This window comes from Heptranchias perlo, chromosome 3 (genome assembly GCF_035084215.1).
Source record: "Heptranchias perlo isolate sHepPer1 chromosome 3, sHepPer1.hap1, whole genome shotgun sequence".
NCBI classification, from domain to species: Eukaryota; Metazoa; Chordata; class Chondrichthyes; order Hexanchiformes; family Hexanchidae; genus Heptranchias; species Heptranchias perlo.
Genome location: NC_090327.1, coordinates 64119914 through 64192002, shown reverse-complemented (window position 1 = coordinate 64192002; position 72089 = coordinate 64119914). Strand labels below are relative to the sequence as shown.

At 43.2% G+C, this 72089-nt stretch overlaps 1 protein-coding gene across 2 annotated transcripts; it reads left to right on the top strand.

The window, feature by feature from the left end:
* Window positions 1-16896: 16896 nt before the first annotated feature.
* Window positions 16897-54683, top strand: alkal1 (ALK and LTK ligand 1). Of its 2 annotated transcripts, XM_067975559.1 has the most exons (6): window positions 16897-16935; window positions 17742-18002; window positions 28533-28586; window positions 28703-28783; window positions 47177-47252; window positions 53567-54683. In XM_067975559.1, exons 2-5 carry the CDS (start codon window positions 17744-17746, stop codon window positions 47239-47241), a joined length of 459 nt encoding a protein of 152 aa, XP_067831660.1. In that variant the 5' UTR covers window positions 16897-16935; window positions 17742-17743; the 3' UTR covers window positions 47242-47252; window positions 53567-54683. The 2 variants fall into 2 exon arrangements, with proteins under 2 accessions (XP_067831660.1, XP_067831652.1); XM_067975551.1 differs by lacking the exon at window positions 16897-16935 and having other exon boundaries at window positions 17577-18002.
* The last annotated feature ends 17406 nt before the right edge of the window (window positions 54684-72089 follow it).

Sequence of the window (72089 nt, the reverse complement as noted above, 5' to 3'; positions counted from 1 at the left end):
GTCAGGTGGGAAGGACTGTGGTAGAAGGACGCAGCCAGGGATTAAAGAGGAGGGAGGGAGGGAGAGATCATAGGCCGTGGAGAAGATTGTGGTGGGGGGACACCATTAAGAAGATCATGAGAAGTGGCCATGGAGGACATTGGGAGAAGAGTTGGTGATGGGAGGTAGTGCTGGGTGTCGGACATCGGAGGGGGAGTCGGACATTATGGTGTGGGGGTTGGACATGGGGAGGATCAGACATCAGTGGGGGGAGTGGTCGAGTGGGAATTGATGAGAATACGCCATCTTCCCAGGGGAGACTATGAACAGGATCTCTATGGCTTTGGTTCTGTGAGAAGCAGAACTCGCCAGAAAAAATAGGCTGTTGAGGAGTATCATACCCATGCACAGTCTATGAGGACAATCTCTGAGGATGTGCAACAACTGACAAGTGTGGCTCTTGAGTCCAAGATGTCCTTTCTGTTAATGGTTAAAAAGCTTTGTCTTCCTTGCAGGAACCAATGGAGCGAGTGCTAACTTCATTGCAATCTAAGCAGGTCCCCAGCTAAGAAGCAGCCAGGGACCAGTTGATGCCTCTAACTTCATGGAAACACATACTACAACTCCAGAGGCAATAGGGGACAGATTGGAGTGCAGCATGAATTAGGGCTTCCAGACTGTGGCGACACACTGTGTCTCAGAGCTTTCAGGATCTGATAGCTGTCATTAGGCCAGCCATTCTGCTGATCAATGAGGATACGAATCCAGGAGCATGCTCTTCTACACTCCGCACTGAAGCTGGCACAGTGACCAGGCGTACCTAAAAATGAGGTGCCAACCTGGAGAAGTTACAACTCAGGACTACATGCATGCTAAACAGCAGAAGCAACATGCTATAGACAGAGCTAAGTGATTCCACACCCAACGGATCAGATCAAAGCTCTGCAGTCCTGCCACATCCAGCTGTGAATGGTGGTGGACAATTAAACAACTAACGGAAGGAGGAGGCTCTGTAAACATCCCCATCCTCAATGATGGCGGAGTCCAGCATGTGAGTGCAAAAGACAAGGCTGAAGCGTTTGCAACCATCTTCAGCCAGAAGTGCCGAGTGGATGATCCATCTCGGCCTCCTCCCGATAGCCCCACCATCACAGAAGCCAGTCCTCAGCCAATTCGATTCACTCCATGTGATATCAAGAAAAGACTGAGTGCACTGGATACAGCAAAGGCTATGGGCCCCGACAACATCCTGGCAGTAGTGCTGAAGACTTGTGTTCCAGAACTAGCTGCGCCTCTAGCCAAACTGTTCTAATACAGCTACAACACTGGCATCTACCCGACAATGTGGAAAATTGCCCAGGTATTTTCCTGTCCACAAAAAGAAGGACAAATCCAATCCGGCCAATTATTGCCCCATCAATCTACTCTCAATCATCAGCAAAGTGATGGAAGGTGTCATCGATAGTGCTATCAAGTGGCACTTACCAATAACCTGCTCACCGATGCTCAGTTTGGGTTCCGCCAGGACCACTCGACTCCAGACTTCATTACAGCCTTGGTCCAAACATGGACAAAAGAGCTGAATTCCAGAGGTGAGGTGAGAGTGACTGCTCTTGACATCAAGGCAGCATTTGACCAAGTGTGGCACCAAGGAGCCCTAGTAAAATTGAAGTCAATGGGAATCAGGGGAAAAACTCTCCAGTGGCTGGAGTCATACCTAGCACAAAGGAAGATGGTAGTGGTTCTTGGAGGTCAATCATCTAAGCCCCAGGACATTGCTGCAGGAGTTCCTCAGGGCAGTGTCCTGGGCCCAACCATCTTCAGCTGCTTCAACAATGAACTTACCTCCATCATAAGGTCAGAAATGGGGATGTTCGCTAATCATGGCACAGTGTCCATTTCCATTCGCAACCCCTCAGATAATGACGCAGTCCGTGCCCGCATGCAGCAAGACCTGGACTACATCCAGGCTTGGGCTGATAAGTGGCAAGTAACATATGCGCCAGACAAGTGCCAGGAAATGACCATCTCCAACAAGAGAGAGTCTAACCACCTCCCCTTGACATTCAACGGCATTATCATCACCGAATCCCCCACCATCAACATCCTGGGGGTCACCATTGACCAGAAATTTAACTGGACCAGCCATATAAATACTGTGGCTACAAGAGCAGGTCAGAGGCTTGGTATTCTGCGGTGAGTGACTCACCTCCTGACTCCTCAAAGCCTTTCCACCATCTCTAAGGCACAAGTCAGGAGTGTGATGAAATACTGTCCACTTGCCTGGATGAGTGCAGCTCCAACAACACTCAAGAAGCTCGACACCATTCAGGACAAAGCAGCCCGCTTGATTGGCACCCCATCCACCACCTTAAACATTCACTCCCTTCATCACCGGCACACTGTGGCTACAGTGTGTACCATCCACAGGATGCACTGCAGCAACTTGCCAAGGCTTCTTCGACAGCACCTCCCAAACCGCGACCTCTACCACTTAGAAGGTCAAGAGCAGCAGGCACATGGGAACAACACCACCTGCACGTTCCCCTCCAAGTCACCCACCATCCCGACTTGGAAATATATCGCCGTTCCTTCATCGTCACTGGGTCAATATCCTGGAACTCCCTTCCTAACAGCACTGTGGGAGAACCTTCACCACATAGACTGCAGCGGTTCAAGAAGGCGGCTCACCACCACCTTCCCAAGGGCAATTAGGGATGGGCAATAAATGCCGGCCTTGCCAGCGACGTCCACATCCCATGAACGAATAAAAAAAAATTCCTTCAGGAGCCAGCTGCCATGAGATGACAGTCACCTCAGTCCCATGACCCTTCTGTACAGCATGAGGAGACAACCACCTCGTGCTATCCAGGCCCTCAGGTGGCACTTAGAAAGAGCACTGACGTCGGTGATAGAAAGGTGCATGTAGGTCCACAGAGGAAGGACAGTGTTAGGTAAGAGTAAGTTGAATGCTTGTTTGCACTTTGCATTTATTGTATTAAAACAGACTGTGCACTGACATGGCGCTTTGTTATTCATGGAGATTGCAGTCATATAGGAAAGGGTGCATTCATTTGGTGCTAGTTTATTACTCAGGTGATGATTATTGCCATGACCATGATGGGGCTAAGAGAGCTGATGTGTTTTCATGTTGTAGGATTGAGGGAATGTCTCTTTATTTGCAAGTGGGGGGAAAAGGAGGACAGGCTGTGATGTTAAAGGTAAAGGCAGAGGAGAAGACTTCCAAGGTGATTTGTCCTCTGATGCCCCTTGCAGCTGTCAGCCAGGACTCGTCTGAGTGGATGTTACCTTTGGACTGTTCCCTGTAGTTCAGGGAACCAGGACCTCCTCCTCAGCCATGTCAAGCTGCAGCCCTTCCTGAATGGTGAAGTTGTGAAGTTTCTCAGAAGGCTATCTCTATTCTGGAGACCCAGTCTGGAACATTATGCAGATTCCCTCCCAACCTATCCAGGCAGTGAAACGGGCTTTCAACACCCTGATGGTCTTTTCGATCACCAGACTGCTAGCTGCAGGTGCCTCATTATACCACTCCTCATCACTTATGGAGAAAAGCCACTGAATTGCTTTCTATTTGTTTTCTGGGAAACATCTTCTTATTAGCATATTAACTACCTTTCATTGACTTTGGATTCACAATCCAGCTTGGGGCTGTCCTAAGATCCTAACCCTTTTAAAGCAAGCTTTAATTAAAACCACTTTCCAAAATATATCATATCTATATTTTTTTGTGGAAAAATGGCCAAAGTATCCTGAAATGTGACAGCATGCTATCAATGACACCCTAGACTTCTGGGAATCTTGCCAATTGAAAATATCTCGGGGCTCTCTCCTGTTGTTCTCTCTTGCCTGTGGGGAAAGTGATGTAATTGCTTGCTCTCACAAATCAGGCATCAGCCATGTGTTTTATGCAGTGATGCACTGCAGAGTGACTGATGTTGCTGATGGCCCCTCTGAGCCCCTGAAAAGAGCTTGAGGCAAAAAAGTTTGAGGCAGCTGTCATCGCCATTGCTCCTGATAGTGCCGTGCCTGCCTTTGAATTCAGCTGAAGGTCCTCCTGCAGCATATTGGACAACTGTTATCACTGCCTACCTTATGAATCGGAGTCTCTGAAGACATTGCTGCACAGTGAACTCCAGATAGTTAGATTGGGGCTGGGTAATGGTGGGAAGGAGACCTGCTCTTATGATGTTGCCTCATCTCCCTAGCATCCAAAAGTTCTTCCTCATCCTCCTCCACTTCCGCCAAGTAACATAACTACAATGGGACCCCAAAGGGGGAGACTCCAATTATGCAAAGTAAAGTAGCTGGGAAAGGGTCATCCAAACCAGCCTTATAAATCCCCTGGTATTACACTTTGCAGCCTACTGTACAAAATAATTTAAATACTAGTTTTAAGTAGCAGCCACAAAAACGGCAGCAAAATTATATTTCATACCTGACTCTTTGATCTCAGGCATAGGCCAGCAACTATAAATTTATATAGGCATTCTTCTTACCTTACATAATGCCAGCATTAGGGGCGGAAAATGATGTGGAAGAAGTTGCAAAATCATTTCCTGTCATTTTAATGCAGTTTAAATGTCTGCGCTTCTTTCAGATGGGAATTTCCTCATCCACGTGTTCGCCTCTATAACTGTGCATCATATGTAAATGGAGCCACAACCTGGCGTAACGGTTCTTTGGTCCTTTCTCATCATTATGTCACAGAAACTGGCGCATTTGGGGTGTTGTGATAAGAAAAATCAATCCCATTGTCTCTAACTAATATTGCCTCCTCACTTCCCTTTCTTTCTTCCCTGTCCCTCCTAAAAATTTTGTACCCAGGTATATTGAGGTGCTAATCTTGTCCCAGTTGCAGCCATGTTTGAGTTAATTCTATTTGGGCCGATTCTGCACCCCAAATGTTCTGTGTCGGGAGTGGGCATTGTGGGAAATCATGGGCTACGTGTCTGCAATTTCCAGAGATGTGCTGAGAGCTCGGCAGCACAGAATCGGTCCTCTTGTGTTGTGATCCTCTATTTTAATCAAATGTCTAATTCCCCAATTTTGTATCTTATACTTTTTGCATTTAGTTTGATCCCCGCGGTTTGGCAGTTTAAAAAATTATTATTTTTTGCCTTCACTTACTTCAGGATGCTTCAAGGATTGAACGTTCCAGGAGGTGGTCACCCCACAGCCACAGAGAGTTCAGGATAGCAAGTGGGTGGTCATCTGAAAGAGTAGGAAGAGACAGGCAGTGCAGGAATCTTCTGGGTGTGCGGCACTCTCAAACCGATATTCTGCATTGAATACCAGTGAGGGTGACGACACTTCGAAGGAGTGCAGTCCTAAGCATGGCACTATGGGGCAAAGTACTGCACGGGGGGGCACAGTAAAGTGTAGAAATGCAGTAGTTATAGGGGATTCGATAGTCGGGGGACAGACAAGTGTTTCTGTGACCGCCGACACGAGTCCCGCATGATGTGTTGCCTCCCTGGTGCCGGGTTAAAGGACATCACGGAGACAGTGCAGAACATTCTGCAGGGGAAAGGGGAACAGCCAGAAGTCATGCTGCATGCGGGTACCAACGACATAGGAAAGAAAAGGGATGAGGTCCTGCAATCAGAGTTTCAGAAGCTAGGGAGCAAGTTGAAAAGCAGGACATTGCGCTAGTGAGTAAAGAAATAGGAAGATAAGGCAGGTTAATGTTTGGCTAGAGACATGTGCAAGAGGGAGGGCTTCACATTCTTGGGGCATTGGGACCAGTTCTGGTGCAGGAGAGACCTGTTCAACGGAGCTGGGATGAATGTCCTCGCGGGGAGATTCACTAGTGCTGTGGGGGAGGGTTTAATCTAATTTGACAGGGGGATGGGCATCACAATGTAGCATTAGAAAGGAGAAACAAGCTGCACAATGGATTGGGAGAGACAGAGAGCACTAGAGTAAGAAATAGTCCAGTATTAGGTGGGATCAGACTAAGAGAGAAAACGAGAAGGTCTAAGATAAGTTTAGAGTGCCTGTGTATAAACGCATGAAGCGTGGTAAATAAAGTTGGTGAACTGCGGGCTCAAATAGCCACAAGGGAATATGATGTAGTGGCGATAACAGAGACCTGGCTCAAAAAAGGGAAGGATTGAGTACTAAATATTCCTGGATACAAGGTGTTCAGGAAAGACTGGGAAGGAATAAAAGGAGGTTGCTGTACTGATTGAGGAGAATATTGCAGTGCTGGAGAGAGAGGATGTCCTTGAGGGGTCAAGGTCAGAATCTATTTGGTTAGAGTTAAGAAACAATAGAGACACCATTACACCACTGGTGTATTCTATAGGCTACCAACTACTGGGAAGGGTATAGAGGAGCAAATTTGCAGGGAAATTACAGAGAGGTGCATGTACTATAGAGTGGTGATAATGGGGGACTTCAACTATCCTAATAAAGACTGGGATAGTAATTGTGTAAATGGCAAAGAGGGGGAGGAATTTCTGAAGTGTGTTCAGGAGAACTTTCTTGACCAGTATGTTTCCGGCGCAATGAGGAAGGGGGCATTGCTGAATCTGGTTCTGGGGAATGAGGTGGGTCAAATGGAGCAAGTGTCAGTGGGGGAACATTTAGTGAACAGTGATCATAGTATCATAAGGTTTAGATTAATTATGGAAAAGGTCAAGGAGCAATCTAGAGTAAAAATACTTAATTGGAAGAGGGCCAATTTCAGTGGGTTGAGAATGGATCTGGCTCGTGTAAATTGGAATCAAAGTTTGGCAGGCAAAACTGTAATCAAACAATAGGTGGCCTTTAAAGACAAGATGGTTCAGGTGCAGTCTAGGTACATTCCCACAAGGGGGAAAGGCAGGGTAACCAAAGCCAGAGCTCCCTGGATGACGAAAGAGATCAAGAGTAAGATGAAGCAGAAAAAGGGAGTGTATAACAGATGTCAGGTTGATAATGCAAGTGAAAACCAGGCTGAATATAGAAAGTACAGAGGAGAAGTGAAAAAGGAAATAAGAGGGGCAAAGAGAGACTATGAAAATAGACTGGTGGCTAACATAAAAGGGAATCCAAAAGTCTTCTATTGGCATATGAATAGTAAATGGGTAGTAAGAGAAAGGGTGGGGCCGATTATAGACCAAAAAGGAGATCTACGCATGGAGGCAAAGAGCATAGCTGAGGTCCTAAATGAATACTTCACACCTGGGTTTACCAAGGAAGAAAATGCTGCCAAAGTCACTGTAAAAGAGGAGGTAGTTGAGATACTGGATGGGCTAAAAATTGATAAAGAGGAGATACTAGAAAGTCTGGCTGTAATTAAAGTAGATAAGTCACCCGGTCCGGATGGGACGCATCCTAGGTTGCTGAGGGAGTTAAGGGAAATTGCAGAGGTGCTGGCTATAATCTTCCAGTCCTCTTTAGATATGGAGGTGTTGCCAGAGGACTGGAGAAATGCAAATGTTGCACCCTTGTTCAAATAAGGGTGTAAGGATTAACCCGGCAACTACAGACCAGTCAGTTTACCTCGGTGGTGGGGAAGCTTTTAGAAACGATGATCCGGGACAAAATTAATAGTCACTTAGATAAGTGTGGATTAATAAAGGAAAGCCAACATGGATTTGTTAATGGCAAATCGTGCTTAACTAACTTGATTGAGTTTTTTGATGAGGTGACAGAGAGGGTAGATCAGGGCAATGCAATTGCTGTTATGTATATGGACTTTCAAAAGACATTTGATAAAGTGCCACATAATAGGCTTATCAGCAAAATTGAAGCCCATAGAATAAAAGGAGCAGTGGCAGCATGGATACAGAATTGGGTAAGTGACAGGAAACAGCGAGTCGTGGTGAAAGCTTGTTTTTCAGTCTGGAGGGAGGTATGCAGTGGTGTTCCCCAGGGGTCGGTACTAGGACCACTGCTTTTTTTATATATATTAATGACTTGGACTTGGATGTACAGGGCACAATTTCAAAATTTGCAGATGACACAAAACTTGGAAGTGTAGTAAACAGTGAGGAGGATAGTAATCTTAGGACAGTAGGCTTCATGAGGACATAGACAGGCTGGTGGAATGGGCGGACACTTGGCAGATGAAATTTAACGCAGAGAAGTGCAAAGTGATCCATTTTGGTAGGAAGAATGAGGAGAGGCAATATAAACTAAATGATACAATTCTAAAGGGGGTACAGGAACAGAGAGACCTGTGCATAAATCTTTGAAGGTAGCAGGACAGGTTGAGAAAGTGGTTAAAAAAGCATACGGGCTCCTGGGCTTTATAAATAGAGGCTTAGAGTACAAAAGCAAGGACATTATGTTGAATCTTTATAAAACGCTGTTGCGGCCACAACTGGAGTATTGTGTTCAATTCTGGGCAGCACACTTTAGGAAGGATGTAAAGGCGTTGGAGAGGGTGCAGAAAAGATTTACTAGAATTGTTCCAGGGACGAGGAACTTCAGTTACATGGATAGACTGGAGAAGCTGGGGCTGTTCTCCTTAGAACAGAGAAGGTTAAGAGGAGATTTGATAGAAGTGTTCAAAATCATGAAGGGTTTAGATAAAGTTAATAAAGAGAAACTGTTCCCATTGGTGGAAGGGTTGCGAACCAGAGGACACAGATTTAAGGTGATTGGCAAAGACAACATGAGGAAAAACTTTTTTGCGCAGTGAGTAGTTATGATCTGGAACACGTTGCCTGAAAGAGTGGTGGAAGCAGATTCAATCGTGGCTTTCAAAAAGGAATTGGATAAATACATGAAGGGAAAAAATTTGCAGGGCTACAGGGAAAATGTGGGGGAATGGGACTAACTGGATTGCTCTTAGAAAGAGCTGGCACGGGCTCGATGGACTGTCTGGCCTCCTTCTGATCTGTAACTATTCTATGATTCACCTGCCATTTTGGTTAAACCCTTTCCCACAGGTGTAGTTTACCTCCCTGCAAGCATATTGGTCCCAACTTTGTTCAGATGTAGGCCATATGAACGGTACAGCTCACTTCTACCACAGAACTAATAACAGTGACCCAGGAATCTGAACCCATGCTTACCGCCCAGATTTCCTTCTCTAATCTGGCTGTTGATATATTGGCTAGTATGTGGCACTGATAGAAATCCTGAGATTTCTTTGCAGTCCTGCTTCTTAATCTGCCTCCTATCTCCTGGGACTATGTTTTCAGGAATCCTTTTCTTGCCTTTAGGGTTTACTGATGTGACTGTCTACTCATCCCACTCCCACTGCACACCTGCACAAACTCTACCTCTTGAGTAACTACTTGCTAATTGTTCCATGGTGCCATGGCGTTGCTCGTGAACTTACTCTCAAGTTGCCATCCTCATCTGCGTCATAGGTAACCAGTATTGTATACCTATCAAATAGCTTCAAGCCTTCAGGAGTTACCTGCACTGTCTCTACATGAGCCCTCCTTCTTCCCTGGTGGATGATTGTCCAGTTCTCTTTCTCTACCTCACTGTTCCTTTCTATCTGCAGGGTAAGCAACTCTTGCAATGTGCGCTCTGGTAAGAACTGTTCCTGCTTCCGTATCGTGTCTCCAATCATTTCTCATGCTCAGTAAGTGTGAGATTGAGTGAACTCATGTGGAGACTCTTCTTACTACTGTGACTTTCTTGTACTCGGAGTTTCCAGAAAATCTTACATCAAACAAATTCCGCACAACACTGTTTTCCACTGTAGTGCTATAATAAATAGCCACAAAGGATTCAGAAATTCCAATAAGTGAATGTGGTTTTCAGCCAACTATACTTCAGTGCTGGACTTCCTGTACTTATCCATCTGCCTTTTCCCTCCTTTGGCCCCTCATAACACATTTGTTTCTCTCTACTTAAATGCTCTGAAAGCAATACAATGTAAACAGCCAGTTCAAATACAGGAGCTGGTTCCAAAACAATCAGTGAAACATCACTCTCGGCCACCAAAACTTTCACACTTCAATAATAGTTGCTTTGTCAATCAAATCAGAAAAAAAAAGCAGCAAAGGATACGATAAGGACAAAAAGTTTACAGAGGGAAAAAAATGGGAAATAAGTCATCTGGAAGCTGGAAACTCTCCTGGCAAAACAGACTGCAACGATCCTGTGATCTAATGCACTGCAGCTCATTATCCCTTTAAATACAGCTCCAGTGCTTCTGAGAGACCAATCCTGTCAGGTTTTACTGGAGGATCAGGCACTGGATGGGATTTCTGCAATTTTGAATTAAAATTGTATTGGGGTCCTGATTACGTCATTGGACCGTGATTTAAATAGGTTCATGAGACCCCACCTGCCTGTGGCGCGCGCCTGTCCTGAATAAAAAAAACTCCGGGGTTAAACTGGCGGTGAGCACTAATGGTTCGGGAATGTAACGGCAACTGCATTGGCGCGATTTTCACCCCCATCCACCCTCTTCCCGTCAGGCGGGCAAAGGGGTAAAATTGGGGCTAAAGTTTCTGCAGATCCTACAACTAGAACTAATGGGCTCTTTTAATTCAATGCTACTTTTCTACAGTGCCTGGCAGTTTTGGATGCCTGTTTTATATGGGCAAGAACATGATCTGATGCAAATCAGACAGAAAATGGAGTGTATGATATCACCCAACTTCACAACCTTATTTGCATGCGTTTGGCCAAAAATGGGCAGGCAATTCTACCAGCTACTGGAAATGATGATGGAAACTGGAATGAGCACTAAAGTGGCTGCATCAAGCCAAAGAATATGGTCTGTGGGTAAAATAACCCTGTAAGCTCGAACTGTACTACGAGGTCAGTGCTTGCCATCTGCCTCCACACTGTTCCTCATGTATGGGCCAGTGTACTAATCTCTCCCAATCTTGCTCATGTCAAAATACAAGGTTGCTCCAGTCAGCCATGCACCAAATGACACTATGTGGGTGACTTGCTGCCATTTTGCATGCCCCTGCTGTGCTTGGAGTTAAAGCAACGGGATTCCTGCCTCTGAAGGGTTTTGATAGAGTAAATAAGGAGAGACTGTTTCTACTAGCAGCAGAGTGGGTAACCAGAGGACACAGATTTAAGTTAATTGGTAAAAGAACCAGAGGGGAGATGAGGAGAATTTTTTTTACCCAGCGAGTTGTTATGATCTGGAATGCACTACCTGAAAGGCTGGTGGAAATAGATTCAATAGTAACTTTCGAAAGGGAATTGGATAAATACTTGAAAAGGAAAAATATGCAGTGCCATGGGGAAAGAGCAGGGGAGTGAGACTAATTGGATAGCTCTTTCAAAGAGCCGGCACAGGCATAGTGGGCCAAATGGCCTCCTTCTGTGCTGTATAATTCTATGATTCTATGGGCTGACTAGCCATTGGCCTTGTTGAGGTGGGTGAAGCCTCTGCCTTGGCACAATGCTGCTGACTGCACTTATTTTGCACAAGAATAGGCATTTTTTTCCAGTGCTAAGTTGGCCGCAACTTCCTGAGATCATTCCTTTCAAAACCACAGATACCGAAAACCTTATTTCTTTCACTCTCATTCATGTAGAATAGTCCATCCGTAGTTTTGCCAATATCCAAAAATTTCTAAATGCAGGCAATCCTGCCTTCTATACATTGATCAACCCATAGCAGATACAGTTATACCAACACCGGGCAACACCTTATATCTTGTAAGTCTTCTGTTTGCCACTCATTCACCTTGATCGAGGTGTTTGATAAAGTACCACATAATAGACTTGTTAGCAAAATTGAAGACCATGAGTTTAAAGGGCAGGGGCAGCATGGATAAGAAATTGGCTAAGAGTGATGAACGGTTGTTTTTCAGAATGGAGGGAAGTATACAAGGTATCACTGCTCTTTTTGATATATATTAATGACTTGAACTTGGGCATTCAGGGCATAATTTCAGATGACACAAAACTCGGAAATGTAGTAAACAGTGAGGAGGATAGTAACAGACTTCAAGAGGACATAAACAGACTGGTGAAATGAGCAGGCACACGGCAGATGAAATATAATGCGGAGAAGTGTGAAGTAATTCATTTTGGTAGGAAGAATGAAGAGAGGCAATATAAACTAAATGGTACAATTCTAAAGGGGGTGCAGGAACAGAGAGACCTGGGGGTCTATGTACACAAATCTTTGAAGGTGGCAGGACAAGTTGAGAAGGCTGTTGAAAAAGCGTATGGTATCCTTTGCTTTATAAACAGAGGCATAGAATACAAGGAAGTTATGCCATACCTTTATAAATCACTATTTAGGCCCTAGCTGGAGTAGTGATTTCAATTCTGGGCACCACACTTTAGGACGGATGTCAAGTCCTTAGAGAGGGTGCAGAAGAGATTTACTAGAATGGTTCCAGGGATGAGGGACTTCAGTTATGTGGAGAGACTGGAGAAGCTGGGGTTGTTCTCCTTAGAACAGAGAAGGTTAAGGGAAGATTTGATAGAGATTTTCAAAATTATGAACGGTTTTGACAAAGTAAATAAGGAGAAACTGTTTCCAGTGGCAGAAGGGTCGGTAACCAGAGGACACAGATTTCAGATAATTGGAAAAAGCACCAGAGGCAAAATAAGGAGAAATTTTTTTACACAGCGAGTTGTTAGGATCTGCAATACACTACCTGAAAGGGTGGTGGAAGCAGATTCAATGATAACTTTCAAATGGGAATTGGATAATACTTGATGGGGAAAAATTTTCAGGGCTATGGGGAAAGGGCAGGAGAGTGGGACTAATTGGATAGCTCTTGCAAAGAGCCAGCACGGGCACGATGGGCCGAATAGCCTCCTTCTGTGCTGTATCATTCTATGATTCTATAGGAATTGCAGCAAATTCTCTGCGTTCATTCTCACTACACATCCAGAAGTCTCATGTTTAATGGCAGTAATCAACCTCCCCAAATGCACATTGGAATGTCTGCTTGTTGTTTTATGCCCCATCTTACTGTATTTAAAAATTTAGGCTCTGAAATACCTGGATTCAAAATCCCCTGCCAGAAGTGCCGGGGGCTGGAACTCCCAGCAGCAAATTGGCCCCAACATTGATCCCATCAGAAATCCCAGGCTGTGCTGATTTAACTATTGCTGGGTGGGTCAAAAACTTAAGTCATTTGATAGAGGCCCAGAAAACTTGTTGGGTGGCAGAGACCTGGCACTACTGCAGGAATTAAAAGTAGTTTAATGGAGTCAGTGGCAGCCAAATAAATTTGTGAGAATGAAAGAGTAGCAATAGCAGCAGAAGCAGCACCAGCAGCAGCATAAGGAGCAAAATCGGGAATTAGGGGTTACGGGGAGCGGGCAGGAAATTGGACATGAAGCTGAGTTCGGATCAGTCAAGGCCCTGTGGGTGGCGGAGAGGGCCCAGGGGCTGAGTGGCCGGGTCCTGCTCCTACTTCTTGTGTTCTTTAGATTTGAGGTTAGGATCAGATCAGCCATGATCTTATTGAATGGCGGAGCAGGCTCGAGGGGCCGATTGGCCTACTCCTGCTCCTATTTCTTATGTTCTCTTATGTAACAGGAGGCAGCTAACTTTTTCAAAGGGTGAGGTGGAGGTACTTTTAACAGCAATATTGCAGAAGAGGATGCCATACCTGGCCTAAGTGGCAAGAAAGCAGCACACTCAGCTGCTCAAACCATGTGAGAGGAGATAGCAATGACTGCTACTCCCAGGGTACCTCTGCAATGTAGGAAGAAGTTTAATGACCTGACAAGGGTAACAACAATAAGAAAAGATCTGGGCATGTACAATGAATGCTTTGTCATGTCCTCTATTCCACAGCATCACGCCTTGCCTTCATAATGTTGACTTGCTTCTCTAGGGAGCTATGCAGTGCACTGATGGTCCAACCTGTCCCTCTCCCACATGTGACCTCAGTAGATATTTTCCCACATAGTCATGCATATCTACCCTTTGAAGGCTCACCTCCCATGTCCTTGCTTCCTTCCAGCTCCTATTATCCCCTTCTGCTTGAATGCTGACATCATGCACTGAATAAGCTTTTGTGTCACCCACATGCATTTCGCACTGCCTGTATTTTCCTTGCAGGAGAAGACCACCCATAATACAAGGGTGAGACAGACCACAGGGGGAGGGCTACCACCATTCAAGGCCTCTTGAGCTAGATGCCTTATTGGAGAGATCACTCAGTCCATGCTTTGGGCGATGAAGAAGTAAAAGGTCCTGTGCCCAAAGTCAATTTGTGATTGCAGTTGGCTGCTTTTTATTACTCTGTGGCAAGAGCATAGCCAGCCGCCTTACAAGCACAGTTCTGTTATTCTACTTTGCAATAGATGACTTCCTACTTTTTCCCACACGTTTTAACCACTCGCCCTGTTCTTTCCTTCCAGATGCAGGACAGGAGGAAGAAACAGAGGATCAGGATGAGAAGGAGGAAAAGGAGGAGGAAAAGGAAGAACTGCAGGAAACTCAACCTCTCTAGATGCTACCATTTCACCGCCCATTCTGTCACTCACCCTGTAATCTCAAGCACCAGAAAGAGACAGTTTTGATGGGGACTTTGCATTGGGTGATGCACAAGTTACATCAAGTTATATCGAAACTACAGCACAGAAACAGGCCATTCGGCCCAACTAGTCAATCCAGTGTTTATGCTCTACACGAGCCTCCTTCCTCCCTACTTCATCTAACTGTGTCAGCATATCCTTCTATTCCCTTCTCCCTCATGAGCTTATCTTGTGGTAGCGAGTTCCACATTCTTACCGCTCTTCGGGTAAAGAAGTTTCTCCTGACTTCCTTATTGGATTTATTAGCAACTATTTTATATTTATGATCTGTAGTTTTGGACTCCCCCACAAGTGGAAACATTTTCTATCCTATCAAATCCTTTGATAATCTTAAAGACTCCTATCAGGTCACCCCTCAGCCTTCTCTTTCCTAGAGAGAAGAGCCCCAGCCTGTTCTGCCTTTCCTGATAACTATATCCTCTCACTTCTAGTATCATCCTTGTGAATCTTTTTTGCATCCTCTCCAATGCCTCTACATCCTTTCTATAATATGGAGATGAGAACTGTGCACAGTACTCCAAGTGTGGTCTAACCAAGGTTCTATACAAGTTTAACATAACTTCTCTGCTTTTCAATTCTGTCCCTCTAGAAATGAACCCTAGTGCTTGATTTGCCTTTTGTATGGCCTTATTAACCCAAGGAAATCACAAGAGGCAACAGTGCCTGATGGTGCTGAATGGAAGCTCGAGAAATGTCAGTCCTTGGTTTAGAAGCCTCCAAATTGAGATCTCAGGAGTTCTGCCAATACAAGTGGGATGCTGGCTGAGAATCACACATATGTGGAGGCACTGCAAAGCCTCTCCCAGGATATGTAGCAGATGATTGGAGTCCAATGTTATCCTCTGTAGCACCAACGGGAAAGGTTTCTCATTTAAACAGGTCCTTTGAGTGAATGGCACCTCCAGGAACATCTGCCTCCATTCCCCCTAATACAAAGGCCTCTAGATCAGTCAGTGGAGGCAATACTACTGGCCTTCAGGCCTTGGGGGATTGTTTATAGACACCAATGGCAAGCAGCTTCTGAGATCTTTGGGGATCCTGTTGATGTTGGACACAGAGTTATGTACAGCTGCTATCAGTGGTGATGTGTGTGCAACTTAAGATGTCCTGTATCATAGGGAAGTTACAATTGTGTGTGTGGGGGGGGTGGGGGTGGGGGAATGTTTGCCTCCCTTTCTGTAGCTCTGCTGCCAAAGTCTGTACAGGTGCTCAAGTGGCAAAATATGGCAATGAACAGATCCCAGGGGACAGATCTGTGAGATCCCTCCTGCTGAGCTGAAATCTGTTCAGGTACTTGTTGAGGTTCAGGTCGCTCGCTCAGTTGCAGTGCGCCCATTGTCTGGATACCAGAGGCTCTTCTTTGTACACCTGCTGTATCCTCCCACCTTCCTGTTTATTTTTTTTCCTTTTTCCTCCTGGTCCCATTCGCCTGCCACTGCAGTCTTGATCCAGGTTGACAAACACACAATTGAAAACCTTTGCCTGTACTTCTGCTGCTGCTCTGCTCCCTTTCTGATGTCTATTGGTTCCCCCGCTAGAAGGCAAAGTTTATTTGTTTGAGATGAACATGTTATTCAGTGGAAGTGGAAGGCTGTGTAAATCGGCAGTAGGCAGCCTTAATTTGTTTTCCCAAGCCATTAATAAACCAATTTATACCAGCAACTTTCATTAATGTTTGCAACATGAACTTGCTCAAGAGTAGAATTTCAGCAGATGGCAGATGGCAGAAATCATTCGTAGGACTGAATCCACAAAATTACTTTGCATTAACATTGGCTTTGACTGGACGATAAACCTAACGGATGGAAAAATTTCTTGCCCTGAAGATTTAAACCTCAAGTAAGTGCTGTGGTTTAACAGAGATTTCCCCAGCGCGTATTCAATTAATTAATGCACCAGTTCATAAATCCAGAGCACATTTCCCTTATTTAGTGAAGGTACAATAGCGCTCGTCCTTTACTGTTTGCAAATTCCTATCATGATTTAAGTGACTGAGTAAAACGAAAGCTTTGCGGGCTTCACCCGATAAACCTTGACGTCAGCAGCTTTGAGGGAATCCCAAAATTGTGAACATAATCCTAGCACAGCATGGCACAGCCGCTGATGGCCAGATTTGCAAGTAACTAGACAGGAATTTCCTGCTCTTGGGGAAATCTCATTTTTCAGAAGACTCCACCACGATCCTAATTGATGGACCTCAATTACTGTCTGCTGGGAGAAAGAGGACGTGTGCCAGTGGGAACTTCTGAAGAGAGATTACCAAGAGATGTTTTCATTGCCTGCCACCCACCTAAAGTCGATAGTATCATATTGAACTAGCACTTGCTCCGTGTATATAAGCCTGGTATATGGATGCATGTAGAACATTGTGCACTTAGAACCATTAGGTCCACTTAGTGAAAAAGAGACATTTGAAAATATTGGATCACATTTTTTTTAGTCATTGCATTCTTCATCGGAACAAATTTAAAAGTAGACCGAAGGCAATCATTTGACGTTCAGGTGAGCCTGTGATATAATTTTACAGTGATTCCAAGGCCAGGGTGAAATGCTGGTCGAGGTGTTAGTATTACAAGCCTACTGTAAGATATTTTGACGAAACTTTGGTTGGTTAAGCTTATAATTTATTTTCTAAGATATCTTGAGCTACTTCATAAAATGTATTATTTTTGAGCTAATTATTAAAACAGCTTAACAACTCTTTTTACAAAGTAATATAGAGGGATACACACTCGTTTTATTCAACAAATGTAAACATCCAAAATGACACGGTAATTTCCCGTCTAAATTCTGCGTTGTTTTTTGCATTTGCTTCTAAACCCGCAAACCTCCTCCCGCTTGCTAAATGGATCCAGTGATGCGTGCAAAGTAGATCTGAACTAAAGCTTGGATTGCAATGTGCTGCTTTGGCAATACCTTTCCTAATCCATGTCTATAAATGTGACCTAACGAGATATTAAATCTGGAACGAAACAAGTGTTAAGGAGAGGGTCAGAGCGACAGCTCGCATGATGTAGAACAGGATAAAACTCAGGAATGTGGAGATTGAGTTGTCCTTGTGACACTTCCGCGTCCCGTGACGAGAAGGTTTAGATTTGATCTAAGAAGCCTTATGTTAAAAAAATCGTTCACTTTGCAATAGCGCTCTGGCTGCTACCCGCGCTGATTTAAACCCCCCTGGGCAAGATTGAAGCACTTTTCGGTCAGCAGTCTGTCTGGCAGGATTAGGAGAGAATTCGTGGTTGTCCTGGCACCCCAAAGGCTTCTGAAAGGAATGTTCATCTTCTCTCGATCTCTCTTTTATCTAGAGATGGGCCGACGGAAATGGCACACTTTGCTGGGCATCGTCTTTTTGTTGGTCACTGCGGGCCACTGTGAAGGCAGAGCAGAATCGAGACAGAAAGCGAGACAGTCACCTCTAGAGCTCATCTTAAAAGGCGCGGGGGACAGCAATCACGGGAGCAGGAACATAGCCAAACGATTTAGCACTTTATATGCCTTGGACCAAGACTACAAGCACTTCACTAAAGAAAAAGCCGTGTTTGTTCCAAGGCTGGACAAACCCATAGGTAAGTGCCTGAGTGCGTGTGTGTCTGTACACGCGGAGTCCTCCCCCCACCTCCCAACGCTAATCTAGTGATGACAGACTTTAATCCCAGGTTATCATATCTGAGTACGTGGAGAAGTATGGGTCATTCCGCCCATAATAATAGGTACAAAAATAAAAACACATGTACTTTGCTTATTAGGAATTGCATTAAGAGCACGACAGGATGACCGTTTATTGTTTTTAATTAGATGTCTGAAACGAACAATTGTAGTTTAATATAAAATCCTCTTTAAGTAATATAAGGATTTGGGACAGCCCATGCAGAAAATGTTACTGTTCCAAACCGTCAGGTCGTGTCTGATCTTAAATCTGATGATGTTTTTGCCTGGGAATTTCATGCATCATTGCCTAGATTTACTAATACATTTCGCAAGAAGTCATGAGTAGCGTTTAATAAACAAACTGTGATTTAACAAGGATTAGACCATTAAAACAAAATCTATTTCACTGCTGTTTTTTGATTTCCATGTTAAGCTTTGCCTTGTGCTGCTCCGAAACAGGTCAAATACAACATTCTGGATTTTATACCAAGAGAAAAAAATAGTTCGTGGGTTCTTTTGTTTAGCTTGTGAAGCAATAGAGAGTGTTTCACCCATTGCAGGGTCCTGTGCTCCATGTACCCACAGGACAAATTATTTCATCTGAGTGCACCTCAGTATTCTGGTTGTGATCATGTCAGGAGATGATTTGAGATGTAGGTAATTAAACCTTTGAAAATAATTAGAAATCTATATATTGGTTAACCTATAGAAGTAGAAATTACCCTGCTTTGGCAGGCTTGAAATGGACCTGTTGAGAAGATCTTGGATTTGAGCCATCACAACCTAACTAATCTATATTTAGTACAGTCTGGAAAAGAAATGTACTGATCCATATGAAGCAACTACAAATAAAAGCTGCTGATATGCCACTCAAACGTAAAAGCAAACCACGTAAAAGCAAACCAGTTCTACATTTTGAACTTGGTGTTACATTAATGCCTCAATGTGCTGTTGTAAACAATTTTACAACACCAAGTTATAGTCCAGCAATTTTATTTTAAATTCACAAGCTTTCGGAGGCTTCCTCCTTCGTCAGGTAAATTTACCTGACGAAGGAGGAAGCCTCCGAAAGCTTGTGAATTTAAAATAAAATTGCTGGACTATAACTTGGTGTTGTAAAATTGTTTACAATTGTCAACCCCAGTCCATCACCGGCATCTCCACATCAATGTGCTGTGTTATGTTGAATGAGAACTTGGGTTAATTTGGTTTTCAAATTCAGATTTGCTGAAAATTCTCAAATATGCAGTTTTCAATTATCCTCTGTGTCAAATAGAACATTGTAAAACTGATTATTAAAAATATATATCAATCTTATAAAGTAATACTTGACTTTATTGATCTTAACAAATGTCCTAGGGCATGGTAAGTTTATAACTCAATAATTTGACCCAATTGTTTAAACTTTCACATAATTATAGTGCAATATTTCTCCTTCCCCTTTGTATTGAGAAAGACTAAAAATCCATTGAAGCCAAAATGCAATTGGCACTAAATCCTGTCAAACTTGTTAATTTATTTTCATTTTGTAACTGATGGTTAGAAAGATTTTGGGAGGTAATTGGGGACTGATACTTTTTCTCTCGCTATGAGAAAGCATCTCTATCTAATGGATTGACTGTGATTGAAACTCAGAGCTTGCAGGGAATTGTAGCATCAAACTTTACAGCAACCACTGGAATAATATATTAATTTACTCGAGTCATATCAAAACTACATTATTTTAAATAATAGTTAGGAAAAATAGCATTTTGCATCTCTTGGTCTTGCTTTTGGAGTTAAATCCAAACAACAATTTATGGAATAACCATGACTCAAGGTGAAATTATATTGCCACTTTTGTGCCAACACAATGCAGTTTCCACTGTACATCAATGCAAAAGTGGCAGCATAACTCTGGAGTTCGATTCCACTTAGAAAGTCAGAGTATACTGAAGGCAAGTGGTGTGAAAACCCTTCAGGAAGGCTGTTTTCGAGCACTAGGACTAATACAGGAGGTGTGAAAAGTAACTCAAGTCTGGTGTGACCAGTTGGTTTAAAAAGTTTTGACCCCTCTGGGCACCTTATCAATGTACAGTAGAATTCTTTTAATCTTTTGACAACCATGGACACTTCTGTCCATGCTGTCAAAACCCTGAGGGCCAAAAATTCCACAGGGACTGATCCACCGATGGAAGAATGGTCTATTCTCTGGAGTTTCGAAGGTTAAGGGGTGATCTGATCGAAGTTTATAAGATATTAAGGGGAATAGGGTGTATAGAGAGAAACTATTTCCGCTGGTTGGGGATTCTAGGACCAGGGGGCACAGTCTAAAAATTAGAGCCAGGCCTTTCAGGAGCGAGATTAGAAAACATTTTTACACACAAAGTAGAAGTTTGGAACTCTCTTCCGTAAACGGCAATTGATACTAGCTCAATTGCTGAATTTAAATCTGAGATAGATAGCTTTTTGGCAATCAAGGTATTAAGGGATATGGGCTAAAGGCAGGTATATGGAGCTAGATCACAGATCAGCCATGATCTTATCAAATGGCGGAACAGGCATGAGGGGCTGAATGGTCTACTCCTGTTCCTATGTTCCTATGTTCCCTATGTACTTGGCTGCTGAGCCCATCCAAAATTACAGGAGCAGGGTCATATGCATAGTTGGGGTGGGTCAACAGCACCTGCAAGGGCATTTCATTAATACCTACCCCGATCTGGCCTTTTGAGGCAGTGTGACCCACAGCCACTCTGTCCCCCAACCCTTCTGAACCAAAGAAAAAAGTAACTGTGGTAGTCTTCAGCTCTAAAATGAGTCATTTTACTTCAAAACATGAGATAATTGATCCCCTTTTGGATAGATTACCTTAGCCAGGGTAAGATTTGGCCCTTTCAAAGGGTCTCAAAGGGATTCACGGCACCTCTTGCAGAGACATTTTAAGGGTGCTTCGGGCAAAATTCCTGGGGAGCTGAGGAATCCTCCTCCAATATGTCTCCATGACATGGTGGGAGGGGGGGGGGGGGTGGGGAGCAGGGTGGTGGTTGGTAAACAAAAGACATCTTACTAGAAAATGGCAACCTGGAAAAAACTGCTGAAATACTGGTGGAACCGCCTTCCACCCCATCTTGTACCCTGGGATCCCCTGGGATTCTGCCTTGGCCTGAATCAGAATTTCGGGCCCTAAAAGTTTACCAGCCAGGGAGAAGAGCTCCCTCCTTGTGGGCAAAGTACTATTCACAATTTGGAATATACAGGGATCTTGATGAATGCTTGGCACTATAGTTCATGCTCACACATTAATAGTGCAATATAACTGCAATCTTAAGAACATAAGAACATAAGAAATAGGAGCTGGAGTAGGCCATATGGCCACTCAAGCCTGCTCCGCCATTCAGTAAGATCATGGCTGAACTTCTACCTTTCAAAGGATCTCAAAGGGATTCACAGCACCTCTTGCAGAGGCATTTTAAGGGTGTTTAGGGCAGAATTCCTGGGTAGATTCTGGAACGGTCCCAGTGGACTGGAAGGTAACAAATGTTACCCTGCTATTCAAGAAGGGAGGGAGAGAGAAAATAGGGAACTACAGGCCAGTTAGCCTGACATTGGTTGTCAGGAAAATGCTGGAATCTATTATTAAGGAAGTGGTAACAGGGCACTTAGAAAATCATAATATGATTAGGCAGAGTCAACATGGTTTTATGAAAGGGAAATCATGTTTGACAAATTTATTAGAGTGTTTTGAGGAAGTAAGTAGCAGGGTAGATAAAGGCGAACCAGTGGATGTAGTATATTTGGATTTTCAAAAGGCATTTGATAAGGTGCCACATAAAAGGTTATTACACAAGGTAAGGGCTCATGGGGTTGGGGATAGTATATTAGCACGGATAAAGGATTGATTAAAGGACAGAAAACAGAGAGTTGGAATAAACGTGTCATTCTCAGGTCGACAGGCTGTATCTAATGGGGTGCCACGAGGATCGGTTCTTGGACCTCAGCTATTTACAATCTATATTAATGACTTAGATAAAGGGACCGAGTGTAATGTATCCAAGTTTGCTGATGATACAAAGCTAGGTGGGAAAGTAAGCTGTGAGGAGGACACAAAGAGTCTGCAAAGGGATATAGAAAGGTTAAGTGAGGGGGCAAGAAAGTGGCAGATGGAGTATAATGTGGGGAAATGTGAGGTTATTCACTTTGGTAAGAAAAAAAAAGCAGAATATTTATTAAGTGTTGAGAAACTATTAAATGTTGGTGTTCAGAGATACTTGGGTGTCATCATACAAGAAACACAAAAAGTTAGTATGCAGGTACAGCAGGCAATTAGGAAAGCAAATGGCATGTCGGCCTTCATTGCAATGGGGTTGGAGTGCAAGAGTAAGGAAGTCTTACTACAGTTGTACAGGGCTTTAGTGAGACTTCACCTGGAGTACTGCGTACAGTTTTGGTCTCCTTATCATAGAAGGATATACTTGCCTTGGAAGCGGTACAATGAAGGTTCACTAGATTAATTTCTGGGATGAGAGGGTTGTCTTTTGAGGAGAGATTGAGTAGAATGGGCGTATTCTCTCTGGAGTTTAGAAGAATAAGAGGTGATCGCATTGAAACATATAAGATTATTAGGGGGCTTGACAGGGTAGATGCTGAGAGATTGTTTCCCCTGGCTAGAGAGTCTAGAACCAGGGGGCATAGTCGCAGGGGTCGGACATGCAAGACTGAGATGAGGAGGAATTTCTTCATGCAGAGGGTTGTGAATCTTTAGAATTCTCTACCCCAGAAGGCTGTGGATGCTGATTCATTGAATATATTAAAGGCTGAGATGGATAGATTTTTGGACTCTGGGGGATTCAAGGAATATGGGGATCAGGCAGGAAAGTGGAGTTGAGGTTCAAGATCAGCCATGATCTGATTGAATGGCGGAGGGGCCGTATGGCCTACTCCTGCTCCTATTTCTTATGCTCTTATGCTAACTCCACTTTCCCGCCCTATCCCCATATCCCTTGGTTCCCTTAGTGTTCAAAAATCTATCGATCTCAGAGCTGAATATACTCAATGACTGAGCATCCACAGCCCTCTGGGATAGAGAATTCCAAAGATTCACAACCCTCTCAGTGAAGACATTTTTCCTCATCTCGGTCCTAAATGGCCAACCTCTTATCTTAAGACTATGACCCTTAGTTCTAGACTCTCCAGCCAGGGAAAACAGCCTCTCAGCATCTACCCTGTCAAGCCCTCTAAGAATTTTATATGTTTCAATAAGATCACCTCTCATTCTTCTAAACTCCAGAGAAGATAGGCCCATTCTACTCAGTCTCTCCTCATAGAACAATCCTCTCATCCCAGGAATCAATCCAGTGAACCTTCATTGCACCACCTCTAAGGCAAGTATATCCTTCTTTAGGTAAGGAGACCAAAACTGTATACAATATTCCAGGTGTGGTCTTACCAGAGCCCTACATAATTGCAGCAAGACCTCCTTACTCTTGCAATAAAGGCCAACATACCATTTGCCTTCCTAATTGCTTGCGATATTTGCATGTTAACTTTCTGTGATTCGTGTACAAGGACATACAGATCCCTTTGACTACCAACATTTCTTAATCTCTCACCTTTTAAAAAATATTCTGCTTTTCTACTCTTCCTACCAAAGTGAATGATTTCACATTTCCCCACATTATGCTCCATCTGCCACCATCTTGCCCACTCACTTAACCTGTCTATATCCCTTTGCAGACTCCTTGTGTCCTCCTCACAGCTCACTTTCCCACCTAGCTTGGTATCATCAGAAAACTTGGATACATTACACTCGGTCCCCTCATCTAAGTCATTGATATATATTGTAAACAGCTGAGGCCCAAGCACTGATCCTTGCAGCAACCCACTAGTTGCAACCTGCCAACTCGAAAATGACCCGTTTATTCTTACTCTCTGTTTTCTGTCCATTAACCAATCCTCAATTCATGTTAATATATCACCCCCAATCCCATGAGTCCTAATCTTGTGTATCAACCTCTTGTGTGGCACCTTTTCGAGTGCCTTTTGAAAATCCAAATATACTGGTTCCCCCTTATCTACCCTACTAGTTACACCCTCAAAAAACTCCAATAGGTTTGTCAAACTCAATTTCCCTTTCATAAAACCGTGTTGACTCTGCCTAATCAGATTATGATTTTCTAAGTGCCCTGTTACTATGTCCTTAATAATAGATTCTAGCATTTTCCTTACTACTGATGTCAGGCTAACTGGCCTGTAGTTCCCTATTTTCTTTCTCCCTCCATTCTTGAATAGCGGGGTTACATTTGCTACTTTCCAATCCACGGGGACCTATCTAGAATCTAGGGAATTCTGGACGATCAAAACCAATGCATCCATTATCTCTGCAGCCACCTCTTTTAAAACCTTAGCATGTGCCATCAGGTCCAGGAGATTTGTCAGCTTTTAGTTCCATTAATTTATCAGTATTTTATCTTTACTAATCTTTATTACTTTAAGTTCCTCCCTCTCATTAGACACTTGGTTCCTCACTATTTCCGGTATTTTTTTTGTGCCTTCTACTGTGAAGCCAGATACAAAATATTTGTTTAACATCTCTGCCATTTCCTTATTCCCTATTATAATTTCTCCTGCCTCTGCCTTTAAGGGACCCACATTTACTTTCGCTGCTCGCTTCCTTTTTGCATGCTTGTAGAATCTGTTACAATCTGTTTTTATATTTCCTGCCAGTTTATTCTCATATTCTATTTTCTCTCTCTTTATCAATTTCTTGGTCATTCTTTGCTGATTTCTAAAACCCTCCCAATCCTCCGCTTACTACTCTTTTTGGCAACATTGCAAGCCTCTTTTTTTAATCTAAAAGTATCCTCAACTTCTCTAGTTAACCCAAGTTGGATCACTTTTCCTGTGGAGGTTTTATTCCTCAAGGGAATGTATATTCAATGAGAATAATGAATTATTTATTTAAATGTTCGGCATTGCTTATCTACCGTCATAGCTTAGACACAACAAAAAGGCCTTGATATTACATTTGTATGCAATCCTTTGGTCTGCTATTTTATTGGGCACATTTGCCCATTTAAGATAAATGGGTTAAAGCCACCCAATGGCAATGTAGTTTAAAGCAGCCTGGTATGTATAAAATAAATGTAATCTCAAAGTCTTTTAGCCTGAAATCCTTGCATCTCGAAGGGTGCAACCTGGGCCTGTGCCTGGTAGTGATGGAGAGCGGAATTAGTTGTGGGACCCAGTTTTCTACCTCCTTTTTCCTCACGATGAGAGATTCTGATGGCAGGGACAGCGGGCATTGTGCCTTCTTTTGTTCTGAAGTCAGAAGAGGAGGGAAATTCAGTCAATTCCTCTCCACTTGCACCCACGGAAAGCATATTTTATGATTTCATTGGGTATGATAAAATAGACAACCTGTGTCTGTGTCTTCATCTAGTTTTTGAACCTGACCTAACCAAGCCTTGGTCTGTGACTGTGCTGCAAGAGATGTTCAAATTATTTGGATTTTCAGAAGGCCTTTGATAAAGTCCCACATAAGACGTTAGTGTGCAAAATTAAAGCACATGGGATTGGTGGTAATATACTGGCATGGATTGAAAATTGGTTAACAGACAGGAAACAGAGAGTAGGAATATATGGGTCTTTTTCAGGCTGGCAGGCAGTGACTAGTGGGGTACCACAGGGATCAGTGCCTGGGCCCCAGCTATTCACAATATATATCAATGATTTGGATGAGGGAACCAAATGTAATATTTCTAAGTTTGCTGACGACACAAAACTAGGTGGGATCATGAGTTGTGAGGAGGATGCAAAGAGTCTTCAAGGCGATTTAGACAAGTTGAGTGAGTGGGCAAATACATGGCAGATGCAGTATAATGTGGATAAATGTGAAGTTATCCACTTCAGAAGGAAAAACAAAAAGGCAGAGTATTATTTAAATGGTGCTGGATTGGGGAATGTTGATCTACAAAGGGATCTGGGTGCCCTTGTACACCAGTCACTGAAAACAAACATGCAGGTGCAGCAAGCAGTTAGGAAGGCAAATGGTATGTTGGCCTTCATTGCAAGATGATTTGAGTACAGGAGCAAGGATGTCTTACTGCAGTTATACAGGGCCTTGGTGAGACCACACCTGGAATATTGCATGCAGTTTTGGTCTCCTTACCTAAGAAAGGATATACTTGCCATAGAGGGAGTGCAGCGAAGGTTCACCAGACTGATTCCTGGGATGGCAGTACTGTCGTTTGAGGAGAGATTCGGTCGACTCGGCCTGTATTCACTCGAGTTTAGGAGAATGAGAGGGGATCTTATTGAAACATATAAAATTCTGACAGGGCTAGACAGACTGGATGCAGGGAGGATGTTTCCCCTGGCTGGGGGGTCCAGAACGAGGGGTCACAGTCTCAGGGGTAGGACATTTAGGACTGAGATGAGGAGAAATTTCTTCACTCAGAGGATGGTGAACCTGTGGAAGGCTGTGGAAGGCTGTGGAGGCCAAATCACTGAATATATTTAAGAAGGAGCGAGATAGATTTCTAGACACAAATGGCATCAAGGGGCATGGGGAGAGAACGGGAATATGTTTTTGTGATAGAGGATCAGCCATGATCATATTGAATGGCACAGTAGGCTTCAAGGGCCGAATGGCTCCTAGTTTCTATGTTTCTATGTTTAAACATGATCTTTTTTAGAAGTAAGATTACTTTCTTTAACCAACCTTTCAAATTATATTCTGTACTCAAAGTGATGACCATAAAGATGACCAGCTTGAAAGTTATAGTTCACAATAATAATTTGCATCAATAGTGCCCTCTACCATGTCTTTTTTCAGAATGAGTAAGCCAGCTCCCTGCCCCCTACATGACCTGTAGAAACAAAGAGGCGAAAAAACAAAATCAAGTACAAATGGTGTGAAATCTTTTCAAAAGTGTGTAGCCCATGTTTTGTAACTTCAGCAGGAAATAATCTCTGTTCCATTGTTTTCTGAATTTAGTCACGAAAGACTACTGCAGTCGATATCAATTAAAAGTACTTTAATGGAGTACTGTCAATGGCAGATGCTGCCTTCAGTGGTACTCACCAATATAAATGGACCAATCTGCAGAGTTCTGGTGATATCACAAATCCAGATTTTTAGAGCTTTGCTATGCACCGTCAGATTAGATGCCTCAAGTACTGGCCTGCTAAATGCATAGGGATGGCGCATGCATCTGTCATGATGTTACTTTGGATCATGAGACAATCATGCAGATGCACACAACTGGCTCTGCGTCAGTTCTTAGGCTGTCACTTCAGGCACACTGAAATTATAGTAATGACAGATGTAAGAAAGTGTTGCACTGTTGCATTTATTGAGTGTGTTTCCTGTTAGCATTTGTGACAGGATGCTACAAATATTCCACTACTAAGAATGAACTGCTGATTTTTGAATAACTTTGCAACCTGCTTTTGAGGAACTTCTGCTTACTTAAGTATCCAATGTATTTCTTACTTTTTATGCATTAGTTGCACCTCCCACTCCTCAATAACGTGGAACACAGTACAGTGGCAAGAAAAGACAGGGTTTAAATCCCACAATGTCAAGCATCACCTGGTTAAAAATCATGGTTTCTTTTAGCCTGACATGTATTTTTGTTTGTATACAAAGATCAATAGAGTATTGCTGATCTCGACTTAACTAATAAAAAGCCATATCTATTTGCCGAGTTCTTATCAATCCACTTGTGAGTTCACAGACAGAAGTGGCCACATAAGACACTTGCTGATCATAGTCTCCATTCATTCTGCAGCTCATCTGAAACACTTGTCTTATTTTTCAACATTTAGATGGAGAATGTACCTTAAGGATTTACTTAGGCCAAAGGGATAGATGGAGTGACCAAAATAAAATCCTTAATCAACTACATAGTGAGATTGAGTGTACCCCCTCCCTTGTTCATTGCTGCAAAAAAAATCACAGACATGTGATGGGTTCACTTCAAAGGTGGGACTAAAAACCGAAAATATTGGTAAAACACAGAAAATGCTGGAAATACACAGGTGGACCAACACCATCTGAAAAGAAAAGACTAATATTTTTGGTGCAGCCCCTCTGTCAGAACTGATGGGCTTGCTGTGTAGTTCTAGCATTTTTTGTTTTCATTTCAGATTTTTACCGTTGAAGGTTTTCTCTTTGTAACGCAACCTCCAAAGGTCCTCAATTTGAGTGGTGACACTTCTTGAAAATAAATAGGAAAGTGTCACAATCCTGGGACAGCAGCCTCAATGAAAAAGTGTCCTAACAGGCAGTGTGAAAAACAATTGAAAGTTTTCAAATTTGTATATTTGAAATTTGAGTTAATGAAAACGTATGCCTTACATTTGTATGTAGCCTGAAACACATTTTAAATTTGCAATTCAGATAAAAAGGATAAGGATGGGCAATGTTACCATTGAGAACATCTAAAAAATCTTTATTTTCCCCACAGAGGTTGTCCATAGAGACCCCAGAATGAAAGAAAAGTTTATAAAGCATTTTGCAGGTAGGAACCACGTATTCAACATGTACTGTGTTAAAATAATCTTGATGCATTAAAATAATAATGCATTGACCTGTGACAGAAATATTCTTATAAACTTCTTCTTAATTATTAAGCAGGACCAATCTCGTTCTCACCTGAATGCAGTAAGCAATTTCAACGTCTCTATTATAACACAAGGGATTGTTCTACACCAGCTTGTAAGTACCATTTTATTTATCCATAGTTTATTCTTTATAAAAGGATTTTCGTCTTTATTTTAATGCTTTATAATGTACCACTTTGCACTTAAGTTGAAATACTAAACGTGATTTGGTGAAAACTTATATTTGGCTAAAGAATAGCTAAATGTAATTGAACTGTTTTCCATTTGATGCCGTTGGACAAAAGTCCTCAGTGAGTGATTAATAAACAACAGAACATTATTTTCAGATGTTACAGAGTGCATGTTATAATCTGTTCAAAAATGGGTAAAAAATGTTTTCTTGATTTAAAATAAATGATTTATATAATATTGACTGCTGTTTCCAACTGTCATTCAAAACTATTGGGGGAATTTTAACTCCCGAGCCCAGTGCTGGATTTCTCGACATGTTCCCGGCCCCCAGCATTTTAACTAGCCTGAATTTAGGCATAGGAATGCCACCGGCCCTGGAAGAACGGTGTGTCTAATTTAAATGGCAGTCATGTCCCGATGATGTAATTGTGCGCGCGCGACATTTTAACTGCAGGCTCAACTAAAGGCCACAAGGACTCAAACCTACCAGCAAAAGTTTCCGAGGGTCTCCAGTGATGGCCTAACGCCCCCCACCCCCTCATGAATTTTGATTCCCGACTGCTGGTGGTGAGGGAATTCAGGCATGAGTCAGTGTTGGGAAAATCTCCTAGGCCTCATATTCCAGGGGAGATTTCGTTAGGTGGATCGTGGTGTCTCTAGAGACAGCAATACCACTTTGATTACTTTGTGCTGTTGTCACCAGACCTGTACTGCTGTTGACAGCTGTGAAATATAGTAAATGGGACATGAGTTTACAAAATCACAGTTCCTTTTTGACCTTTGTAAATGCTGACCTGCTAAGTTATAAGTTATTATTATTCAGTATCTTATTATTCAGTACCTTTTAGAGTCAGCTCAGTATAAATGATGTAGCCCAAACCTCCAAAGAGCCATAATCTGCAATGCTAATCTCCTCTGATGTAGTAAGTCAGATGCAATTTAATGCAGAAATGTGTGAAAATATGCACTTTGGGAGGAACAACATGGAGAGGCAGAACATGTAAATGGTACTATTTTGAGGGGGTGTAAGAGCAGAGGGACCTGGGGTGCATATTCACAAATCTTTGAAAGTGGCAGGGCAAGTTGATAAGGCGGTTAAGAAAGCGTATGGGATACTTGGCTTTGTGAATGAGGCATTGAATACAAAAACAAGGCAGTCATGCTAAACCTTTACAAATCATTGGTTAGGCCTCACCTGGAATATTGTGTACAATTCTGGGCACCACACTTCGGGAAGGATGTCAAGGCCTTTGAGAGGGCACAGAGGACGATTATCAGGATGATACCAGAGATGAAGGACTTCAGTTATGTGGAGAGATTGGAGCAGCTGAGATTATTCTCCTTAGTGCAGAGAAGGCTGAGTGGAGACCTAATAGAGGGATTTTGATAAAGCAAGTAGGAAGAAACTGTTTCCTCTAGCAAGTGGGTCGGTAACCAGAGGTCATAGATTTAAAATAACTGGCAAAAGAACTAGAGGGGAAATGAGGAGAATTTTTTTCACACATAGGGTTGTTAAGATCTGGAATGCACTACCTGAAAGGGTGGTGGAAGCAGATTCCATAGCAACTTTCAAAAGACAATTGGACATGTACTTGAAGAGGACTAATTTGCAGGGTTATGGGACTAAATTGGATAGCTCTTTCAAAGAGCTGGGACAGGCACGATGGGCCGAATGGCCTCCTTCTACGCTGGAAGATTATATGAGTCTATGATCAGTACCCCGCAGCTTCTCCTGAGGAAAATAATGGTACTGGAAACATTTTCAGAAAGCATTTTCTGTGATTTTTCAGAACCCAGTGGTCAGATATGTGTCATCATAGTGAAGAGTTTACATAGCCAAAATCCATTATAAATGTGGACGTAGGAATTTATAATGGGGAAAAAGTTGACACAAAAGTCTGACAAAAACATAACAATGAGAAGTCAAGTTGTGCAGATAGTAACTGTGCGCAGAAGTGAGATTAATTTTTTAATAAAGTAAACTATCTATTATTTTCTTACAGCAGCCTACTTTGTATGGACTTCTTGTTAGCCTTGCATAAATGTAAAAACTCATGGAAAACCAGTCGCATAATTAAAGGAGCATCAGGCTGTCAATGAGACTTGTATTTATATAGAACATTTCTCAGAAGTGTCTTAAAGCATTTAACATACAGTGAATTATTTTAAATTGCAGTGACTCAGAGATTACAGTGAGTTGATCAAAATATGCAAGTGGACAGAACAATGACAAATGTAATTTAATGCAGACAAGTGAAAAGTACTGTCTATAGGAAGGAAACATAAATGGCTTACATATTCCATGAATGGTACCAAAATAGCTAAGAATGAAGGTGAAAGAGATGTAGATGTCTTAGTAGACTCAACATTAAACATGCCCAACCAATGCAGAGTAGTAATCAACAAAGCCAATAGAATTTTGAAATACATAGCCAAAAAAAGTAGAATATAAATCAGAGGGAGTCGAGATCGAACTGTACAGTACTCCCTTAGGCTGCATCTTGAATACTGTGTCCAGTTCTGGTCAGATGACTTTTTTTAAAGTGATTTCAGACAGAAAAAATGGAATCTCAAATGGTTTGAAAGCAGTGCAGAGAAGAGCCACGAGGCTGATTCCATTGTGTCAAAGGTCTGAGTTATGAGGAACGATTAGAGAAACTTGGACTTTACAGCCTTGAAAGGTAGTGCCTGAGAGGTGATCTTATAGAGGCTTATGAGAAAGCTAAGAGAATGGGATAGAATAATCCAGAATATTACTTTAAATCAGGACAAGGGGACACCATTTCAAGCTAGTAAATAGTAAATTTAGGGCTAATATTGGGAAGGTTTACTTCAAATAAAAGAGTGATCAATATATGAAATAGACTTCCAGATGGTAGTGGAGGCAAAAACCCTGGAAACATTGAAGAAACAATTGGATGTTGCAAAGGGGAAACTTCAGGATCTCTCTGGATGATGAATTTAATGGGCCGAATGACCTTCCTCATTGTAACTATTTTGTGATCTCGTAATTGTTGTCAATTAGGCAAACACAGGAACTATTTGACACATAGCAAGGCCGTACAAACAGCACTAAGCTAAATGACAAGTTACCCTGTTTTTGATGGTGTTGGTTGAGGGAGAAATGCTGGCCAGGCACTATCATTGTGAAGAAAAAAGGAATAACAAAAGTTGCATCAATACAGTCCAATGGTGGACAACCAGCAAGGTGAGTCACTTGTGCCACCTCAGTGGCTAAAGTATAGCTCTTAAATACCAGTCAGCAGGGAGTAAAGCCAGCAATAACTAATAATCAACTAGAGACACAAGCATAATTAACTGGCCTTGTGACAACTGATTGCAATGACTCCACCCACAAGCATAGCCTTCCATTGGTTTGGAGACACCAGTTTCATTGGCTGCTGGTAGGATGCAGTACAGTGTGAGAGGGCTCATTCTTCTGTTTACTGAGATGCTGTGACTGTTGTTATGTAGACAAATGCAGCAGCCATTTTGCACAAAACAAATTTTCACAAGGACCCATGGGAAATATAATCAATTAATCTGGACCCTGAAAATCTGTGGCTATTCAAGCGTGTTTCTGCCATAACTTTGGAGGGAGTATGCCAGAATTGCCAGAAACTAGGCCTGGTCCTGGTTACGCCGAGTCCTGATCTAGTGATGAAGTTTCCGGGGTGACCCTCTGGGGTTGGAGCCTTTGTCTGCTCCTTACAATGTCATTGACAAAAGGAGGTGTGGGGCCAGGGGTAGGGACTCTGAATGTCAGTGTTGCCACAGTCCTGGCCTTCTTTGGGACTTAGCATATGGCTGCCACAGGCATGCCTGGTGAGAGCAGGAATACCAGCTGACCAAGGGGTGAAGGTGAGGCCCACAGTTTGGGCCTACCTAGAGAACTAGGCCGAGACTTCTAGTTCTTAATTTGTAAGGTGAGACCTTTTGTTAGGCGGCCACGGGGGGCAGGGTGGCACCTGCATTTTTCTTTGGAGGGGGTGGGCCTTGCATTCCTGGGATTCCTTGGCTATGTTTTTTGGTCTGTTTGGCAAGGTGGGTGTCACAGATGCGCCTATATCTCACCAAGAACATTTAACTAGCAGTACATTCCCTGACCTTGTGAGCTGTGGCAGGATCAATAGTACCCTGGAATTTTTAACATCCACTGAACCAGTGGAACAGGTAGGCAAAGTTTCAGCTTAATGTTATATCGAAAGGGTACCGTCTCCAGAAATGCAGTGTTCCTTCTGTATGGCATAAGAGTGTGAGGTCAGATTATGACCTTGATGGTGCTCAAACCTATAACCTTCTGATTCCAGAAGCAACATTGAAACCTACTGAGCTAAATTGACATAAGTATTTGGCAAATTTATTTTGTTTGTTTTACTTGCAAGACAGCAATGTCATTCATATGTAAACAGGTTACTGTATTGTGAAAATGTTAGTGTTATTTGTGAATTAAAGTCATTGCAACAAAAGCACCATGCCTCTTCTCCCTCACTGGCTACGGTGACAATCCTCCATTAAAAGAAGTGGACAGCATTCATGTTTCTTCATGTAATAGCCACAAAACACATCTCAGGTAGTTCTTGAAGAGGCATTTTTACTTGTGTATTTTTTTGGCCAAAAGTCTAGAAACAGGTGCCTAATGGTCCAACATGGCGAGTGGCAAGTGCATGTTCATTCCAAGCCAGAAATGTACTGCCCGCTTTATTGGTAACAGCTCCTCCGTAGGCATCCAGGGCATACACCTGAAACAGGCATTATGCAAATAGGGGGCCCAACACTGTGGTCCTGCCGCCGGCCTCATTAGGTGCGTGCAGCGTGCGCTCCACTGGGATTGCGCTCCAATTTATAGGCCCTAGATGTTTATAGTTGAAAACCACATCAGGCCAATATTAAGTTAGTTAAAAAAACATGGGTCTTTCAGGTTCTTAAACAAACACGAATATATGAGGATGTTGCCAGGGCTGGAGAATTTTAGCTATGAGAAAAGATTGGATAGGCTGGGGTTGTTTTCTTTGGAACAAAGGAGGCTGAGGGGAGATTTAATTGAGGTATATAAAATTACTGCGGGACTAGATAGAGTGGATGGGGAGGACCTATCTCCCTTAGCAGAAGGGTCAGTGACCAGGGGGCATAGATTTAAAGTAATTGGTAGAAGGATTAGATGGGAGCTGAGAAGAAATTTTTTAACCCAGAGGGTGGTTGGGGTCTGGAACTCATTGCCAGAAAGGGTGGTAGAGGCAGAAACCCTCAACTCATTCAAAAAGTAGTTGGATGTGCACTTGAAGTGCCATAACCTACAGGGCTACGGACCAAATGCTAGAAAGTGGGATTTAGCTTGATAGCTCTTTTTCGGTCGGTATGGCCTCCTTCTGTGCTGTAACTTTCTATGATTCTGGGCAACACCTGGAGTGCACCAACGATCGTGTGTGTTACCAATTTAGCTGTAAAACCTTTTGCTCAATGCAGAAAAATCTCACAGGGAAAAGCTAACTTCATCTTAATAAACAGTGTTGTAACTGGTGCATGTAAAATAGTAGACTTCAGTGCAGCTTAGTATAATGGAGAGAAAATAGAGCTGATTTTCTGGGTGACAGACAAATGAAGGGCTTTTGGTCTGTAGGTGGAAATATTGTCCAACATTACTTTTTGCCATTCACAGCAGGTGTTTAAAATGAACTGCGGAATGTTAGCTTTTTAGTTGGATCTTTATTTGCTTTTTGGATCAGGGAATGGAGGAGATATTTATGTTACCAGACAAGCAGCTGAATCACCGCATCCATTATCACCGAGAAACTGACTATAAAGAAAATGGCCTTGAATTTCCTTAGGACCTGGGAGATCAGCTGAAAGGGCAGAAAATCACATGAGATCTAGAAACGCCAGCTCCCCACCCCAATATGTATCAAGAGAAATTCCCACTGTGGCCTATGGTGGGTGGAAGTTTTGTACACCCTATAAAAGGCCCATGACATCAGAAGGAGGCCGAACTGACATGGTAATCTCTCCTATCAGAATTCCCATCGTTCCCATTTCCTGAATGACCATCAATATGGATATTGGAAAGATACTGATGTCCAGCTCCATGGAGGGGCACAAATGGGGCCCCTGAGGTGGCCAGGCTTTGGACAACACAGACGACTGTTGGCAGCATCGGGCAAATTAAGGGGGCCAATATTTCAAAATATTTTGAGCTGGTTGCGCTGACTTCCCCCCACCCAACCCCCCCCTCCCCGGCATCACCCTGATATACTGGCAGCCTCAGTATGTCCACAGATGTGCATTGAAGCGGACCTCTGAGTAACTATGAGGCCAGTGATGCTCTGCATAACATCTTTCTCCATCCAATTTCTCATCACATTGAAACATGGACAACAAAATCTGATGTAGATTAAAGCCCAAAGATTCTATACCAGCTGTTTTAGTATTCAACAGAAATACTGAAACTGTCAACAGCGGTTCTGCTAATGGACTGCAGTAGTGTTAAAGTCATGCACGACTGCAGATAGAGGACCCCTCCACAGTTACTGTCGGACCTTGCTGGGTGCTTCACACATTCCAAAATTATTGTTTAATAAATTAATATTCATATAGGATTGTTTTTGTATGCAGAAACAAAGTCCTCGCTCTCGTCAACTAGGCTTGGGCAATAAATGCTGCCTTCCCAGTGTTGCCTTCATGCCGAGAACAAGTAAAATCAAGTACGCTTTCTGAGCAGGATTTATGGCTCTGATAATGCTGCTGTCCTGGTTAAACCAATACCGAGAAGGCAGGAAGGCAATTTCATGCAGCAGTAGTGCTCAAATTCCAAGTTCCCGCTTTCTGGAATGGCTTTTTTTCTTTCTCTCAGATGGAGCACACTGTAACCAAAGCCTGGACGGATTCTAAATTCAAATGGATAAAGTGGGAAAATTCATATTATGGTCAAGGGTAGAATTTCAATGATCTGTCTTTAAAGTTTTCATTTTTTAATATAAATTTATCCTCAGCAGGATGAGTGAATTTAAGGCTGAAAAATGCAAGAATTTCCATTTGGCCACCCAGTGTTAGTATCGATCACTCCCAGCTCAGATATAACACGATTAGATGGAGAGTAAAGATCCCCAGCAATGTGCCTCAAAACCACCTCAGAAAAGCATCTCCTGCCACACCAATGTGACAGTTTTCAGTTTACCACACCTGTCATCCTATGGCTTCTTTGAGTGAGATTGACAATTTAGTGCATAATTAAAGGCAGTTTTGCCACTAGGAACTGGATTGAGACTGCCCAAACTCACTTGACATAGAAATTCTACAGCCAGCAGACAGTAGAGACTTTCATGCCACCAGTCTGAGTTGGATTGGAACTTAGGTCCTAGTAATAGGTCAGTGTATAGTCCACTACACTATCCAGTCCCCATAATGCAGCCTTTTCATACAGAAGAATTTTACTAAATGTATCCCAGTGGCTTTGTCTGAGTAGATAACCAGATTAATCTAAGCCTGAGTGCCAGCTGCATCTGTCCTTATGAATCTTGTATTATTAAATATAGCTCAGAGGGAACATGTTCCTATACATAGTAAAACAAAATGTAAGGCACAAAGGAAAATAAATTGCACAATAGAATCTTTTAAGAAATTTATCCACCATTCTTATGTAAGCACATATTTGAGGGAAAATTTTGATTTTAATGTTCCTGACATTGATCTGAACCATATAGCATGGGGTGAGGGATGACCTGATAGAGGTCTTTAAGATAACGAAAGGTTTTGAAAGCATAGACAGGGAAAATGTTTCCACTTGTGAGGGAGTCCAAAACTAGAGGACATAAATAAAAAATAGTCGCTAATAAATCCAATAGGGAATTCAGGAGAAACTTCTTTACTTGAAGTGTGGTAACAATGTGGATCCCGCTACCACAAGGAGTAGTTGGGGCAAATAGCATAGATGCATTTAAGGGAAGTGAAATAAGCACATGAGGGAGAAAGGAATAGAAGGATATGCTGACAGGGTTAGATGAAATAGAGAGGGAGGAGGCTCGTGTGGAGCATAAACACCAGCATTGATCAGTTGGGCCAAATGGCCTGTTTCTGTGCTCGAGTTTCGATGTAACTCAACGTAGCGTGTATTTGAAGACTTTGAGGTAGAAATTGGTATGCATTGTGCCTGTTTTTTGGGCGTATAATGGGTGCAAAGCATACCAGTTTAGCAGTGGGATGGTCTGTGCCCAATCTGCGCAGGCGTTGGTCCCTCTGCTAAATTCATGAGGCCCAATAGTTAGAAACAGGTGCTAAGCATCCTGAATAGATGTGGAGCCTAATGCCTGTTGTAGGACCCCTTTACAAAATTGATTATTAATGAGCGAAACAGGTGTCGGGCCTGCCCTGCTCAGGATTCTTCAGCGGCCCTCCCAGTTGCCAACTGAGGATAAGATTTTTTAAAAATTTAAGAACCCTTCCTGTGGAGTGAGGAGGACCAGGATTGCTCCGATGGCTCTTGGTTTGGACGCAGACTAATTTCTACCTCTTTCTCTGATATTGTTTTGTTTCATTTTATTTAAATCCACAGCAGATGAGAAAAATTGACTTGTTAGCGAAGGTAATGATTATATTTGATTTGGTAAGTATTCAATAATTTCCTACGTTCAGTTGTACAACACAAATATTGTTGAATCAAATTCAAATCAGATCTTTCAATGAGATTGCTTCATCAGGATGTATGCATTAACCATTCTGTCTATGATGAAATGGGGGTCGAAATTCCTCTGGAGTCATCATGCAGAAATTTTGCTTGACCTTAGGTTGTGTCCTGGACCTTGGCCTAGTTCCCAAGGTAACGGCAGTGTATGTGGGCCTTAGGCCTGGTAGGAGAAGAGGTAATAAAAATGTTAAGACTTTCCAGTTTCCTATTCTGCTGGTTACCATAATGCAATTGATTGCACTGAGATTGATTGCATTGCCAAAACCGGTCTTTTAAAATCTAAAATCCTCTTGAGGCCCTCAGCAACACTGGATTCCAGGCGTGCACAGGTGTCTCTTGTGCCCAGTGTTGCTTGGGTACAAATGACAGGAAATATGTTCCATTTCATATTTCCCTTATTTGCCTATGATTATAATATGTCTGCCCAAAGTTGTGCAGGAATATTGTGTGCCTGATATCATAGGCAGGGGATGGGTACAAGATCTGTTCCCAGAACTTTGCCCTCATTTTATTATTCACAAAATGCTGTAAATAAAATGATATTCTGGAATGATGCACAAAGTTAGAAATAAGCTCTTCTTAATGAAAAGTTTCAGATGTTCTATTGCATTGAAAATAGTCTGAAATAGCTCCTCACAGAGAGTAATTCTTGATACGATTACATTTTGCCAAAGCAAATAATAATTAATTGTCAAAGCATTCCATTGTACAATTTAGAAATAAAGACTTAATCCCTTCTTGTTTTTTAAGTTTGATGGAGAGATATGATCGCATTCCTATATGGAAAATGCTGAGTGCCATCAGGGCAGCAAGTCACTGGAATGGGTCTCCATTGGTGTAACCAGCCAAAAAATGGGTCTAAGACTGTTTTGTGGCTCCGTTATGTGCTTCCATCACCACACATTACCCTAATTTTACTTTACAAGGTTCATTATTCACCACCTATAAACACACAAAATAATTTTTGCAGAACAAGGTCCATTTAGAAGAAAATTTGCAAGAAATGTATTTCAGCCTGTTCTCAGATGCCGAATAATCGGCATGCGAGGAGCGCGCATCAGAAGCCAAAGGCCCGAAACTCGACTGAATTTCTGGGCCAACAAATTATTTTTGGTGTGGTACTTATTGTTCTTGTGTGGGAAAGTACAGCAGCCTATTTGTGCACAGCAAGTTCCCACAAACAAAAAATGAATAAACAACCAGGAAATCTGTTTTTGGGTGAGGGAAGAATATAGACCAGGACACCTTCTCTAAGCTTCTCTTGCATTCGACCGAATCAGCATATTTATGGCATCCGGAGGCAACATGCCGTTTTGAAGAGGACCAATTTGGGCTTCCTGCCATGTAAGTCCTGAGGATGTTGGGGGGAGGAGGAGAATGGGAAGGAGGCTAACATGGACCAGCAAGTATAAAAGAAAATAATTAGCTTTTCGGTCACTTTAAGGACTGCTGGTTAGGCTGCTGAAGAACCTAATGCATACTCCACTCAGTGCTAACGAATTTCCGGGAGAATTCCTGAAACAGGCATGAAGGCCCTCATTAACATATGCAGCAGCAGAATTGTATTCCAGCACAATCTGTAACCTCATGGCCTGGCATATCCCTCACTCTACCATTACCAACAAGCCAGGGGATCGACCCTCGTTCAATGAGGAGTGTAGAAGAACATGCCAGGAGCAGCACCAGGCGTACCTAAAAATGAGGTGCCAACCTGGTGAAGCTACAACTCAGGAGTACATGCATGCTAAACAGCGGAAGCAACATGCTATGGACAGAGCTAAGCGATTCCACAACCAATGGATCAGATCAAAGCTCTGCAGTCCTGCCACATCCAGTCATGAATGGTGATGGACAATTAAACAACTAATGGGAGGAGGAGGCTCTGTAAACATCCCCATCCTCAAGGATGGCGGAGTCCAGCACGTGAGTGCAAAAGACAAGGCTGAAGCGTTTGCAACCACCTTCAGCCAGAAGTGCCGAGTGGATGATCCATCTTGGCCTCCTCCCGCTATCCCCACCATCACAGAAGCCAGTCTTCAGCCAATTTGATTCACTCCATGTGATATTAAGAAACGGCTGAGTGCACTGGATACAACAAAGGCTATGGGCCCTGACAACATCCCGGCTGTAGTGCTGAAGACTTGTGCTCCAGAACTAGCAGCGCCTCTAGCCAAGCTGAACGAGTACAGCTACAACACTGGCACCTACCCGACTATGTGGAAAATTGCCCAGGTATGTCCTGTCCACAAAAAGCAGGACAAATCCAATCCAGCCAATTACCGCCCCATCAGTCTACTCTCAATCATCAGCAAAGTGATGGAAGGTGTTGTCGACAGTGCTATCAAGCAGCACTTACTCACCAATAACCTGCTCACTGATGCTCAGTTTGGGTTCCGCCAGGACCAGTCGGCTCCAGACCTCATTACAGCCTTGGTCCAAACATGGACAAAAGAGCTGAATTCCACAGGTGAGGTGAGAGTGACTGCCCTTGACATCAAGGCAGCATTTGACGGAGTGTGGCACCAAGGAGCCCGAGTAAAATTGAAGTCAATGGGAATCAGGGGGAAAACTCTCCAGTGGCTGGAGTCATACCTAGCACAAAGGAAGATGGTAGTGCTTGTTGGAGGTCAATCATCTCAGCCCCAGGACATTGCTGCAGGAGTTCCTCAGGGCAATGTCCTAGGCCCAACCATCTTCAGCTGCTTCATCAATGACCTTCTCTCCATCATAAGGTCGGAAATGGCGCTCATGATTGCACAGTTTTCAGTTCCATTCGCAACCCCTCAGATAATGAAGCAGTCCGTGCCCGCATGCAGCAAGACCTGGACAACATCCAGGCTTGGGCTCATAAGTGGCAAGTAACATTCGTGCCAGACAAGTGCCAGGCAATGACCATCTCCAACAAGAGAGAGTCTAACCACCTCCCCATGACATTCAATGGCATCACCATCGCTGAATCCCCCACCATCAACATCCTGGGGGTCACCATTGACCAGAAACTTAACTGGACCAGCCATATAAATACTGTGGCTACAAAAGCAGACCAGAGGCTAGGTATTCTGCGGCGAGTGACTCACCTCCTGATTCCCCAAAGCCTTTCCACCACCTACAGGGCACAAGTCAGGAGTGTGATGGAATACTCTCCACTTCATTGGCAACTCATCCACCACCCTAAACATTCACTCCCTTCACCACCGGCGCACTGTGGCTGCAGTGTGTACCCTGGAACGATCTGCAGGTGAAGAAGTTGAGGGCGGTGGTGACTTTAACAGCGACGGGTAATGAGATGCTGCCAGGCCCAGCCGGGAGCAGCTCGGCATGAAGGAGGCTGCAGGTGTCTGCGACCACCTGGTGACTCACTCTCAGCCTCCATACGCACTGCTCCTCAGAGAGGTCCAGGAAGCTGAGCCTCGGTCTGTAGACCCTCTCACGAGGGTGGTACCTCCTGCGACGTCGGTCCCTCTGTCGTTCCCCTCTGTGCTCTTGTGCAGGTCCCAGTGGTGCACCTCTGTGTTGTGGAGCTGCAAGTGGCTGAAGTGCAAGCCGTGCCTGGCAAGGATGGTGATGTTCCTCCTCCTCGGATGTAGAGGTGAATGCAGCCATCGCGCCCCCCACCCCTCCCCATCCTGATGATGTCAGTTTGAGGGGTCCTGAAAGTTGGTCAATATGTGTGAACAGAAGAATTCTGAGTGAAAATCAAAAATTTTCAGTCTAAACACAAAGATCTCGCAGCCAAAAGTTTGTCTGAGAGAACTGAGTGCCCTGCTGCACTAACTCACCTTTTATCCCCACCTGTCAAACAGGCATTTAAATGTCCAAATGGCTGCTGGCTGAAACACGTCTCCTTCAACATGGAGTGTTTCCCACAGCACAGGAAACATGCTGAGGCAGAATGAAAATCCTTTCCCTGCCTCAATCACCATAAAATTAAAGTACCTTAACAACTTTATCTTAATGACTGCTTTAAATGATACGTCTGTGTGAAATGCGGAAGTCGGCGGATTGGAGCTGGCTTCCTTTACCGCTCCGGATTTTCCCAATTTTTGTTGCCCCCTCGCCCCCAACGCACCCGGACTTCCATTTGAAAATTGAGCCCATGGTTTTAGATCCCATTTTTTATCCACTTTCTTTCTGGTTGTATCTGAATCCAGACATTTAGACACCACCCTTTAAGGGTAGACTGCATTGCCCAGATTAATAGCACGCATTGGCTGAGATATTCATCTTTGGCAGCTGCAGCAGTTTAAAGGAGATGTCCTCCAGATGGAGGAAAAGCATTTCGCCTGTCTAGATTCAGTGTGAAGTGCTTTTAATGAAATGTGATTGATTGTAGAGAGGTGAATATGATATCAGCTCATTAAACATTCATATGATAACAATAATTTTTATCATCGATGACGGTAATTTTTACCCTTAAGTATTAGTGTGCAGTAGGGTAAGATTTCTGATTAATATTTGTGAAATATTTGCGGAATATTTTGTAGAAAAATAATAATTTTGCATTCACACAAAAGTGACATGCAAATTATATTAACATACACCTAAGGGAAATTTGGCACATAGTGCAGTCAAAGCCAACAGTGACCAAGAATAGTGAAACAAAGTAAGGGTGGGCGGAAAAGCTAAATATGCAAAAATGGAGGACTACCCAGCAAAATCAATTAATGCCTGGAGCAAAATGCAGCAAAGGGGGCATAAAAATACAAAAAAAATCCAATAAAATGACTCTCGACCGTCTCATTTTAAGAAGCCTGTTTCAGCAGACCAGGTCTTGGAACTTTGCTGCACCTAGTTTTTGTAGGCGAAGCTTATTCTGTGAGCAGAGCCTTGCCCAAAGATGTAAAATTTGCAGTAGGACCCTATAAAATTAGACTTATCCATTAAAAGGATACATGCAAATTGTCTGTTGGCAAATCAGGCTCCTTGTAAATCAGTTGCATGAAGTCAGTGCCTTGAGAAATTGGAACTGTAAACTGAATAGATTCTACATCCACTGTAATGGAGGAACCAATATATGGAAAACAAAATGGGATAGATTTTGCCTTTACCATCTAGGTGTTAAGCATTGCCTAGACAGAGAACAGAGAGGAAAATCGGAGGGTTGGAGTGAACGTCTGTGATGGAAGCCGTGTGATTCTCCTCCTATTCAAATTAATGAAAGAAAAATTGGCCAGGTTCCTTTACAAGCATGCGCTCCGACCTGACCTATTTTTTGATATTCGCTGTGCTTAGACAATCCAAGGGCCTCACCGTGATTCAAAAGTCGGGCTCTGATGTTGACAATCAGACCCTGATGCTATTTTGATTTTGTGTGAAATCTGGTGCTGGCATTGCCAGGGAAGCCCAGCGGCAAGGAGAAGCCCCAGAAGAGGGCCAAGAAGGTAAGTGTAAATCTATCGTTTTGTTAAAGTTAAAATGGCCTGGGCCTCAGGTAGGCGAGCCAGGGTGAATCGGACACTCGCCTCCAGGTAAAATCAGGGCTAACATGCTCATACAATATTCCTCTGTCCACTATTTTAATGCAGACATTAACACGTTTATTTTAAATGGGTTAAACTTTCAACTAAAATAGTGGGCCAAAGAATGTCACATGAACACATCTGATGTTTGTCTGCCAATACTGCCAGCAGTAATTTCTAGGCTTATGTTTGTAACATACATTCACTGACCTTATTTTGCAATAATCTGAAGGAGCTCTAAAAGGCAGTGAATCGTCAAGATTTTAAAACATTATCACAAATCAAAGCTGAATATATTATATGAGGAAGGGATTAAGTGCTGCAGCATAGCCAATATAAATTATTTTTGCATTTTATGACTCTGACCTACCCCACTCATATGCTGGTATAGATAAAATGTATGTGTAGGAGATGGCGTTGAGTGTTTTATAGTGTAGTTGTACACTGCAGATAGTTTCTCCTTTGTAGTGTAATATAGTTGAATTACTGTTGTGCAACATTTTGTATAAGGCATGAGAACACTTTGAGGAAATGATCTCACACCATTCCAGATTCACATGGTTCCAGTAATATTACAAGTGAAACTTTTAAAGTAAAATGTTTCCAAGGAGCTCAGGTGTTCTGCTGGATCATCTTTGTTTCTAATCTTAAGAAATGACTGATTTCTAACACTGGAAATTTCAGCAGCAGTCAGAAGCCAGTGAGCAGAGTTTTACACATGCAACTTAAGTCTGCTTTCCCCAGAATACAGTGATGCAAGCTGGGCAGTGTAACTTGTTGCTGGCTGCTCACTTGGCCCTTAGACCAAGTACCAGTAGTCAAAGAAGTACCTGTGGTGTAACAGCAGCATTACATCTTAGCACAACATCATGCCGAAATGTTCATTAGACCAGTAACAGAGAGGGCAAATGGAATCCTGACCAATTAACACTTCTCTTGCAATCCTGAACAAAATACAAGAAAAAGCTAATTATCTGATAGACAATTCCTCTCTTACCTCTTATTATTATTCCTCTCTTACCTGTTATCAGTACAACTAGGGTACAGCTCCTTTAAACTTTCCTGTTGTGTTTTGCCAAATATATCAATTTGCATGCTGTTCTTCTGCTCTACACCTCAGTGTTGAAATCAAGATTTATTGCTCAGTCTCCCACTCCACCTCATTCTTTCCCAATGCCTCAGAACTGTGGCATTCCTTTTCCCCTCACTTGGGATCATCTGTTTCTCAATAAAAAAGTTTCCCCAATAAAAAAGGGAGAGTTTAGTAACAAGTCACGTAGTATAGCTTTTGATCTGTTAATGTCAGCTAGTGGCTCTGTGTGAAATCTGATCTCTTGGTGCTTCAAGTTATTATAATTATCTCCTAACCAGTGTATAAAAAGGGAGAAAGGGACAGACCGAATAATTACAGGCCAGTCAGCCTAACCTTGGTGCTGAGCAAATTATTGGAAAAAATTCTGAGGGACGGTGTAAATCGTCATTTAGAAAGGCCCAGATTAATCAAGGACAGTCAGCATGGATTTGTTAAGGGAAGGTTGTGTCTGACTAACTTGATTGAATTTTTTGAAGAGGCAACAAGGAGGGTTGATGAGGGTAGTGCATTTGATGTAGTCTACATGAATTTTAGCAAGGCTTTTGACAAGGTCCCACATGGCAGACTGGTCAGAAAAGTAAAAGCCCATGGGGTCCAAGGGAAAGTGACAAGATGGATCCAAAATTGGCTCAGTGGCAGGAAGCAAAGCGTAATGGTCGACAGGTGTTTTTGTGACTGGAAGGTTGTTTCCAGTGAGGTTCCGCAGGGCTCAGTACTAGGTCCCTTGCTTTTCATGGTATATATCAGTGATTAAGACTTAAATGTGGGGGGCATGATCAAGAAGTTTGCAGATGATACAAAAATTGGCCGTGTGGTTGATAGTGAGGAGGAAAGCTGTAGACTGCAGGAAGATATCAATGGACTGGTCAGGTGGGCAGAAAAGTGGAATTCAATCCGGAGAATTGTGAGGTAATGCATTTGGGGAGGGTAAACAAGGCAAAGGAATACACAATAAATGGGAGGATACTGAGAGGTGTAGTGGAAGTGAGGGACCTTGGAGTGCATGTCCACAGTTCCCTGAAGGTAGCAGGACAGGTAGATAAGGTGGTTAAAAAGGCATATGGGATACTTTCCTTTATTAGATGAGGCATAGAATATAACAGCAGGGAACTTATGCTTGAACTGTATAAAACACTAGTTAGGCCACAGCTTGAGTACTGTGTTCAGTTCTGATTACCACATTACAAGAAAGATGTAATTGCACTAAAGAGGGTACAGGGGAGATTTATGAGGATGTTGCCAGGACTGGAGAATTATAGCTATGGGGAAAGATTGGATAGGCTGGGGTTGTTTTCTTTGGAACAGAGGAGGCTGAGGGGAGATTTAATTGAGGTGCATAAAATTATGAGGGGCTTAGATAGAGTGGACAGAAAGGACCTATTTCCCTTAGCAGAGAGGTCAATAACCAGGGAGTATAGCTTTAAAGTAATTGGTAGAAAGATTAGAGGGGTGTTGAGGAGAATTTTTTTCACCCAGAGGGTGGCGGGGGTCTGGAACTCACTGCCTGAAAGGGTGGTAGAGGCAGAAACCCTCATTGCATTTAAGAAGTACTTGGATATGCACTTGAAGTGCTGTAACCTACAAAGCTATGGATCAAGAGCTGGAAAATGAGATTAGGCTGGATAGCTCTTTTTCGGCTGGCACAGACACAATGGGCCGAATGGCCTCCTTTTGTTTCGTAAATTTCTATGATTCTATATCACTTTATAATATATACTTAATGTAGAATTTTACTGTAATTTTTTGCAAATTATTTCTCTATAAACCTGAAATACCAAGGTTTCTTATTCTACCGTGCAAATGTCATTACATGTCAAGAACGTGAAGTTCATTGATATTTGATGCCCATTTTGGTAGCCTCTTCACAGTCAGAAAACAGAATAAAATTTTAAAAGTATATATTTTAAAAGGTATCAATGGACAATTTCAAGGTTGTTATCTAATTTTCAGCATTTATCTAATCGTTCTAAGCTGCTGAAACCGAACATTTGAGGATTGAAATCACAGGGAGAGAAATGTAATCCTGTTACGCAGTTTTTTGGGCAAAAAATGAAGGATGGAAGGGGGGGGATCAAATTTTGGGTCACAATCTACCCTGCCCGATCTCACCCAGAAGTCCGCTGGTTGCCAAATTGGAAGCCGGAGAATTCTAGGTGTGTATGGCGCCCAGCTGAAACTCTTGAAATTGGTCAGCAAATGGGCAGAACTTAGGGTCGCGCATGCTTTGCCCAGTAGTTCCACATCTTCAGTGGCCTAACCAGTGGTCCTTAAAGGGACCCTGAAGGTCGCTTCAAAAGGGTAAGGAACATTTTTAATACTTTCAATTCTGTGGAGCCAGGAGGAGCAAGAGCTGGCTCCACAAAAATACTGCAGGCTGCTGCCAGCCTCCCTCCACTTTGCCCACCCCCCCCTCCTCCCTTGACCTTCTGGCTTTGTCTCAGAGCTGGCCAGAATTGGTCAGGCCCCAACAGGCAAGCTGCATTGGACACCCGATTAGTGTCCGCAGTTCTCCAGTTTTATGCAAATGAAACCCAAGGCCAATTTTTTGATTGGGCCTCAGGCCGACATCTTCTTGCACACCGCCCATTTTGCGCTCCACGGAATCTGACAGGAGTTGAATTTTCCCCACTCTGCAATAGTTGTAACGGATTCATTAAGCTGTTCGGGCAACTGCCTTTGCTATTTTAACATTACAACAGTGACTACACTTCAAAAGTACTTCATTGGCTGTGAAGCGCTTTGGGACGTCTTGAGGTCATGTAAGGTGCTATATAAATGCAAGTTCTTTCCTTTTCTTTTTAAAGACTTTGACCCACTGATTTTCATGGAAATTCCTGTTTTATACTCATGCCACCTTATTTTGGTAAAATTACAGAACAGGAGGAATTTCACTTTATTGGAGTCCATGCTTCTGGACCAAGTGTTACAAAAATATTATTCTTGGTACATATCTGGTTTTACACTGAACTTTAGCATTTTATGAAAATTTTTCATGAATTCTGCCCCATTTTGAATAAAATTATTCACAGAAATAATTGTTTTCTAAATATTTAATAACAAAATACCATTGTGTGCTTTCTGTTTCAGATTACAAAAGATGTGCAAGGCTGCTAACTAGATTAGCTGTGAGCCCATTGTGTACACAACACTAAATATTTGCCATGTAAGTATATATGCATGAAATGATCTTAGCTTTAGGGGTTGAAATTCCTTGACCCTGTTGTCTGAGATTAGCGGACTGGGTATCCCAATGCACGGGTGACCCTGCTGGAGTGTTCAGAGTTAGGGTGGGGTCAGCTAATTTGAATAATTCTAACAGGCGCCAAACTTACTATGGCCGCATTTTGGATGCCCGCTAAATCAGTATTCTCCAAAATGATAGCCATTAGTCACGTGGCGAATTGGGAATCCAGGTATAATTTATTGTATTTCTGATTAATAAATAAAAAATGAGTAATAAACACTGGCATTGAACACGTAATCTCAATACTCATTCGCATGGTGTATGCATGTGAACTTTAACCTTTTTATGAGTGTGTTGCTAAATTGGTAAGATGATAAGCAGACTGTTGCAAATGTTTTTTCATCATTGTGAGTGCTTTACTTTCGTGGTTACTGAACGGTGGTAGATGTTTGTTCATTAAATATACACAGGTGAAGTACATCTACCTATATTATGAGAATGTATGTAAGGTGTTTTCTACTAACATTAGTGCATCTGGTTAAAACGGTGTCACCGTAACCACACCAGTGGCTACTGGACAACACTGCACTGGAGGGAGGTTGGGAAGGAAGTTAGGGTGCCCGCCTGAAAATGGCATGAACTTTGGAAATAGACATCCATTGTAAGAGGCGAAGGGAGGAAGATGCGGTGTTAGCAAGTTGCTCAGGGGGCAAGCCATTGCAACCAGCTCAGAAGTATTTATAAAATATTGACAATCAACCCTTTATCTGCTGAATGTTGCCGATAGTTGTTTGGGCTGGTTAGTTTAAAATCAGGGCTATAGTTACAAAATGAAAAATAAGTTGTGATAACATAACAACTGGCATATACATGTCTGCCAGAAATAAATAGTATCTGACCCCTTCCTAATTTAAAATAAATGTTCAACAATTTTATTTTTCTAATTTTAGAAAATTATGTAAAACCACTATAAAGTGCATAAGCTAAATAAAGTTTGGATTGTGCTTTTAAAGAATTTTTTTTTTTAAAAAAAGAAACTCCTATTGGCAGGTGAACAATTTATACCTAGTCATCCCCAGAGCTAATTTTGAATTAGATTAAATTGATACTCCAGAGGTAACCTGCAAAATGCTCACATCTGTTATAGTCTAGATTCCATTCTACATCCCAAGATTCCAGGAAATATTGGGCAGAAGAGCAGTAGAACATCAGGCAGACAATAGGACAGAGCAGGAAACCATGCGATGGAGAGCATCTAACACTATGAGAGATTCTGATAGGCAACCTTTGACACAGCTATAAAGGGACTGCACAGAGAGGAGTAGGCATTAACCTCTCTCACCCCTCCATAGTTAGCTTCAGGAGATAATTATTTTTCGTTAGAATTGCTCATGTGCCCCAAACTCAGTGGTCCTTTTTTTCCACATCAGAATCCTGGAAAGATTGTAATTCTGGTATTATTTTGCTAAATGGCAAAAAATATTATCTGCTAGGTGTTTAAAACTGGAGGCCATAAGTTACTGTCGGTCATTTTAGCATATGAGCACTTACCACGTTCACAAGACATCCCTCTGTCAGGTGTTTTAATGAAGGGGTTAGATAAAGTACGGTGTGAGGAGGCTCATGTGGAGTATAAACACTAGCTGGGCTGAATGGCCTGTTTCTGTGCTGTAAATTCTATTTATTTCTATGAAGGCATTATCCTTGAATATACAAGTAGCTACTCATGGAATATTTAACAGAGAATATCTGGCTATTATTTAGCACATTTCTAATGGAACATTTTATTTGGGTGTGTTTAGTTTTTGATAGGAGGCAGGAAATATATGTAAGAAAACAGGGTTTCCACTCCACTGCAGGCAAAGTTACGGCGGTGGAGCAGGAACAGCTCTGTTGAAATTTCTGGCCAGGATTTCACATAGTTAGATATTATCTTACTGGGTGCTCACATAAGTAATGCTGCAATAAATATTTTCCAATTTTGTGAAGATGTGATACTGCATTACCATAATCACTATGAAAGAAGAAACGGTCACCCTAAAAATAATGCTCAGAAATAAAGCATTAGAATTAGTAGTTCTAAATTTGCTCAAAAATCGCTTCTGGCCCTAAAATAAAAAGTATTTCTGTCTGTACTGCTCTGTTTATTGAGCAAACAAAAATAGAACCTGGTGAAGCTATAACACAGGACTACATGCATGCTAAACAGTGGAAGCAACATGCTATAGACAGAGCGAAGCAATTCCACAACCAACGGATCAGATCAAAGCTCTGCAGTCCTGCCACATGCAGTCGTGAATGGTAGTGGACAATTAAACAACTAATGGGAGGAGGAGGCTCTGTAAACATCCCCATCCTCAATGATGGCGGAGCCCAGCACATGAGTGCAAAAGACAAGGCTGAAGCATTTGCAACATCTTCAGCCAGAAGTGCCGAGTGGATGATCCATCTCGGCCTCCTCCCGATATCCCCACCATCACAGAAGCCAGTCTTGAGCCAATTCGATTCACTCCACATGATATCAAGAAATGACTGAGTGCACTGGATACAGCAAAGGCTATGGGCCCCGACAACATCCTGGCTGAAGACTTGTGCTCCAGAACTAGCCACACCTCTAGCCAAACTGTTCCAGTACAGCTATAACACTGGCATCTACCTGACAATTTGGAAAATTGCCCAGGTATGTCTCGTGTCCACAAAAAGTAGGACAAATCCAATCCGGCCAATTACCGCCCCATCAGTTTACTCTCAATCATCAGTAAATTGATGGAAGGTATCATCGACAGTGCTATCAAGCGGCACTTACTCACAATAACCTGCTCACCGATGCTCAATTTGGGTTCCACCAGGACCACTCGGCTCCAGACCTCATTACAGCCTTGGTCCAAACATGGACAAAAGAGCTGAATTCCAGAGGTGAGGTGAGAGTGACTGCCCATGACATCAAGGTAGCATTTGACCGAGTGTGGCACCAAGGAGCCCTAGTAAAATTGAAGTCAATGGGAATCAAGGGGGAAACTCTCCAGTGGCTGGAGTCATACCTAGCACATAGGAAGATGGTAGTGGTTGTTGGAGGCCAATCATCTCACCCCCAGGACATTGCTGCAGGAGTTCCTCAGGGCAATGTCCTAGGCCCAACCATCTTCAGCTGCTTCATCAATGACCTTCCCTCCATCATAAGGTCAGAAATGGGGATGTTCGCTGATGACTGCACAGTGTTCAGTTCCATTCACAACCCCTCACATAATGAAGCAGTCCGTGCCCGCATGCAGCAAAACCTGGACAACATCCAGGCTTGGGCTTATAAGTGGCAAGTAACATTCGCGCCAGACAAGTGCTAGGCAATGACCATCTCCAACAAGAGTCTAACCACCTCCCCTTGACATTCAACGGCATTACCATCGCCGAATCCCCCACAATCAACATCCTGGGGGTCACAATTGACCAGAAACTTAACTGGACCAGCCACATAAATAGTGTGGCTACAAGAGCAGATCAGAGGTGAGTGACTCACCTTCTGACTCCCCAAATCCTTTCCACCACCTACAAGTCAGGAGTGTGATGGAATACTCTCCACTTGCCTGGATGAGTGCAGCTCCAACAACACTCAAGAAGCTCGACACCATCCAGGACAAAGCAGCCCGCTTGATTGGCATCCCATCCACCACCCTAAACACTCACTCCCTCCACCACCGGCGCACAGTGGCTGCAGTGTGTACATCCACAGGATGCACTGCAGCAACTCGCCAAGGCTTCTTCAACAGCACCTCCCAAACCCGCGACCTCTACCACCTGGAAGGACAAGGGCAGCAGGCACATGGGAACAACACCACCTGCATGTTCCCCTCCAAGTCACACACCATCCCGACTTGGAAATATATTGCATTCCTTCATCGTCACTGGGTCAAAATCCTAGAACTCCCGACCTAACAGCACTGTGGGAGAACCTTCACCACACGGACTGCAGTGATTCAAGAAGGCGGCTCACCACCACCATCTCAAGGGCAATTAGGGATGGGCAATAAATGCTGGCCTTGCCAGCGACGCCCACATCCCATGAACAAATAAAAAAAATTCATCTTAATCAATTAAACTGATGCATCTAGGGCAACACTTGAGTGCTGTGGATGTGGAGCTGATAGTAAACATTATAAATGCATTTTTAACCGGAACACCACTATTGCTCTTCTCTTGTGTAATTTATTGAGGACTTTACTTGCTATGGTAAAGCCACAGGCAATAGTTAAACTGTAATAAAAACAGAAAATGCTGGAAATACACAGCATGTTAGCCAGCACCTGTAAAGAGAAAACACAGGTTAATATTTTGGGTATGTAGCTTTCATCAGAACCGAAAACTAAAAGATAAGCAAGCATGTACATAGAAATTACAACACGGGAACAGGCCATTCAGCCCAGTCAGCCTGTGTTGATGTTATCCTCTACACCAGCAGTAATCTTGATCCCATATGCCCACCTCATTGCCATATCCCTTTATTCCCTTTTCCTTCTGCCACCTATCTAACCTATTCTTAAATGTTGACAAGGATTCTGTTTCAATCATTCTCTCTTGTTGTACATTCCACAGCTTCATAACTCCCTGTGTAAAAAAAGTTTATTCTGCTCTCTGTCCTAAATCTTTCTCATTTAATATTATTTCCGTCCCCTCATTCTAGACCCCTCAAACACTGGATCAGTCCGGGGAAGAAATCGGTCACTGCTATTTTTTGAGTGCATAATTTATGTTGGGGGACCAATTTCCAGGCGTGATTTCCCATGCCTGATGCCCCCCCCCCCCCAGCTCCCAGAAATGCCTAGAGTGCCCATGTAAGACAGACATTGGGTCTTTTAAATGTGCTAATCAGGGGCCTAATCCATGTTTTAGTACCCCAATGCTCACATTTGGCAAAAACTTGGTGGAGCATGCACTGCACATGCTCTGCTCAGTTTCGCCGGGTTTACCGCTGCCTAACTAAGGTTCCTTAAAGGGACCACTGGAGGCCATCAAAGAGCAGATAAAGTTCTTTTTTTTAACACCTTAATGTGGAGCCAGGAATGCTCCTTCTGGGTTCACAGCAATACTGTGGGCTGCTGCATGTTTGTGCTCGCCCTGCTCCCCTTTGTCTCCCGCCCCCAGGACTCACCTGCGGGCTGACTTGGTGTCCGGGAAGGCAGATTCTGCTAAGGCCATGATTGTCGTGCTGCTCCAGGATGTCCGATTGACATGCTGGTATTGTGTAGATGAGGCCCGAAGCCCAATTTCCAGCGAGCCTCGGGCCTTCATCTTCAGGCGTGTGTTCCAGGCACGTTACCCATTTTGTGCTGGTTCCCTGTGCGAATCCAGTTTCTCCCCCTCAGTTTCTTTCTACTCTGTCCCATCCTTCATAATTTTAAACACTTCTATCAAATCACCCATCGTTCTCACAAAAACATGGGAACAGGCCATTCAGTCCCTAGATGAACTGTTTTCTAGAAAACTGTTGGATAATATGAAAGGTCTATGGAGAGCTGATGGAAAGGCATAAAAAGAACAAAAGAACTGGCAAGTATCGGAGATGATGAAAAGACATGGAAAAAGGCTATAAAATGGGGGAAAATGGAACAAAGAAAAAAATCTGGAAATGCAGCAGGTCTGAAATAAAACAGAAAATATTGGCAAGATACAGTGGCCTGAAAATTGGATTGCCCCTGGATCGGGGCGTGACTCCGGTGCAATGCATGTTGCACTTGCCTAATGAGGCTGGCGGCAGGATCGCAGCAAATCGGTCTGCCGGCCCTATTAGGATAGTGCCAGCGAGCTGCGGGCCTCAGTCACGGCCCCAGAGGCAGCTTGCCGGTCACGGAGGGGAAAGAGCCTCAAGTGAGCCCGGGGGTGGAGGATGCAATCGGGAGGTGGGCGAGCAGTGGCTGGGAGCAGCCTACGGTTTTAACGTGGAGCTGAGAAGAGCACTCCTGCCCCTTGCAGCTCCACATTGAGGTAATTATTTAAAAAAAGCTCATCTTTTTGGTGGAGGTTGGCCCCCTAAATTGGACCTCTTTTCACCCCCCAGTGGGACACAGGCCTGAAAAGAAAAAAAAGGCCAACACCACAGGTGCAGAACGCCCACCAGCACCGTGTTCACAGATCTCTGTTAAACGGTAAAGTTTGGGTGCTACCTGCTGGAGAAAGAGTTGCAACAAATATGTGCACAGCTTACTACAGTTAAAAATATATAAATGGAGAATAAATTCTTACAGTAGCTAGGAATCTATTGCATTTTAGTTTCTAAATTATTGATTTTCTTTTTCTTGCAGACCCAAATCATTGAAGATGGAAATGCGATTTGCCTAGGAAGTGCCTTGAAAATTTCCCCAAGTTGGATCTGAATTACAACTAATATTGTTTTGGTTTACAGTATTGTTTGTTTTAATTACTGAATGCTTTTTATTTTCATATGTGTGTGAGAACATTCTACTTTTTGTGTTAATTAAACATATTTTTGATTTATAAGATTATAGCATAGAATTCAAATAAACCAATTATTTATTAAAATACTTTGTATATAATGATCTGCACTGATGAAATATTGTAAACAGAAAAGCCCAATGGTGTTAAGCAGTAACCTTTATAGTTTCTCATTTTATTGTCCTCCCTTCTAAGAGAGTGCTAGCAGTAGACCAAGATAATAAAGTTCCAGTACTAGCAGTTCAATTTAACAGAAGTGCCAAATAAATAGCGGTGTTCTAATCAACAGGGAGGAAGGTAAGATGGTACTTATGAAGGTATAAATCATTGTTTTATTATTCCTTGTATAATGAAGAGACCTATGTGATTCCCAAAGCTAATGGAAGTCAGCTGAAATGGAGGCACAGTAGTTACCACAACGAAAGTTCACTGGATGAGGACTTGTTCTCTCTACACTTTCCTCAATTCATATCAAGGGTTTGGCCCCCTTGCAGTGACATGTCTTCATGCTGCTGAATGAGAGTGTTACACATTACAGGTAGTCAGTGTTTGATTATTGTATTTTAAATTTGAAGATTTCTCACAATTTGAAATGGGCCAATCTGATGTGCTGATTGTTCTACAATGATTCATGTCATTGTATTGTACCTCTACAATATTGCTTAAACTCATTTTTATTATTTGCACTGACCTTGAATGCAATGCAATTCACCTTCTATAGGAGCTGTAAAATGAACATTATTCTTACAAATAATAATAAAAATATCAGTTTGATAATTTAGTTCTGAACCTCTGTGACAATGTACTGCACATTGAGAATTTAAGCTCAAAATGTACCATGCTTTGGAATAGTATCCTCGTAGCTATTATGAATTATCATCAGTATCGTTTGTACTGGCACTTATGTAAAACATTGCAAATAATGTAAATAATGCAAAAGACTGGAATACTACAATGCAGTTTGATGGAATAAATTATAGTAATAACGAGTAATGTATTCTGGTATTTTGTATTTATGGCACATGTATGGTCTGAGAACTGTTGAGATTTTTTATACATCTTCATATCTATAATGTAAAGACAATGGCCTCGATTTTAACCCCCCTCGCCCAGCGAGGATGGTGCATGGTAAGAGTTAAGATTAGGCCGAGTCAACTTACCGGCCTGAGGCCGCTCCGTTCTCCCCCGGTGCCATTTCATCGTCGCCAATTTTCAAGTCAGCTAGGTGGATTTCACATGGCAACAGTACCATGAAATATTCTAATATCACAATAGCTAGCCCATATGGACCAGGAAGGTTCAGTACACAGTTTGATACTTGGATTGCTGCAATTTTTATGCTGGGTTAGAAAGGGGAAAATGAACAAGGATTCCTACTCCTGCTTCTTATTCAGCAGCCCCTGCTGGAAATGTATGGGTCAAAACATTGTATGAAAATAGGATTGTGTCAGCTGTGATGCTCCCCACTGGCAAATAGCCTTGTTAATTCTATGTCAATGCTCAGATGTGAAAAATGGCCATTGGGCGAGATACCAGAGGGTGCCCAGTGCCTGTGGAATCATATCTCACCAAAGAGTTAATGCCTCTATGAGGAGAGAGGAGGGAATTCACAAGGAAATTAGAAATACAGAAGATTAATGTTGATTAATGTTGATGTTGTTGGACTCTAACATAATGTGAAATTAAAGTCAAATTGTGTCATTTTATTGATCATAGGGACTACAATGAAATTACTTAAATTCAATTTAAGAGCTTTAACGTTAGAATGATTCTTGGTATTGTTGCTATGTGAAATCCATCTAGCTGTCAGTATTTTACTTCGAATAACTGAATAAAAGTAGTGAATTCAAGCCTGTTCTCGTAATTTAGGTTGTAATCCAGACTAAATCTACACTCAAGTCATTGTTGACACACCTCTGTACATTAGCAGTGCCAATGGTTGGAGTAGATCTCAAGGCTCAAATATGAATGACAATAGCAGCTGACTGTTTTTTATTATGTCATTCTTTAAAAGAAATAAGCAATCAGTGCAACATAACTGTGCTTCATAGAAAAGGAATCCATTTATTTCTCACATTAAGTGATAACATCTAGTAAAAGACTGTGGAATTGGAAATGTTAACAACAGAAGTTGTCAATCAAACATTAATACAAAACAGGGGTGTCAAACTTAATCTACGTGGTGGATCTGATCCAATATCCTGGCACTTGGCATTCAGCAAAAGTTATTTAGACACATTGAAGAAGAAATTGATATGAATTTTGCCTGTTTATTGGGCATAAAAAAGGTTCAATGTATACCAATTCCTGGGCACAAGGTCCTCTAATCTTCACTGGTGGCATGGCTGCCACCACATTAATCCTTGCTGTTTTTAGGCATCCCTGGTGGCTGCTTGAAATCAGGGTTGGATCAATATGCAAAGCTGGATCCTGTGCTTGTTTTAGGACCCTTCTGCAAAATTAGGTGGAGCATGCGCTGTGCAAGCTCCGACTAGTTTTTCAAGTTCTACAGTGGCCTAAACAGTGGTCCTTAAAAGGACCATTGGAGGCTGCTAAAGAAATGGTAGGGAAAGTTTTTTTTACTTCCCCTTTGAAGTGTGGAGGAGAAGGAATGCTCCTCCCATCTCTACAGCACTATTGTGGGCTGCAGCCAGCTGTACTCGGCCCTCCTGCATCTCCGTCATGTAGTGGAGCTTGTGATGTTCCCTGAGTGCAGTGAGAATCCTTGGTCTCCAACCCCTAATTCCCCATTTGCCCACCAGTGGAAACAATCTTTCACAGTAACCTACAGTAAGGTCCCCAGGTTTCACTCACCCTTTTACTGGCTGCTCCTGCCTCAGCACTGCTCCAACTCACCACGTTGCTTCTGCTGCTTCCGGCTCTGCAGGAAATGTCGGGTCCCACACCCACCCTATCCCATTCCTGTCCCCACCCCCGGCCAAGCACCAATCCCACCTAATCTGAGTCCCTAGGCTCCCTTTCTCCCCCTGCCTGAGCCCCAATCTCCTGACCCCCATTCCATAGTCTGCCTCTCTCCTCCAAGCCCACATCTCTGACCCATATTTCCCCAGACTCCCTCTCCTGAGCTCTCATTTCCCAGTCTCTGACCTCCCGAGCCATCTCCCAACTCCTATATGCCAGTATGCCATTCACTCCCGAGCTCCCCATCCCCCAACTCCAGTCCCCTGACACCCTCTCTCACACCACCAGTCCTGCCATTCTCTCCCTCTCTCCCCCTGCCCTGAACCCCAATCTCTGTCTCCCGATCCAGCCCTCCCCGTCCCAATCTCTGTGTCCCGATCCCCTCCCATCATTGAGTCCCAATCTCTGTCTCCCGACCCACTCTCAGCTCCTTCCCCGAGCCCCAATCTGGGTCTCCCGAGCCCCTCTGACCCAATCTCTGTCCCCGAAGACCCCCCACCCGTTCCCAATTTAAGTTTCCTGATTCCCCCAGCCCGAGTCCCAATTTCAGTCTTGTCAGCCCTGCACCTCTCCAAGCGCCATCTCTCTCTCCCCTTCATATTCAAGTCACTCCTAACCGAGTGCCAGCTCTCTGTCCCTGCGAGGGGTGGGGGGGAGGGGGTGGGAGGGTTCTCTGCTGCAGCTCGAAGTTTAAAAGCCGCAGTTCCCACGAGCTGGGAGAAGCTGCGTCCGGGCGATTTGTGTCACAATTCGGGACACATGGCAACACTAAGCACAAGACACCACGGGCCGGATTAAACTGTAACACGGGCCACATATTTGACACCCCTGATGTAAAACCTTGAGATGTAGGTTAGAGGATTAGAATCACAGAATCATAGCAATTTACGGCACAGAAGGAGGCCATTCAGCCCATCTTGTCTATGCTGGCCAAAAAAGAGCCATCCAGCCTAATCCCACTTTCCAGCTCTTGGTCTTGTAGGTTGCGACACTTCAAGTGCATATCCAAGTACTTTTTAAATGTGATGAGGGTTTCTGCCTCTACCACTCTTTCAGGCAGTGAGTTCCAGACTCCCATCATCTTCTGGGTGAAAAAAGGTCTCCTCAGCTCCCCTCTAATCCTTCTACCAATTACTTTAAATCTATGCCCCCTGGTTTTTGACCTCTCTGCTATGAGAAACAGGTCCTTCCTATCCACTCTATCTTCATAATTTTGTACACCTTAATTAAATCTCCCCTCAGCCTCTTCTGTACCAAAGAAAACAACCTCAGCCTATCCAATCTTTCTTCATAGCTAAATTTCTCCAATTCTGGCAACATCCTCGTAAATCTCCTCTGTATCCTCTCTGGTGCAATCACATCTTTCCTGTAATGTGGTGACTAGAACTGTATGCAGTACTCAAGCTATGGCCTAACAAGTGTTTTATACAGTTCTAGCATGACCTCCCTGCTCTTATGTTCTATGTCTCAGCTAATAAAGGAAAGTATCCCGTTTGTCTTCTTAACCACCTTATATACCTGTCCTGCAACCTTCAGGGATCTGTGGACATGCACTCCAAGGTCCTGCTGTTCCTCTACACTTCTCAGCATCCTACCATTTATTGTATATTCCCTTACCTTGTTTGCCCTCCCCAAATGCATTACCTCATGCTTCTCCGGATTGAATTCCATTTGCCACTTTACTGCCCACCTGACCAGTCCATTGATATCTTCCTGCAGTCTACAGCTTTCTTTCTCACTATCAACCACATGGCCAATTTTTGTATCATCCGCAAACTTCTTAATTGTGCCCCCTACATTTAAGTCTAAATCATTGATATATACTACAAAAAGCAATGGACCTAGTTCTGAGCCCTGCGGAACCCCACTGGAAATAGCCTTCCAGTCACAAAAACATCCGTCGATTATTGCCCTTTGCTTCCTACCACTGAGCCAATTCTGGATCCAACTTGCCACTTTCTCTTGGATCCCACAGGCTTTTACTTTTCTGACGAGTCTGCTATGTGAGATCTTGTCAAAAGCCTTGCCAAAATCCATGTCGACTACATCAAATGTGCTACCCTCATTGACCCTCCTTGTTACATCCTCAAAAAATTCAATCAGGTTAGTCAGACATGACCTTCTCTTAACAAATCCATGCTGACTTGATCAATCTGTGCCTTTATAATTGATGGTTAAATTATGAGGACAAGTGGCATAAACTTGGCTTGTATTCCCTTGAGATTGAGAGGTGATCTGATCGAGGTTTGTTAAAAGGAATTAAATGTTAAAAGGAGTTGATGAAATAGATATGGAAAAACTATTTCCTCTGGTGGGGGAATCAAGAACAATGGGCCATATATTAAATTTAGAGCTAGGCCATTCAGGAGCAAAATCAGGAAGCACTTTTTCATAGAAAGGGTAGTAGAAATTTGGAACTCTCTCCTCCAAAAGGCTGTAGTGCTGGGACAATTGGAGCTTTCAAGACTGAGATAGATAGATTTTTGTTGGGGAACCAAGAGATATGGAGCAAAGGCAGGAAAGTGTAGTTGAGGTGCAGATCAGCCATGATCTAATTGAATGGCGGAGCAGGTCGAAGAGATGAATAGCCTACTCCTGTACCTAATGATCTTATGTAGTGGTTCGTTTTTACCATGTAAAAATATCTTAAACAACTTTAATCTTGAGTATGGAATAATACATAGGAGAAGAACTTAATTTATCTTTTTACAACTCTCTTCATTCCATCACAGCTGATTACTTCTCACATGATAAACAATACACTTTTCTAACTTTTGATTGGCTGCAAAAGCTTGGCAACATGGTAAAGGGTGCTCTCAGTAGACAATTATCTCTGTGAGTGATGCATATTCTAAACAAGCTCTCTAATCTAAGCAGTGATTTTAAAAATGTTTTCTTTCTGCATTATTATCATATTTCCTTCAGTATTCTCCTTATCTTACTTCCTACTCTGCTTTTTTAGATTAGGATTGTTAGATTGAGCTGAGAGCAGTAGTAAGTGTGAATTCAAAAGGCATTCGATAAGGTGCCACACAAAAGATTGTTACACGTAATAAGAGCTCGTGGGATTGGGGGTAATATATTAGCATGGATAGAGGATTGGTTAATGGACAGAAAGCAGAGAGTAGGAATAAACGGGTCATTTTCAGGTTGGCAGGTTGTTACTAGTGGGGAGCCGCAGGGATCGGTGCTCGGGCCTCAGCTATTTACAATCTATATTAATGACTTAGATGAAGGGACCAAGTGTAATGTATTCAAGTTTGCTGATGACACAAAGCTAGGTGCGAACGTAAGTTGTGAGGAAGACACAAAGAGTCTGCAAAGGGATATCAACAGGTTAAGTGAGTGGGCAAGAAGGTGGCAGATGGAATATAATGTGGGGAAATGTGAAATTATCCACTTTGGTAGGAAGAATAGAAAAACAGAATATTTTTTAAATGGTGAGAAACTATTACATGTTTGTGTTCAGATTTGGGTGTCCTTGTACACGAAACACAGAAAGTTAACATGCAGGTACAGCAAGCAATTAGGAAGGCAAATGGTATGTTGGCCTTTATTGCAAGGGGGTTGGAGTACAAGAGTAAGGAAGTCTTGCTGCAATTGTACAGGGCTTTGGTGAGACCACTCCTAGAGTACTGTGTACAGTTTTGGTCTCCTTATCTAAGGAAGAATCTATTTGCCTTAGTGGGGGTGAAACAAAGGTTCACTAGATTGATTCCTGGGATGAGAGGGTCGTCCTATGTGGAGAGATTGAGTGGAATGAGCCTATAATCTCTGGACTTTAGAAGAATGAGAGGTTATCTCATTGAAACATATAAGATTCTGATAGAGCTTGACAGGGTAGAAGCTGAGAGGTTGTTTCCTCTGGCTGGAGAGTCTAGAACTAGGGGCATAATCGCAGGATAAGGGGTCAGCCATTTAGAATTGAGGTGAGGAGAAATTTCTTCACTTAGGATTGTGAATCTTTGGAATTCTCTACCCCAGATTTCTGTGGCTGTTCAGTCGTTGAGTATATTCAAAACTGAGAGCGATAGATTTTTGGACTGTAAGGGATTCAAGGTATATGGGGATCGGGCAGGAAATTGGAGTTGAGGTTGAAGGTCAGCCATGATCTTATTGAATGGTGGAGCAGGCTCGAGGGGTCGTATGGCCTATTCATGTTCCTATTTCTTGCGTTCTTATGCTCTTAATAAAAATGACCAGTAGCCCCAACTCTTATGCTTAATAGTGTTCTCTAATATTTTTGTCATTTTATCCAAAGAATTTCAAGTTAATGGGCACAAAAGCAAACAATATGGAAACAATTAATGGAAAGAGATCTCAGGTCTGCATGCTACAAATGGGTGTATGTTACACTGCTAACTTTCAGCACAGCTGATGTCATGTTATTGGATGGAACTACTATAATACGGACTAAACAAAGTTAGACGCTAACATCTGTGTGATCTCATTAGAGCTAACTGTGCCAATTCATGATAATCATTGTCAGAGCTACCAGCAAACTGACTGAAAGTGATCCAGGAAAATGAAAATCTGGAATAAGCATGCAATAGATGGAGAAGTATGTAGAAATAATGGATTGGGATTTATATATATGGATCGCAACTGCACAAACTCAGTGCAGATGGGTTCCTTATAGCAAGGAGACATTCACCCAATCATTCTATGCTGGATTTAAGCCCAGGTCCTAGAGGTAAAAAGACATATTTAAGCGGCCAGATTACCATGTTCCTGCCCCTCCATCTTTTTCAACGGAGAATAAATTTAGTTCCCTTTTTAGTAGCTATAATCTAAAATCCAGAATCTTCATACACTCTGAACCCTTTTCACTGCCTCTATATCCTTTTCAGCAGTCTGGTTCTTGTCTAGCCAACTGATAACTTCATTACATTTGTTACTTTGTAAGTATAGCGACCACATTTGAACTTAGTATCCATGGGTGCTCTCGCTGATGTTTAATATATTTTCCAGATCTGCTTGGGCCTGGATTTCCCGCCTTGCCATTCCATTGGCAGAAGTACAGCAGTTGTGTGCTTCTGCCTGCCCCATGTCCCCACCGCTGACTGCAGTAGATTTTCCAAGGTCATCTAATTTGGGTCAGCTGGGTGGCACTGCGCTCGCGTGATTCCATTCTTATCTACCCAGTCGTAGCCTGAGAATCACCTGCAATGGCTTCCCTTCTCACTCACGCACCGTTATCTCTGGAGTCCCCCAAGGACCTATCCTTGGCTCTTCCTATTTCTTATCTACATGCTGCCCCTCGGTGACATCATCCGAAAACACGTCAGATTCCTCATGTACGCTGACGACACCCAGCTCTACCTCACCACCATCTCTCTCGACCCCTCCACTGTCTCTCATCTGTCACACTGCTTGTCCAACATCCAGTACTGGATGAGCAAAAATTCCCTCCAACTAAATATTGAGAAAACCGAAGCTACTGTCTTTGGTCCCCACCGCAAACTCCGTTCCCTAGCTACCAACTCCATCCCTCTTCCTGGCCACTGTCTGAGGCTGAACCAGGCTGTTTGCAACCTTGGCATCCTATTTGTCCCTGAGATGAATTTCCAACTACATATCCGCTCCATCACCAAGACCCCCAGTTCCACCTCCGTAGCATCACTCATCTCCGTCCCTGCTTCAGCTGATCTGTTGCTGAAACCCCCATCCATGCCTATGTTAACTCTAAACTCGACTATTCCAGTGCTCTCCTGGCTGGCCTGCCATCTTCCACCCTCCATAAACTTGAGCTCCTCCAAAACTCTGCTGCCCGTATCTTAACTCTCGCTGACCTACATTGGCTCCCGGTCCAGCAATGCCTCGATTTTAAAATTCTCATCCTTGTTTTTAAATCCATCCTCAGCCTCCCTATCCCTGCAACCTCTTCCAGCCCTACAACACTCCGAGATCTCTGCACTCCTCCAATTCTTGCCTCTTGCGTATCCCCGATTTTAATCGCTCCACCATTGGTGGCCGTGCCTTCAGATGCCTCGGCCCTAAGCTCTGGAATTCCTCCTCTAAACCTCTCCGCCTCTCTGCTCCACTCTCCTCCTTTAAGACACTCCTTAAAACCTACCTCTTTGACCAAACTTTTGGTCACCTTTCATAATATTTCCTCATGTGGCTTGGTTTCAAATTTTGTTTGATAAAGCTCCTATAAAGCATCTTGGGACATTTTACAATGATAAAGACGCTATAAAAATGCAAGTAGTTGTTGTTGTTTGCATAACTTTTGGGAGACTTGCCAGAGATTGGCTGCCTTCACCCGTGGGGGTAGAAATTGACATGCTTCTACAGAATTTAAAATCCTATGGCAGCTCAAGGGGGAAGTACTCCAATATCTTGGAGAGAATGACTGTTACTGACAGTTGTGAGGAGACCTCCAGGGAGAAGAGCTTCCAACTTACTTCTCTGATGCTGAGATGGAAGTATTCTTCTACAAAATAAGAGTTAGGCAGGCAGGCTTGTTTAGCATCTCTCGTCACGGTGAGAAGGCAGTGGATGCAGGTTGCAGAGGTTACGAGTACCACCCCTACAACCCTCAGGGCAGCCATCCAGGGCCAAAGAAGAGATTTAATGACCTGACCTGAATGGGGAAGGTAAGTAGCATGACCTCTCTCCCAATCCTAATGAAGGACTCGCCGGCATCACCTTGTCTGTTGCCCACCCTCAAATTGGAAATTGTGAAGCACACATCCTCAATCTAACAGTTGTATGAAGTTCAATCCGACTGTAAGAGGCTGATATATCACAAAACTCCCGCATGCTACCAAGTGAAACTCTCAGTGTCAGTCCTCACTGTGTCAGAAACATTAACATTCAAGTTTGCATTCAGCTCTGAGACTCTTGGGCTTTGAAGGCAGCCTTTTCTTAAAGGCACATGCACAGTGACAGCCCCATAAAATTTCTTGGTGCATAGACATCAAGTATTAAAAGTAACAGCTGCAAATGTTCATTGGTGAATGTTGAAATTAATTATGGCCATCAAATGTTGCGATTTTAATTTCTGTGTTCTTCTTTAATGATATGGGACAACCCCTGTATATGCCTCCATGTCGCTGTGCCATGGCCATGCTGGCTGCAGCACCCCAAGCAGTAGTCTGGGCACCCCTTATGCATTGGAGGGAGTAGGATATAGGACGATGCAGTGATGCCATACAGTGGGTGGAGAAACTTTTAAATAAGCAACATTCAAAATGCTTCTATCACACATAGATTAATTTTAAAACTTACCATTCGTCATCAGTAGGTGTCCAGATCGGAATCTTGCCCCCTTACCTGAAAAAAATATAACCAACTCTGGATCTCCCATGCGGCTTTAACTATATCTGTTTCTTTAATGGTGCTGCCCTCCAGGCACAGGCAGTACCTGGACTTACTCTGCTGTCTGGCAATGCATGTAAGAGTGTGCTGAAGAGTGCTCTTGGTGTGGGTCTGCTTCATTATAATGAGGTCCCAGAGAAAGCTCGGGCACTGAAGATTTTGGCAAAGCAGAGCGATCTGCACAATAATTGCTGCTGGACAACGTGAAAGAGGAAGATTGGCCCCCATTTTTTATTTAAAAATTTAGAAGTAAGGACCTATCTTTATTATATCAGTTTGTCCCTTAAGACTGACAGGGGTAGAAATTTGTCTTGGCCAATAGCGAATCGTTATTGTATGATCAGCCCCCGCCAACAACAAGTCCAGTTCCCTTTTGAACGTTTGCAGCCAATCGGCAGTCACTGGACGAAGCGGCAACTAATTCCAAAGGTCAATGACCCTCTGGGAAAAGGAAAACCTCCTGCCATTAATCTAGTTCTATGCTTATGTGTCTTGTACAAATGTCCTCTCTTTCTCCCTAACTTATCTAATTCAAGATGTGGAGATGCCGGTGATGGACTGGGGTTGACAATTGTAAACAATTTTACAACACCAAGTTATAGTCCAGACGAAGGAGGAAGCCTCCGAAAGCTTGTGAATTTAAAATAAAATTGCTGGACTATAACTTGGTGTTGTAAAATTGTTTACAATTATCTAATTCAAATAATTTGTGCACATGGACACAGTCTGGTCTCTTTAACATTTTAAATACTTCAATCAAGTCACCCCAGTGTATATACTTTTCTAGAGTTAAAAAGATCCATCTCTCTGAGTCTGGACACAGCTCTTTGAGCCTCAAAAGAATGCTTTTCTGTTCTGCTGTCTAATTATGACTAGAACTTATTTAATGTGTTGGCATAAGTTCTCTGGTATGCTGCGCCTTAAACTTCTCAATCATCTCCCAATGCATGTCAATCCCACTCTTAATGATTTGTGAAAGAAAATGCACATTTTTAGCCATTCTACATCATTTGTTTATGTCAACAATATGGGGAGGTCACATTTCAAGAGGCCTTATGTTTTTGTTTCTATTAAAATTGACCCTATTAGGTTTCAATGCTACAAAAGATTTGGACAAGCTACTTTCATGCAAATTCCTTGCTAAAATGATAACATACAACTTAAGATCTAGGCTTTCTCATTATGTGCCATGCCAAAGTCAATGACACTGGAAATGAAAACCAGATATCACAATGAGGTTGGAAGAAAATGTCTAAATTCTCTCTCTATGCCCACATCAAATTCAAGAGCAATTCACTTTCAGATGGCTGCGTGTAATGTTTTGGTAGGTCCGTTTTGTTGCAGATGTAAAACAATCATTTAAAAAAGGCGGTCATTAACTTGGAACCTGAAATTTATCAACAGTTACCATAGCCCTCAGTTGTTTACAATTAGTTACAACTAATCTGAATTTGCCTAATTAGGGGCACAATTTCAAAGTTTGCAAGTGACACAAAACTTGGAAATGTAAACAGTGAGGAGGATGGTAATAGACTTCAGGAGAACAGAGATAGACTGGTGAAATGGGTAGACACATGGCAGATGAAATTTAATGCAGAGAAGTGTGAAGTGATGCAATTTGGGAGGAAGAATAAGGAGAGACAATATAAACTAAATGGGACAATATTAAAGAGGGTGCAGGAACAGAGAGACCTGGGGTTCACATACACAAATCTTTGAGGGTGGCAGGACAAGCTGATAAGGCTGTTAAAAAAAAAAGCTTATGGCTTTATAAATTGAAGCATAGAATACAAAAGCAATAAAGTTATGCTAAACGCCTACAAATCACAGGTTGAACTGAGTTAGAGTATTGTGTCCAATTCTGGGCACCACACTTTATGAAGGATGTCAAGGCTTTGGAGAAGGTGCAGAGGAGATTTACCATAATGATACCAGGGATGAGGGACTTCAGTTATATGGAAAGACTAGAGAAGCTGGTGTTATTCTCCTTAGAGCAGAGAAAGTTAAGGGGAGATTTAATAGAGATGTTCAAAATTATGAGGGGTTTATGAGTAAATAAGGAGAAACTGTTTCCACTGGTGGGTGGGTCGATAACCAGAGGACACAGATTTAAGAAATTGTCAAAAGACCCAGAGGAGGTATGAGGAGATTTTTTTTTTACCCTGCACAATGGGCCAAATGGCTTCCTGCTCAGCTGTATAATTCTACATGAGCAAGAGTTCCTGATCTCATACAATCCACAGCATGCAGTGACACTCAATCACTTAAAGCAGCCGGCACAGGCATGATGGGCCGAATGGCCTTCTTCTGTGCTGTAACATTCTATACATCCATGAATTGGAGCAGTGGCTTTAAAGAGACAGGCCAGTTTTACAACTGAACATCAAAACTGTGTTTCAGATACCAGGCTACTGTGTGATCAGGAGATGACTTGCACAAATGAACCATGTCCTTTTATGGTTTGAAAATGAAACACAGATCTTCAATCTGAAAACAAAAGAACTTAAGTCATAGAGTCATAGAGTTATACAGCACGGATAGAGGCCCTTCGGCCCATCGTGTCCGCGCCGGCCATCAAGCCCTGTCTACTCTAATCCCATATTCCAGCATTTGGTCCGTAGCCTTGTATGCTATGGCATTTCAAGTGCTCATCCAAATGCTTCTTGAATGTTGTGAGGGTTCCTGCCTCCACAACCCTTTCAGGCAGTGAGTTCCAGACTCCAACCACCCTCTGGGTGAAAAAGTTCTTTCTCAAATCCCCTCTAAACCTCCCGCCTTTTACCTTGAATCTATGTCCCCTTGTTATAGAACCCTCAACGAAGGGAAAAAGCTCCTTAGTATCCATCCTATCTGTGCCCCTCATAATTTTGTACACCTCAATCATGTCCCCCCTCAGCCTCCTCTGCTCCAAGGAAAACAAACCCAATCTTCCCAGTCTCTCATCATAGCTGAAGCGCTCCAGCCCTGGTAACATCCTGGTGAATCTCCTCTGCACCCTCTCCAAAGCGATCACATCCTTCCTGTAGTGTGGCGACCAGAACTGCACACAGTACTCCAGCTGTGGCCTAACCAGTGTTTTATACAGCTCCATCATAACCTCCTTGCTCTTATATTCTATGCCTCGGCTAATAAAGGCAAGTATCCCATATGCCTTCTTTACCACCTTATCTACCTGTTCCGCCGCCTTCAGGGATCTGTGAACTTGCACACCAAGATCCCTCTGACCCTCTGTCTTGCCTAGGGTCCTCCCATTCATTGTGTATTCCCTTGCCTTGTTAGTCCCTCCAAAGTGCATCACCTCGCATTTTTCCGGGTTAAATTCCATTTGCCACTGTTCCGCCCATCTGACCAACCCATCTATATCGTCCTGCAGACTGAGGCTATCCTCCTCGCTATTTACCACCCTACCAATTTTTGTATCATCAGCGAACTTACTGATCATACCTTTTACATTCATATCCAAGTCGTTAATGTAGACCACAAACAGCAAGGGACCCAGCACCGATCCCTGTGGTACCCCACTGGCCACAGGCTTCCAGTCACAAAAACAACCTTCGACCATCACCCTCTGCCTTCTGCCACTAAGCCAGTTTTGTATCCAAAGTGCCAAGGCACCCTGGATTCCATGGGCTCGTACCTTCTTGACCAGTCTCCTGTGCGGGACTTTATCGAAGACCTTACTGAAATCCATGTATACCACATCCACTGCATTACCCTCATCCACACGCCTAGTCACCCCCTCAAAAAATTCAATCAAATTAGTCAGACATGATCTTCCCTTGACAAAGCCATGTTGACTATCCCTGATTAATCCTTGCTTCTCCAAGTGGAGACTAATTTTGTCCTTCAGAATTTTTTCCAATAATTTTCCTACCACTGATGTTAGGCTCACTGGCCTGTAGTTCCCCGGTTTTTCCCTACTCCCCTTCTTGAATAATGGTACTACATTAGCGGTTCTCCAGTCCTCTGGCACATCCCCTGTGGCCAGAGAGGTTCTGAATATATGTGTCAGAGCCCCCGCAATCTCCTCCTTTGCCTCACACAGTAGCCTGGGATACATTTCGTCCGGGCCTGGGGATTTATCCATTTTTAGGCCTGCTAAAACCGCCAATACCTCCTCCCGTTCGATGTTAATATGTTCGAGTATATCACAGTCCCCCTGCCGTATTTCTATGTCTACATCGTCCTTCTCCATAATGAAAACAGATGCAAAAAATTCATTTAGAACCCCTCCGACATCTGCCGGCTCCACACACAGATTGCCATTTTTGTCCCTAATGGGCCCTATTTTTTCCCTAGTCATCCTCTTACCCTTAATATACTTATAAAACATCTTAGGATTTTCCTTTATTTTGCTCGCCAGTGTTATTTCATGGCCCCTCCTTGATCTCCTAATTTCTTTTTTAAGTATCCCCCTGCACTTTTTGTACTCCTCTAGGGCTTCCTCCGTCTTTAGCCTTTTGTATCTGCCAAAAGCCCTCCTTTTTTTCCTAATCCATTCTCGTATATCCCCTGACATCCAAGGTTCCCTGGAGTTCTTGGAACCACCCTTGACCTTTACGGGAACATGTTGCCATTGTATGGTCTCAATCTCCCTTCTGAAAGACTCCCATTGCTCCGATGCGGATTTTCCTACAAGCAGCTGATCCCAGTCCATTTTGACCAGATCCTGCCTTATCCTATTAAAATCGGCAACTGTATGGGCCATTTTCTCTTTTGCCACATAGTATGCAACCGATTATGATGCCAGTTGTGCCTTATCATTCAGAGTAGTTGACCAAATAAGAACTTGTGATGACAACTTTAATTCCCGTTGCTTCCTTTGAAAATATTCAAGAGGGTTATTACCGAGTTCCCCATATTTTGTTTCTAAATGTCTTGTTAATCTTGACGGTTTTAAACTCTCGTTTGCAAGCACCAAGCTACAAATAACACAATGGAGCTTTGAATCTTGGTTTGCGTTAGCACAATTGATGAAACCATATTTCCATAAAAAGCATCACTATATTGCTTCGTACATGATTTGGTTTTCTTCTTAGTAGGTGGTATAGACGAGGTCAACATGGCAGAAGTATGTCCTTGATTACTTGAACTTTCTGTTGCAGACAACGTACTTACACATATTTTTCATTTTCAGATGTAGATGGGTTTGATAACTGTGTTTCCGAACTTCTTTTTCTTATTACAAAACGATCCATTTTTGGGGATTAAAGTTTGATGGTTATGCCGCCCCCCGACTCCTTTCCCCGTGATACTGGGTCTAGACCCGGCCTGGGACCACTCACCATGGCCTTGGTGGAAAGGAAGAGCGCGTCCTGGTTGATGCTCAATGTGTGGCAGCTCTTCATGATGAGCTTGATGCGGGACAGAGGCAGCGCGACCATGGCAGGCCGGGGACTTGGCCTCGTGGGGAAGCACAAGCCCTCATGCTGCATAACCTCCGCCATCTTATCGAGCCAGCACTTCACAAGGGACCACACTGGGGGGGGAGGAGGATTGGTAGGACCCAGTGATTAGTGTTCTGGTCACGACCCATACTTTGAAAACCCCTAGACTAGAGGCCTTGGGGGTGTGGCAAGAGGCCATCCAGACATATGCTCCCGAGGCTGTGGGAGGCACTAGGGATAAGGTCAATGCCAGGAGCATGGCATCACGAACATGGATGCAGTGCAGGAAGACGTTCAATGATTTGACATGAGTGGTCAAGGTGAGTGAGTTCAACTGTCAAGCAGCATATCCTACCAACTGCACCACTAGCCGTATCCACTGCTCCACGCACTACACCTCCATCACCTACATACCAACAAACTCTTTCAATCGGTACTCAACTCTTCCAATCAGATGCTTCACCTCGCACATTACCACTGTTGCAAGCCGCACAACCACAACTCACAGGTCACACACACTGGCAGCTATTCAATCATGACAGCCACATCACCCAAACATCTTGCAGGACATTCACCGACACACGTCCTGCTTTCTTGCAGAAGGTGGCGCATAACAGGAGGCAGCAAGTGGCAGTGGCTCCATGGAACATGAACCTGCTGTCCTCTCTCAGGATGACAACATTCTTGTCCCACCTCTGCCACTCTGCCAGTGCCCTTGCTGTTGCCTGTCAGCTAGCCAGCCCACTCCCTGTAGACTATTGAAACTTTATTATCGGAACATAGGAATATAGGAACAAGAGTAGATCTGTGAGACTAACTCCATATTACCCGCCTTAGCCCCATATCCCTTAATACCTTTGGTTAACAAAAATCTATCAATCTCAGATTTGAAATTAACAATTGAGCTAGCATCAACTGCCGTTTGTGGAAGAGAGTTCCAAACTTCTACCACCCTTTGCGTGTAGAAGTGTTTCCTAACTTCACTCCTTAAAGTCCCGGCTCTGATTTTTAGATTATGTCCCCAAATCTTAGACTCCCCAACCAACGGAAATAGTTTCTCTCTATTTCCCCAACTTCTGTGTTGGTGCTTCGAATGGTAAGAGTGAGTGATGGTCTATTTGGGAGGGTTGTCCCCCTCCATCTACGTAGGACATAGAAAAAGGGCAGAAAACAGGGATTAGCATGTAATTGCAAGGGTAAACAATGGTAGGTGAATGGAATTGCAATGCAGCACCAGGTTGTCATGCTATGTGTGCGAGTCTGTATACTAGACTTAAGTGGAAAGAGAAAAGGAAGGGAAACGGCATAAACATCTTACTGTGTATAGTATCTAGTCTTGCCATCTCCAATGCTGCATGTCTTTCCTCTGCCAATGATGCTGATGGCAGCATCCTCCACTGGACTCAAATTTTGCAACGTGTTGGGACCGCCTGTTCTTGAGGTCTTCCTCAGATTGCGTTCCAGTTTCTCCTGCAAGAAACATGGGAGTGGGGGAGGGGGGGGGGGTTAGTGTGTGTCCTGCTGAAGGGTTCTCAAGGTAGCTGAGTAGAGTATGCATTCTGAGAGGAAGATGCAGCAAGTGTGCTGAAAAGGGGAAGTAGTTGTGAAGATAGTAGTAGGTGTTGAGTATGTGAATGCAAGCAGAAAGAGGTGAAGTGTCCCTTTGTAATTGGACGAGAGGCTTGAGAGATTGGAGGAGAGAAGGATTGCTAGTGCCGGGGCTAAAGTCATGTTGCAGGGCAATGTAGAGAGTAAGGGAGATGTGAAGAGGAGTCTTACTTTGGCAATCCTGGTAAGCTCATTAAATTTCTCCCTGCATTGTAACCAGTTCCTAGGAACTATGGGGGCAAAATTGGAAAAGGGTCCGTTTCGGGCGGGGGTCGCGTGATGCGCTGGTACCCCGCGCCCGATGGACCCTATGCAGGCAGGACTCAAAGTTTGGACTCACCCGAGGAATTACTTGCAATCAGCCTTCCTTTCCAGGCCTCGCACATGGAGTCAATACAATTTGCACTTTCCACCACCAGAGGGAGCGCAATCTCTTAAAGGGAGGATGTTTCTTAGAAATCTCTTATTTGCTGAAAATAACAGTCTACTGTTTTCACGGAGTCTGAACGGAGATCAGACATCGCACATGTAAAACACAGATGCAGGTCCCATCTCTATGTTTACACACTGATGAGTTATGTTAAAACATTGAATAAAGGTTGCGCACTACTAAATCCCACATCCTCCAATCTGCAAGCCAGACCTCACCAATCTGCCGATCTGAGTTGGTACCAGGCCTGCGAGAGTGCATGCACCAAGGTTCTCTGCTGATGCACTAGAGACCTTGGTGCAAGAGGTGGACAGAAGAAGGGACATCCTATATCTGCAGGGGGTGGGGGGAGGGCAAGAGGCCCTCCAGACATATTCTCAAACGGCAGTCGGAGGCAGCGGGGAACGAAGTCAATGCCAGGCCACAGCATCATGAACATGAATGCAGTGCAGGAAGAAGTTCAATGCTTTGACATGAGTGGGCAAGGTGAGTGAGGTCAACTGTCAAGTGGCGTCTCCTACCAACTGCACCACGCACTACAACCCCCCATTCCTCACATACCAATAAACTCTTTCCATCAGTACTCAACTCTTCCAACCAGATACGTCCTCTCACCCTTACACATTACCACTGTTTCAAGCCGCCCACCCACAACTCACAGGCCACACACACTGGCAGCTATTCAGCCATAACAGGCACATC

What these genes read in the sequence shown, in the direction of transcription:
- alkal1 (XM_067975551.1), top strand. Translation starts at nt 17,708, where the DNA reads ATGTTCATCTTCTCTCGATCTCTCTTTTATCTAGAGATGGGCCGACGG. An exon ending in GTTTATAAAGCATTTTGCAG is followed by an intron (nt 28,587 to 28,702) that starts GTAGGAACCACG and finishes ATTATTAAGCAG; the next exon opens with GACCAATCTCGTTCTCACCT. An exon ending in GGATTGTTCTACACCAGCTT is followed by an intron (nt 28,784 to 47,176) that starts GTAAGTACCATT and finishes TTTCTGTTTCAG; the next exon opens with ATTACAAAAGATGTGCAAGG.